The sequence below is a fragment of the Crocuta crocuta genome, unplaced genomic scaffold, assembly GCF_008692635.1.
Source record: "Crocuta crocuta isolate KB4526 unplaced genomic scaffold, BGI_CrCroc_1.0 scaffold255, whole genome shotgun sequence".
Taxonomy (NCBI): Eukaryota; Metazoa; Chordata; class Mammalia; order Carnivora; family Hyaenidae; genus Crocuta; species Crocuta crocuta.
The window spans coordinates 1,945,345-2,016,295 of NW_027530670.1; the positions used below are offsets into that span (position 1 = coordinate 1,945,345).

Consider the following 70,951-nt stretch of genomic DNA (forward strand, 5'->3'; position numbering starts at 1 on the left):
GACCATCCCAAGCTACCCTCAGAGTCACATTGACCCTGCCTAGCAACAAGCTGGCCTCTTGCTGGGGTGTGTTCATTTTGCGTTTTGTCTAGGGCAGGAGTCCACAATGGCTGACACAACTTGAGGCAGATTAAAAGCAGGCGATGTGACAGGAGTGAGCAGGCGGGTCTAGGTTGCAGGGGCAGATGCCCCAGAGCTCAGGCCTCCTGGGTCAGAGTGGATCACTAGCTCCTAACTCCTCCCTCTTCCCAGCTGAGCTGTCTTCAGTGGCCTACCGTCTTCAGGTACAGCCTGATTCAAGAGAGCTGGGTGCCAAGTCCTAGCTGGCTGCTATGTGACTTCAGACAATTTACTGGGCCTCAGTTTTCACATCTCTAGAATGGGAACATTAATGTCCATGTACACACTTGATAAACCAGGAAGCCTCATGCCTCTGAAGCAACATTGCTCTCTACACAGCTTACACTGTGATCTCTTTGGCTTCAGCTTCTCAGTCTTTAGGAGTCCTATAAACAAACTTGGTATTGTTTTACTGAACCCTTACTAAAAGTGAGGCATTGTACTCTGTGTGTGTATTAGTAAGTTATTGCTACATAACCAACCACCCCCAAATTCAGAGGTTCAAAACAATAAGTATCCACTTAGCTCTTGAATCTGTAGGTCAGTGATTTAGGCTGGGCTTGGCTGAGCAGTTTCTCGGGTCTCAGCGGGACTCTCTCATGCCTGGCAGACGGTTGATCTACTGGACACCAGGGATACAATGCCCTCATCATCCAGCAAGCTCTTCCAGCCCATTTCCGTGGCAGAGACAGGTCAGGAGAGAGAGTGCAAGTTATACAGGGTTCCTTGAGGCCTCGGTTTGGTTCTGGCAGGTTTTCAATTTTGGCACATTCTGTCGGCCAAAATAAATCACAAAGCTAGCCCGAGTTCAGGGGCGGGGCAGGGGTGGTCAGATTCTGCTCTTGAAGGAGGTAGAAAGTCACATTGCAAAGTGTGCACACATACTAGCAGGAGGGGTAGAGAATTGGGGCCATTTCTATACTCAGTCCGAAGCATCTCCCATGTATGATCTCATTTAATACCCTGAACCACCCTAGAAAGAGCTACTCGTATTATCCTCATTTCACAGATGAGAAAACCACCATCCAAAGAGGCTGTGTAATTGGTCACAGGTCCCCCACTTGCAAGTGCCCGCATTCAGGCCATCTGACTACAGTATGTGCTGTCCTCTGCGCTCAGCTGCCTCCCTGTTCCAGCCGGCTGACTTGGAGGTGGGGGAGAAGGACACCCAGGGAGGGTTCAGGGGAGAAGGGGTGGAGCGAGCTGGTGTTCCAGCCAGCCAGGATGCCTGGGGACAAGGTGAGGGAAGCTGGCTGTCTGGGTAGTTTTTCAGGGCTGCCGTTGGAGGCAGGGAGCCTGGACGGGAACCACGATGAGGTCAGCCCCCCTCTGCCTTCTCGGGCTTTTCCTCTCTGTCCTGCAGGGCCACTGGACGGTTGGAAGGGGTGAGAAGCTCCGCGGTTACCAGGGCCGGCTCCAGCCTGGGCATGTATGCAGATGCAGTCAGGCAGGAATCAATTCATTGGTTAGCCCCTCACCTCAAAACGGGGCGGTAAGTGGGCTGGTGAGAGGCCTGTGTACATTCATAAACCAGCTGATTGAAAAGCAATATTTCAGATAAATACAAGCCAGCGATCTATCAGTGGTTGTAATAAAACCCAGGCTTCAGGCTGTGATTTTATTTTGAAATAATAAGAATTGCTTGATTCTTTTTACTTGAGTTACCATGGTAATTCCGGCGTGGAGCAGTGTTATATTGATTTAGAAAGTGGACAGTAATATTTCTTTTGTGTTATTCTGTTTCTAGGCCTTGATTTCTAATTTCCACTTGGAGATTACTTTTATAAATTTCTTAAGTCCTTCCACTTTTTTTCCTCTCACAGTATAATTTTCCTCTCATACGCCACTATGTTCTGAGCTTATTGGTTTGCTCTTATTTTAAATTAAACTTGCTGGTTTCAAATATTGAAATGACATCTTTGTCTGTGTCTGTACTTTGGTTTAGCAAAATATTACAGTCTGACGCTTTCTGCTTAATAATTTAAGGGAGGCATTCTGTCGGCCCTCACTGGGTGCTGATAACTTATGACTCAACCAGCGCAGGCCTTAAACTCCTGACATTTTAATATTGTGCGGCGGGAGCAGCCGCCCCTCCGCTCTGAGTCTCAGTAGAGAAGAACCTGTGTGGTACCCCAGAAGGGAGTTTTAATAATTCAGCCTTGCCCGTTGGTGTGATGACTTGATAGAGAGGGGAGGGAGACCCGTTCTTCCAACGTGAGTGGGAGCAGCTCTGGCCTGAGACCTGCTTTGCCCTGTCTCTCCTTCCCTGTCTCTCCCTTCCCTGAATCGTTACAAAGTCCAATTCCCGATCCCTGGTATCTGGGAAGGACTGTTTGAGGGCTGCCTGTGGGCGCCATTCAAATGCTTAAACTCTCTGTTTCTCAGCTTTCCCGCTTGTAAAACAAGGGGAGCTGGCATGGGCTTTGAGTCAGACAGACTGGGTTCAGTTCCTGCCTCTGTCACTTAGTGAATTCTGAGTAATAAATTGTAATAGTAATTCCGACTAGTCAAGTGGGTGTAATCAAGACTGCTCTTTAGGTCCATCAGGCTTCAGTTGGCCAGCCTCCTTGTAGACGGTCTTGTAGGTGATTGGTACAGTTCCCTAGCCTTCCTTAGGTTTTAGTGAGGAACAGGGAAGAAAGTGGAAGGGGTTGTGCTTTGAAACAGTGACCCTACTCCAGACATGTGTGGGGTTCAGATCTCTGGGAGGATTGCTCTTTGGAAAGGACCTAGAGCTATGGCTTCATGAGGTGGGTCAGCTCCGCCCACTTTCCTGGTCAACCCCGCCTACTTTCCTGGTCAGCCCAACAGAAAGCAAGGGGGCTCTGTCCTCTGGGCTCCACACAGTACTTCATAGCAAGGACTGGACTCCAGAGGGAAGCTGACAGTAACACGGATTATAGGGCTGAGATGGGTCTCCAGGGTACCCTCTCTGGCCTGAAGAGAGGTCCCTGTCCTGTGTGAGGTCACAGGGTCCCCTCTCTCTGGCCTGAGGAGAGGTCCCTGTCCTTAATATGTCAGTGAGGTAGTGTATTAGCTTATTGCTACATAGCAAATTATTTCAGAATTTACCATGTTAAAACAAGATCCATTTTTTAATCTCATAGTTTCCATGGGTCAGGGGTTCGGGTACAGCGTAGCTGGGTCTTCTGCTCAGGGCTTTATTTTTTTACAGATGATAATCACGGTGTTGGCTGGGGCTGTGATCTCAGGTCAGGATTCATCTGGAGATTGAGCGTTCCCATTCACTTATTTGGTTGTTGGCAGGATTCAGTGCCTCATGGGCTGTTGGACTGGGGGCTCCCATTCCTCACCAACCTATGGATCAGAGACCACCCTCGTTTCCATGCCACGTGGGCCTCTCCAACATGGCAGCTTGTTTCCTTAAAGCCGTCAAGAGAAAGTGTCTGCTAGCAAGGGGAACTCACAGTCTTTTATAAGATGTGACACATCTAATCACAGATGTGACATTCCATCACTTTAGCTGTATTTTCTTCCTTGGGAGCAAGTCCCTAGGTCCACCTCACACTCAAAGAAGTGGGAGGATTACACAAGGGCATGAATATCAGAAAATGGGATCACTGGGGATCATGTTAGAGTCAGCCTACTGTGAGAGGTCAGCATCTGGCACAGCACCTCAGGCCTCAGATGTCCAGCAGTTTAGCTGCCCCCAGAGAGCAAGGAACATCAGCTCCATCCCCAGGAGGCCCATTGCCTCTGCTTCATACCAAGGAAAGCCACAGATGTCTCAGAGCCTTTCATTGAATCTTCATAGCACCCTTGGGAATCTGGAAGATCAAACACTTAGCCCCATTTTGCAGAGGAGTAGGTTGTGCTCAGAGAGGGAAAGACACTTGAGTAGGATAGCCCAGCAAGTTAGTATGTGGCAGACTTGAGATGAGAACCAGGCCTCTGCCTGCCATAAGCTTGGGGAATTAGTGGTAAAGATACTCCCAGGCCTCCCTGGCCCAGGTGGTAAGAGGCAAGAGCACTGATTGTAAGTGCACACAGGGACCATTATAGGGATGGAAACTTCTGGATTCCTTGTTTGACAGATGGTAAGTTTGCTGAAGACACTAAGAGCCTATAGAGCAACTGTCCATTACCTAAGGGCCTCTCTTCTCATTCAGTGGTGACCCTGGGAGGAGGTTAGGGTGGTTCTTCCTGAGCCAGTCTTTCTACGGCTGTTGGACTGAGGGCCTCAACCCTCCCCGAGTGCTGCCAGGCCAGGAGGAGCCAGCATCTTTGGGGCAGCCTGGGTAGAGACCACTTGAAGAATCCTTCACGTGGGAGCAGGACTGAAGGAGGCTCTCCTGTGAGCTGGAGCACAGGGCCGAGCCAGAACTCCTGCGCCCATGGCCTGGCTCTGCCCCCAGTTCACGGTATGTCCATGGACTGGCCCCTCCCACCTCTGGGTCTGTGCTTCACTATTTACATTGCAGGAGTTTCTGGCTGCCTGATGCCTAGTGGCACTGTGTATGGAGACATAATTGTGGGGAACAAGTGTATTGAGGCCAAGGCCAGGAGCAGGAAACCATCCTAACAAGGTTTCTTTGTCTTTCTTTGGTGTCCTGGGGTCAGAGAAGCAGAGATCCCAGGTGAGGACATCTATGGCCTCCAGCCCTCCATGCTTGGTCTTGCCACATTTGAATATAGGTGGATGGTCCCGTTTCCAGCTGTTCTAAGGCAGAGCCGCAACTAAGAGGCAGAGGGGACCCCTGAAGCAAGCCCAGAGCCTAGAGGCCAGTGAACAGAAGCCACAGCCTCAGGCCTGAAAGGACCCTGGTTCGTTACCCCCTCTTACGTCAGGGAAACTAAGGCACCAAGAAGCATCCACTCCCTCTCTCAGCTGAATGTCTCTGAGATGCTTTCTGAGTAGAAAAGTCTAAGGCCCGCAATGGGATGCCAGGGCTGCCCCCCATCTCTTTGCCTGTCAGTCAGAGGCTGTCTTTTGCAGGCAGCTGCTCTAACTCCAGCCAGAAGCTGTTTCCCATCTGTGAGGTGTGTTGGCAGGGGGTAGGGCTCAAGAGGAACAGAGGGCGGCAGACAGGTCTCCTGCAGTACAGGGTTCTGACCTGCTAGTCAGCCCAAGTACAGAGTGTCACCTGTCTCTTTGTCCTGGGGATGTTTTCGCACTGCTCTTTGATCCTCCAAATGCTTTGTCAGATCAGTGCCAAATTATGCCTTACATGTGAGAATAACATCTCATTAATATTATTGAAAATGTAAAAATTAAAAAATATGATCCAGAAAAAAAAATCAAAATTGGTTGGAATAATTAACACAAAGCAAAACTGGCAGCAGTTAAGATTGCACCTGGCAAAATATGTTATTGACTAAAATTTGATGGAGGAATCAGATCTTCCTGACAAAATTTAGATCTGCCAAAGTTGGCTCAGGAAATATTTTCTGGTAGAAGTAATTATCACAAAAGAAATCTCAACCGTGTCAAAAGCTCTAGTTCCTAGGATCTAATGTGAGCCAAAAACTGATCATGAACCAAATAGTCACTTAAAATTTAAAAATAATCAATCCCAATAAAAATAATTCCAGTAAGGTTTAAAAAAAATTTTTTTGAGTGCTAGGGAAAAAAAAACAAAAAAGAATTCTAGTGAAATAAAAATGGGAAAGGGGGAAATCTTGGTTTAACACTGTGAATAGAAAATTGATCAAGAAATCAAACTGACTTAATGAAGCTCATTAAGAACTACTTTCTTGATGAAAAATCATTAATGTTAGTATAATTCTTATCAAAATATATGTGTTAGGGCTAGTTCCTAGTGGTAGATGCTTAGCAAATATTTATTAAGTGAATAGTGAGTGAGTGAATGAATGAATGAATGAATGAATGAATGAATGAACGAACGAACGAACGAACGAACAGGTAAAGGAAATTGGAGAGGAGCAGAGATCACAAGGATTGCTGTGTCCCAGAGAGAGAGGATAGAGTTACACTTTATAAAGATTACTTGTACTACTCTGGGATGTTTTCCAATACCACCCAGCACTTCTCCAGTACTCAATGGACACCGACTAAGTGTCCTACAATTTAACTCAGTTTTGACATTCTCTAGCATCAGCTCCCACAGGTTGAGGGCTCAGTCTCACAAGACTGTCCCCACTTTAGAGACCAGTCACAAATCCAGGTTGTCATCTGTACTGATGGCCGATCTGCTGTAAATCAGAGTTCCTGTGATCCCCTGCTCAGGTTAGAGAATTTGCCAGGATGGCTCACAGAACTCAGGGAAACACTTTCTTGTATTGACCAGTTTACAACTACAGATGAAGAAGTACATAAGGTAAAGTCTGGGGGTGGGGGGTCCTGAGCATAGGAGCTTCCGTCCCTGGGGACCTGGGTACACCACCCTCCTGGCACACAGATGCATTCACCAACCTAGAGCTCATCAAGTCTGGTTCAAGAGTGTTTTTGAAGGAATCTCCCTCCTTGTCTTTCCTGGAGGTCTGTCAGTACACAGGGCTGAAAGTCCCAGCCCTCTAATTGCTGGGTCTTTCTGCTGACCAGCCACATCCTGAGGCTACCTGGGGTCCTCACCTTAAGTCACCTCAGTAGCATAAATGCAGGTGGGCTCATAAGGGGCTCCTCAGGAATAACAAAAGATACTCCTATCACTCAGGAAAATCAGGGGTTTTAGGAGCTCTGTGCCAAGAACCGGAGACAAAGACCAAATATATTATTAAACCGCAGCTACTCTGGGGAAAATATTTAAGAGGAGATAACAGTAGGGGCAGAAAAGACAGTGCATGATCTGGGGGGAAGCATTTTTTTGTTTTGAGCTTTTCAGGGTATCTGCTCCCCACCCCTCCAGCATCAGACTGCTCCTTGCTCCTTCCTTCCTTCCCTTCCTTCCTCCCTTCTTCCCTCCCTCCATCTCTCTTTCCTTCCCTTCATTTCCTTCCGAGTCTGCAGTCTGCACATGTGAGATGATGGGGTGCAGGTGGGGGTCTGGATGGCTAAGAGAGGAGGCAGTTGAAGTCCAGGAAAAGAAGGGTAGAGGGCATGGCTGGAACTGTGGCCTTGGGAACTTGACGGCTCATCTGAGGTCTGGTGGTGAAGATCCTGGCTAGAGCCTCTTAGTTGCCAGTAGCAGGGCCTAAACTTCCGGAGTTGAGCCTGAGGGAAGACAGACTAGAGGACCTGGCTGCAAACCTGTCCTTACCTCCCTCTGTCCCAGAGGCCCTTGCTTGTCTGCCCGTCTGTGGCCTGAGGCTTCCTCTGACCCTACCCTTGCTCTTCTATTGCTTCCCCATGACTGGACCAAGATCCTGACTTTCCAGGTTCCAAAGGAATGATCTGAAGCCCGTGGGCCTGAGGCAAGCAGGAGCATACCAGGATGGGGAGAAGCAGCCAGTCCAGACTTGCCCAGCCACCCATGGGCCAGCTCCTAACCCCTCTGCCTCATGTGATCTGTCTCTGAAGAGTTTCTTGGCCTCCTGGCTCTGGGCCAGTTTTCTTTCTCAGACTGGCTTCCGTGAAAGCTAATTCGGGGACAGAGCTAGGTATTTCTACCTTATCTGTGTCTAATATAGTCAACCCCCCAATCATCTATAGCTAAGGTAGGCCCTGAGAAGAACAGAATTTGTGTCTGAGGGCACCTCCATGTGGTATGCATGAAGTAAGGTCTCGCCTGTGCAGTGAGCTGACTCTCAGGGGCATCTGTGGGTGGTACCACTCCCGCCTGGCTGCCCAGGGGTGACTCAAACCACCCCCACCCACCCACTCCATCCTGTCTCCAGGCCACACCCTCTTCTCTCCAGGCCCACAGCCCCAGGAGCGCTGCCTTCTCTTCCAGGATGAAGGCTTTGGACTCCCCTCAGAGGAGAAAAACTCCAAGAGCATCAGCCCAGGCACAGGCAGATGTGAAGTCTTTCAAATTTTCTAAAAGCGGCAGCAGCTGCATGAGGGTGTGATGGCTGACTGCAGAGGTGGCTTTCTTTTGACTTAGGAGGGCGGTTATAAGCATGGACTTTGGAGGCCAGCGCTACTCTGCCTTCCTCTGACAGTAAGACCTCAGGCATGTCTTGTTCCTCCCCTCGCTGCTGTGTGACCCTGGGCAAAACCACGTATCCTTTCCGAGCCTGTTTCCTCACACGTATATTAGGGCCCCAGCCTCCTCCTTGTCCTTTGCAGAGAACTCAGATGGGAGAAGATGTTTTTGTGTGTTTTTCCAGCTCGACAGCACTGTGCCCACCTGGGGAGTTGTTAGTGAGAACACAGTGGCTGCATAAGTGAAGGGTACCTGCCCCCCTTACCCCTGAGAGGTCCTGACCCGCAGGGCTTTGGAAGAGAAGTGTGGAGAAGCTAGGGGATAGTTTCCCTAAGGGGCAGCTTCCTGAGACGGCAGCCCGTGGTGAAGCCATGGAGACTCATGAACCAGCCTCGTGCCTAGGAAGTGGGCCTCTGTCCTCTTGCCCCATGGCATCGGTACCCTCCTCTAGTGACCAGAGCCGTCGTGTCCCCTCCTGGGGGCTCTTCCCACATGTGGGAAACTTGGAGGCTGGTCTGTGTGCTCAGATGAGGCCTGAGGTGCCCTAACAACCTTCAACCTAACCTTGGTCGTAACTCCAGGGTGGGTCTGGACGTGCCTATCACAGTGCAGGCCTGGTGCCCCCTATTGGCCAGGATGCTTCATCTTTCTGAATCACCCTCTTAGATAAGCCACAAAGGGCGCTGTCTCCCTCCCGTTGTTTTCATTTGACCCAGAGGCAGCCTCTGTGGCCTGGATGAAAGCCTGCACACCCCTGTCCCGGCGGGAAGAGGGCAACACTCCTTAACTGAATCTGGGCTGGGGGCCTAGATGGCCTCACTGTGATCTCATTCACTATGCACATACCATAACTTGTGGTACCCAATGTAGGATAGGCTCAAGGTCTGAGAGAGGACCCTCCCCCATGGGCACGCCCAGTTTTGGGGTCCGGCGTAGGCCTTAGAAGATGCAGAAATTCCAACAAAAAACAAAACATGAATGCAATAGTGGAAGCAAGCAGGTCAGAGAAGAGTGGTAGATCCAGTAGTGTCTGAATTTCCTGGGAAGCAGGCCTGGAAAAGTAGGTACAGTCAGATTTCTGGATGGGGAGGGCTGAGAAGAGAGGCAAGGGGGCACTCTGGAGCCCTTTCCTCCCTATGGAACATTTGACTGCCCATGGGGTGAGCAGGGCTGGAGCTCCCTGTGAGCTGGCTGCTGGACCTCCCAGGCCTCATCCCCTGACTCTTGGACTTGACTTTTGTCAACTGGCTTCTACTGTTCGCAAAGGTGTATTTGTTTTTGTTGTTGTTTGTTTCATTTGGCTTTTTAACAGCTTTATTGAGACATAATTTGCATTCCACAAAATTAACCTTTTTAAAATGTATAAGTCAATGGTTTTTAGCGTATTCACAGTTGTGCAACCATCACAATTACCTAATCCAAGAACATTTCCATCACCCTAAAAAGAAACTGCATACCCATTAGCAATCACTCCCCATTCCCCCCTCCTTGGCAACCACTAATCTAGTTTCTGTCTCTGTGGATTTGCCTGTTCCGGACTTTTCATATAAATGGAATCATACAATATGCGGTCTTTGTGGTTGACTTTTTTCCTAGCCTCACGTTTTCAAGGCCCATCCATGCTGTAGCATGAATCGGTAGTTCCCTTTTAGGACCCAGTAATACTCCACTGTGTGTATGTATCCCGTTTATTTTTCCACTCATCATGGACATTTGGATTGTGTTTCCTTTATAGCTATTGTGAACAATGCTGATATGAACGTTCACATACAAGTTTTTGTGTGGCACATGTTTTTACTTTTCTTGGGTGTGTACTTAGAAGTGGAACTGCTAGGTCATGTGGGAACTCTGTGTTTAGGATACTTGTAATTTCAAATAAGGAGTACAAGAGAGTTTAGGAGAAGAAGTCCTTGGCTGTCGGGGCTTCCTTGCCTGATCCTTCCTGGGGACCAGGTTTGAAGGAACCTTGGATAAGTCCTTTCCCCTGCTGGCTTCAGTTTTCTGATCTGTGAAATGGGGTTCTCATGGATCCCTGCTTGCCCTGAGAGCTCTTGTTAGTAATTACTGCTTACACAGCGTATCAAGGATTGCAGAGCACTAGCTGCTTTGTTCCTTAGCCCTGTGAGATGGAGATGGGTGTCACACTCCAGTTTTGCTGATAGGGAAGCTGAAACTCAGAGAGCTTAAAGGACCTGATTGAGTTTACACTGTGGGTCGATGACCGCACCTGACTTTGTCTGAACTCCTGCATCAGATGTGTCTCTGGGTGGGGCAGACTGTCTGAGCCACCACCATGTTTTAGGCCCTGTCCTGGGCACTGGAAAATCAGGGCCCTGACGTGGCCAGGTATGGGCTCTGAGTTAGAATGGTGCTATAGGAATAAGGAGTCTGCAAAAGTCTACTTTTTAGCTGTGTGTCTTTGGATAAGTTGCTCCACCTCTGTGAGCCTCAATTTTCCATCCATAAAACTGGAACAGTAATTGCTACTCATAGCACTGGAGAGTGTGGTAAGATGTTGGATATGAAGGGGCAAGCATGATGCCAGGAAAACAGAAGGTGTCACCTATATGCTTAGCACACAAGGAGAGCTCAGAGAGGGTACAGAGTGTTGTGGGACCATTGAGAGGTGGCTGGGCCGGTTGGGACTGATTTTAAGGAGGAGACATCACTTGGGCTGGCCAGGAAGGTGGGAGGCAGGTGGTCCCAGCGTGTTCCAGCCTGGGGCTGCCAGAAACTGGAGGGGCTTCCGGGGGTCTCCTGAAAGATCTCCCATCTCAAGGAGGATTTGTGGACAGACTCCGCTGGTGCCCGCAATCCTCCCCCACAGCCCGGCCTGTAGATGCCTGAGAGGGGGCTTGCATGACTGCCTTACTTACCTCGAGTGGTAATAAAACACTTTAAATTTATTGTGACATTTGGATTTAATTAAAAAGTACACACTTAGGGAAGTAGAACATAATGGGGAGAAAGGCAGGGTGGCTTTTCCCCTCCTTTCTTCCCCAAACTAATTAGCGTTGTATTTTAAATTGTTTATGTGCCGCTAATCATCGTAATAAATCATTTATACTGAAAAAGACACACTCGGCTGTGCCCGCCGCGCGGGTTCCGCTCGCCGGGCTCTATCGCGAACAAATTGATCTGGAAGTGAATTTATTAACCACTGGGGAAGAAATCATTAGTGCTTTCTCTAAACATTCCCCAGGTACGCTTTATTGCCGCAGTTTATGCTGTAACTAAAAGGAGCATTACCCAGGCCCATGTTGTAATTTCCTTGTAGAGCTGACAGCCCACTCCCAAGCTAGAGGGTGGGGGGGGCAGGGGGCCCTTGCCTCCCCTCCCATATGTGGTCCAGTAGCCCCAGCCCTTTCCCTTTGCTCCTCATTCCAAAAGGGTCTCCCTGTGGGGTCTCTGCGGGCCCAGGGCTTCAGCCACCCCTTCTGTGGCCCCTCAGCTGAAGAGTCCTTCACAGTCGCTCCTGTTTATGTCTCCGGAGTGTGGCTTAAAGCAGCAGTGGCCTGAGAATTGGAGAACTGGGGAGCAGGGATTGTGAGGTCACTGGGGCCAGAGTCTTGTCATGGACCCACTCCCCAACCCAGAGACGGGGGGAAGTCATCAGTAGTGGGTCGATCGTATGCTTGGGGGAACAAATGTGGTTGAGCCGGGACCCAGGCAGCTGCTGGGGGACCATCGCTGAGGCTGCCAAGAGCATCCTCTGCCAGCCTGAGCCTCCCATCGCCTTCCTGCTCTGAGCCCTGAGGCCTTTTCTGGGGTTTGGCTGAGCAGCCTGCCCTGCTCAGCTTCCTGAAGAGGCCCGATTCCCTGTGTGTCCCTGTCCGTCTCACCATGCCAGGCCCAGAACGGTACTCAGTACTCCACACATGGTCTGTCAGGTGACAGACAGCATGATTGTCAGCTCTTTGGCGGCAGGCAGCAGGCCTTGGATGATGCTGCGTGTGGCGGCCACACCAGCTTTCCCGGCAGCCAGCCTCCCCTACTGACTCATACACAGGATCCTTTCTTTTCCTTTGCACTGGGGGGCTTCAGACCACTCTGACTTCACAGAGCCTGCTCTCCAAGACACTTACACTCACGGCAAGCTTTCTCCCACCAGGTTTCTGGAAGGGATATTCAGTCCTGAACCAAGATCTCTCTGGGAGCCCGTGCCTGGTGTAAGATACAAACCCTGCCCGTCTGACTGCAAAGCTCTTATTCTAAATGGCTTCATCTACTGGTGCCCCATGAGCCTCCTCAACCAGGTTGGGAGGTGAATAGGGATCTGGCCCACACAGGCCTTGCCTTCAGCGTCTCTCATCCAGGTCTACAGAGGAGGGTGGGCAGCCCCCAAGGCCTCAGCAGGGAGCTCCAGGCAGCACCCTGGACAGGCACCCCAGAGGTCATGCAGTGTCAGCAAGACCTGAAGGGGCTCCTGTCCTGTAGCTCCTGGGTGCGGGGCACTGGAGTGTCCCTCCTAGTCCCCTTGTCCTCCTTTCCCTCATCCAGCCCAGTGGCTAGCAGATAGGTTCTGGATGCTTTGAGAAGGAAGCAGAAATCAGCATCTGGCTGGGCTGAGTTTGCCTGGAGGGTCCCCTCCTTATGTCTGGAGAACACATTTAAAAGTTTGAATTCAAAATTGATTTTGAAGGGCCCTAATCTCTGATCCCCTGGCGCTCACGGTGTGTCTGCAGCTCCTGCCAGACTCTCGTTTTCTGGTTCAGCGCGTTGGTGCTCACGTCCCTGATGCTGTGAAATTGAGACTCGTTTGAGAGTCCGCGCCCTCCTCCTCTGCAGAGATTGCAGGCCCCTTGGGAGCCCTGTTTCATTAGATGGGTGACGTGGGCTTTGCGGGTGCCTAGGGAGCAGCTGAGTTGCTGTCTGGGGAACACAGCTTCCAGACGCTTCCCCTCTGATTTCAAACCACAGCTGTGCAGCTCCAAGCAGCATACTGTCAAGAGACCTGGGGCCTTGCTTCAGCAGCCCAGGATGGGAGGGGGCTTGGTAGAGGCTACAGACAGAGAAAGGCTTGGGCCTAGGGTTCTTCTGTAGTAACCTTCAGGGGTGTTTTTCTCCCACTGGCCTCCAGAGGCTCAGACTCAGCTGGGAGGGAGGAGTCGTCCCATCCCTAAGCCAAGAGGACCCTCAAGTGGGGAGTAGGGGAGGCTAGATCTTTGCCGGGGGAGGAAGGTTGCCCAGGCCACGGGCATAAAGGGAAAGATTGAGCTGATGAGGTTTCACAGATGACTGAGCTTTTGGGCTCTACCTCCACTCCTTGAGGGTTGGGATGGAGCATTTATGTACAAGGGGATGTTCAGAGGGGTACTTCATTCCTCACAGGTCTGTAGGGGTTGAAGAAGAGGATTGCTGCCCCTTGATCTAAAGGCTAGAGGGTTTACATTTGCAAAAGAACTGTCATTTCGCAGTTGGAGCCCTGGGGTAGGCCTCTCATAATTCCAGATTGAGGATGGCAGGATCAGGCACTGCCACAGTTGGATCTGCTGTCTTAGGCCACATAGGTATAGATGCCTAGCAATATGTGGCACAGGGCAGCAACAGGCCTGATTAAGGCTCCCATCTCTGGGGAGCCTGCCTATCTGCATCAGACCCCTCTGTCCAGAAGGCTCTTACCAGTAATATCTGGATAGATTCTGCTTAGTCTCTTTATTCATTAACTGAACTGATGGTTAAAAAGTGATGGCTATGAGGCTCAGTGCTGGAGACACAGTGATGAACAAGACAGGACTCAAAAAATAGGCCTTCATGGGGCTTTCATTCTTATGAGAAAGGCCAATCATTTGTCTTTAATACAATCACAAAAAAGGAAAACAATTACAAATTGTGATTAAAAACTCAGAAGGAAATGACAAGGGAGTCACATAAATAAGGAAATAAGGCAGTCAAGGAAAGCCTCTGTGAGGGGTGACATTTAAGCCAAAGCCTAAGGATGGGAAGGAGCCAGCCACACAAAGAGGCAGAAAAGGGTGTTCTTGGAAGGGGGAAACAGCATGTGCAAAGGCCCTGAGGCAGGAGGGAGATCTGGAAGGAATGTGGCTGGTGCACAGTATGGGAAGGGGAGGCAGGAGCCAGACCACATGAGGATATCATAGGCTCGTTGAAGAGGGTGGATGTTATTCTCAGCCCACTGGAAGTTATGGAAGGGTTTCAAGCTGAGCAGTGACCTGACCTACTTTGTTCTGAAAGATTTCTATAGCTGTTGTGTGAAGAATAGATTGTAGATAGTAGGCACGAGAGGTTCATCAGGAGCTCTGCTGGTGGTGTGTGAAAGATGGTGGTAGCTCTGGAAATGGGAGGAAGAGGCAGGATGGAAAGTGGGAATCAGCAGTGGGGAGGTAATGAGGATGATGGAGCATCTGAGGGTGGCTCCAAATCTCCAGCCTGAGCATCTGGGTGAATGATGGTGTTAGTGTGGTGAGGGGAGGCCTGGACAAGGGTACAGGGGCCAGGTCTGGGGGAGGAGATCTAGAGCCCTGTTTTCCACTTATTGCTTTTGAGATATGTGTGAGACTTCATAGAAACAGAGAACGGGAAGGGAATGCCTACACTCGTTCTGCAGATAACTATGCAATTAACTGAACCATCATTGCCCATGACAGACTCTAAAGAGCACACGCAGCTTCTAATGTTTCTTAGTCCCCCTCACTGAAGAATGGCAGAAAATTGTGTGTCTCTGGAGAGCAGATTCCATTTGCACCTGCTACGGTATCTCTTAGTGCATCATCCAGGCCCCTGCAAGGTCTACACTCGGTCCCGTAAAGCCATTGACCGACACCAGGCTGTGCTGAGTTTGGCTTCTCTCAACAACGAGGGCCCATGAGATGTGTGTGGAAATTCCTCAGCCACTTCATCTCCAAACATTCAAAGGTCACTGTGGGTTCAGACTTTAGGACACACCATTCCTAAGAAGGTGTGATCCACCAGAAACATGCTGCAAAAGTGCCTGCTGCTTCCTACACCTCATAGGGCACTGGCGACTGGAGGCTTGTCCTGCTCCTGGAAGGGGTCTTTAGAACTTTCTTCTTTTGGCAGGCGCCAGATTGGGTCTAAGTAGAAGTTCACTTTCCCCATTGCTTAGGGAAAAGATGGTACCATGCTGCCTCTGGCCAGGACACAGAACGGGAAGGGGTGGGGCCAGCAGCCTGGGTCTGAAGCTTGCCCTTAGACAGGCTGTGTGACTTCTCTGACCTCAGGGTCGTCATGGAGAGGAGAGTTAATGAATGTAAAGCACTTGGCACATAGTGGGCCTTCAATAAAGGATATTATGCACTTGAACATGACTGTAGTGGCTGCAGGTGTGTGGAGACAGCACTGGGCGGTACTTTCCTTCCACCTTCCTACGGCGGTGGACTGTGGAAACCTGGAAGGACTTAACACTTTAGAGAAGGCAAGGCAAGCACTGCTGGATCTCCTTTCTTTCTTTTCTTTTCTTTTTTTAAATTATGAACTCTTTTTTAAAGTATTTATTTACTTAGCGTGCACGTGTGAGCAGGGGGAGAGGCAGAGAGAGAGAGAGAATCCCAAGCAGGCTCTTCTGTCACCACAGAGTCTGATGCAGGGCTCAAACTCATGAACCAGGAGATCATGTCTTGAGATGAAACCAAGAGTCGGACACTTAACCGACTGAGCCACCCAGGTGCCTGGACCTCCTTTTAATTTCTTATCCTGAGCCCAGCCCCTCTCTAGGACCCCCTCCCTCCCCTCTTCCCTCATTCACACACAAGGCCCTGGCTGTTGATTGAGGCTCCCCCCAACATTTGGGCCCTGGGTGGAGCCCCCAGCCTGCCCCTCACAGCTTGGCCCAGCCCCCTGAAGACACGTGCCATCTCAAGGCTCCTATGTCTCTCTGAAGGCTACAATGCAAACATCTCAGGTCTGCCTCTACATAGTTCTCCTGTGCCCTTTTCATTCTTAGTTTCTGGTCCGAATCTCCTTTTTGGCCCCGCCTAGAAGCCCTTTCAAGATTCCACAGCAGCTAGGGTTTCTGCAGGGCCACCAGGTGAGCAGAAATGGCCTATGACACACCAGATCATGGAGACTGTGCCCTGCCTGGACCATCAGTTCTCCTATCCTTAACCTAGGCCCTGCTGTAAGCATGCCTCCTGGCCCCCTGGCCCAGCATCATGCTGGTATCTAGGCTGCAGGGGAGGACCCAGATGCTACCCCAGTGAGCTTTCCTCAACCAGACCCTGCAGAGAAGCCGTGGGACATGGGCTGGATGAGAACCTGAACTCTGCAATCTGGCAGGTGGGGACTTCAGTCCCTGCCCAGCAGCCTCTGGCTGTGTGACCTTGAACCTTCTAGGCCTCTGCTTCCTCATCCATTGAGTGGGTATAAATCATTAAGTACCTCGGAGTTAATATGAGGATTCACTGAAATAACAGGTGGAGTGAGTGTTGAAGAAATGGAGGGGGGAGGGGGTTATGAAGAGGTATCCAAAGTCTTGACTGAGAGGTCTCCATCTTAGTTTTTTTTTTTTTAATGACAGTATAACATCTATGCAGTAAAATGTACAAGTCTCAAATGTTCAGTGCAGTGAGTTTTTACATCTGTGTGCGCCCCTGTAAACACCACCCAGAACAAGAGCTAGGACTTTTGCAGCTCCTCACCAGGCTTCCTCACGCCTCCTGCCAGGCAATAACACACACCGTTATTCCGACATTTCTCACCACAGACCGGTTCTGCCTGTTGGGGTATTACATGCAAATAGAATTAGACAGCATGTACCTTGGCGTCTGACTTCTTTCATTCACCATTCTGCTGTCTGATTCACCCATGTTGTTATGTGTATCAGTGATCCCGTGTTTTTCATGGCTGCGTTGTCATTCCATTGCATGACTACACCACAGTGTATCATCCATGTTACTATCAATGATGATTTGTATTTTCATTTTGGGGGTGTTATGAAGAGAACTGCTCTGGACATCCTTGTACGTCCCCTCTGGTAGACATAGGCTGCCATTTCTGTTGGGCATATACCTCGGAAGAGAATTGTTGGATCATAAGACATAGATAATTTTTCACAGCTGATTTTTTTAAGCTGCTGTATCAAATACTGTCATAAATACTTCATGCCTATTATCTCATTTAATCTTCAGAATAATTCTTTAAAGTGGGTGGCCCTCATTTAGCAGGTAGGTAAATTGAGGCAGAGCTGGGAGGTGAGGAAGCCAGAATTCAAGCTGAGGCCATCTGTCTGCAGGGCCCACAGTCTTCGCATCTACACAGCCTGCCTCTTCTCCCAGACCCCCATGAGGGGCAGTGCCAGGGTGGAAGAGGCCAGTCCTCTGCTAAGCCTGGCCCAGTGGGGAGGTGGAGGCCACCAGAGCCTGGCTCCTCTCCCTCATCTTGCACGCTGAGTGTGCCACCTGTGAAGGGGTGCTCAGAGGGGTGGTAATGAACGTGCTCTAGGTACTGTAGCCACGCGTTTCAACAGTTGTTCTCGTTGGCTTTTGATTCCAAATGAGTAGGAAATGCTATTAGTTCAGGCCTCGCCTGCTGCATGGCAAGGCCCCGGGATAGAAGTGCAGTGAGACGAGAAATTGTGGAGATAACACTGGTGTGAAATGGAGGCCTTCTCACGAGGCTGGATGTGTCCGTGCGAAATGAAGTTACTTCTGAGAAAACGAGATTTAAGGAGATTCTGCAGAATTAGATTACAATTTCAAATTTCCTTATTAAACAGGATTGATGCTGTGGAGGGGCCACTGGCTGGCTCCGTGTGGTACCCACCTCTGCAGTTCTAGGCCCAGGTGTGGGCCCACATGGGCACAGGCAGCTTGCAGGTGGCAGGGACCCAGATCGGATCCCCAGAGACTGCAGCTCCCCCTGCCCCCAGCAGCTGGAATGGGTGTGAGAATTTTGGGACTGACTTTCTGGGTTTTCACCACCACTCCTGTGGGTCCCTGTGGGCAAAACCCTGGGGCTCTCACTCTTCCATTTCCTTGGGAAGATGGAGTTGAGGACAGCACCAGGCCTCTTACTCATGGGTTTTGCTCAAATCAGAGCTTGATTTTGAGCTATGATCCATTTTTTGGAAATGTTTTTTAAAAGGCAGTAAACGTGCATGTGACTGCTTGTGCACAGATGTGTGTGTTTACATGTGCACACCTGTCATGTATGTGCCCAGATGCATGGATGTGTATTTTCACAAAACTTCCTGAGTGCCTGCTGTATGCTAACACCGTGCCGGGTTCTGGACTAAAACTGTTGTGGAGAGAATCCTTAAACACAGTCCCACTTCTCGCAGCCCCAGTGTACATGTATGTGAGTATGCGTGCAGCCACAAGTATTTGTGTGTCGCTGTGCATGTTGGCAGACATGTCCTGCATCTGTGTACCTTCTCTGTAATGCCTCCCTCCTGGGTCCGCCAGCTCCTCAGAGGTTAGCAGTGCACGGCCTGGGAACAGAGCAGATGAATCCAGTGCTTGGGCCCAGAAGACAGACGGGCAGGATTCAAATCCCAGCTCTGTCCCATACTAACAGGGACATGCTGGAACCTTTCTTGGGCCTCAGTTTTCCCACTGTTAAGTGGAAATAATGTATCTATCTCATAAGGTGGTTGTGAGCCAGGCACTCAGAAGTTGAGCACTGCTAGCACAGACAGCGTTCCCTCCCTGCAAGTTGCCCTTAGCCCTGGGAAAGCCTGGCTTCCCTCCCAGAGGAGGAGAAGGGGAGGCCATAGTGAGGGAGAGAAGCCCCAGAACTGCACTGGGAGCTGTGCTGTATGCTATGGGGACACAGATGCAGAAGCACTACTGAGACATATGCAGAGGTTATGAGAAATGCCAAGGCTACACCTGCCCGTGGTCCCAGAGGAGCCCGCCCTGAGCTGCCACAGCAGTCCCTTCCCACTTGACGGGGCTTCAGAGTCGCCTGTTGGACAGACCAGGCTGCTTCCTTCTACGCACCTCTGCAGTGACCACTAGACTGTCCTTCGGGTAACGCTGGACTCTAGCCAGTGCCTGTGTGATCTTAGCCATGATGGTGGCACATTCAAATCCATTTATTTGCCTCAAAGCAAGTGATCATTGCTATCTGAGGGACCTGAGATGGAGCTGAGAGGAAGGTCATCCCTTCCCATGTGCCAGATGGGATGACACTAAGCAGAGCTAACTTTTGACTGCCGGGTCCAATTAGTCCTCAGCTTCACATAGATTTACTCCCTTATTCCTCATGGCAACTCTATGAAATAGGTACTATTTTCATGTTCATTTTACAAGAGTGAAAACTGAGGCACAGAGGAATTAGAATCACACAAAGGTGTCAGACAAACCCAAATTGAAGGATGCTCTATAAAATAACTGGCCTGTGTTCTTCAAAAATGCTAGTATCTTGAAACATAAAGACAGGTTTAGCCAGTCTTCCAGATTTAAGTGGACTAAACTGGACAAGTGAATACAATGCATGATCCAGAATTTTATTTTGCCACAAAATAAATTATTGGAGAAACAGGTAAAATCTGAATGAGGTCTGTAGGTAATAGTGTTACATCAATCATCATTTCCTGGTTTTGTTAATCGTGTTGTATGAGAACGTCCTTGCTTTTAGAAAGTACACATCAAAGTATTTAGGATTATAAGGCTTCATGTCCCAAGCCAACTCTCAAATGAGTCAGAAAAAATATTATAGGGAGATCTGTAGGGAAGGATAAAGGAGACATGGTAAAATGTCCATATTTAGGGAACCTGCATGAAAGGTATACAGGAATTCTTCTTATTTTGCAAAAAAAGTTAGAAGAGAAAGGAAACAAGTGTCAGAACAGGGGGAAGGCGTCCTGGGATGCATATTAATAATACGGTCCAATTCCAGTTTGTCAGTTCCCTCCTCAGATCCAGACTCTGCTGCGGCATCGTATGTATGACCTTGTTCTATCATCACCGTCATCTGTGTGGAAAGAGACCTTTATGGCTCCCATTTCACAGCAGCAAGTCAGAAAGATGAGGGATTTGCTCCAGGCCCTCCGGCAACTTTCTCAGGCCAGAAAGTAGGCTCTCTGAGTTCAAACTCAGTGCCCTGAGCCTCAACCCCACTGGTGACTCTGAGTTTTGGTCCAGAGGGGGATGGGCAGGACCAGGCATTTCTTCCCAGAGCAGAGATGGAGGGAAAGTCCTGGGACAGAAGCAGACAAGGTCCATTTGCAGGATGGAGAGGGATGCTATTCCAGGATTCCGCAGGGAGCAGACCCAGAGGGGCCAAGCAGGACATGCCAGCATGTGGGAGGGAACCTCACATGCCAGTCAGAGTTGCCCATGGTGGCTACAGGGCCACAGGGCATACAGCTCTGAGTGACCCAGGGCTGGGCGGGGTGGGCATTCTGGGGTGGAAGACTGGCTTTGGAGGAGCTCAGCCTGCTGTCCAAGCTGGAGGCATCAGTAGGACTGGGAGCAGTGGGCTTGGCAGTTTGGAGAAGTCCACATGCTGGATGTGAGGGACAGCGTGGCCTGGGGTGGGTGGGCAGGGATTGCCAAGGACTGGGGTCTGACCTGGCAGACCACTTAGGGGTCCCTGTGAAGAGGAGGGCTTCTCTCCTGGCTGGCAGATGGGTGTGGGAAAAGCCAAATGACCTCTGGCAGTCCCTCCTGGTCACTGGGACTGTCTGGCTTGTCCTCAGATTAAAGAGCTGTGGGTAAGTGTCTGGCAGCCAGATGAGTCAGACTGGGAGGCTGCCTCCTTCCACTATCAGCCTGCCTGGTGTAGAGGTGGGGTAGGGGTTTGGTCGCTCTCCCCTCAGAGGCCATCCCCCCACACCCTGAGATTGAGGAGGAGCACCTAGGCTCTGTGAACTGGCTTATTTGGCTGTGTCCCACGTGTGTCTGAGCTTGTGCCCGCACGTGCAGGCAGGCTCAACATCATCCATTGTAAAATATCAGTGTTTTCATGGGTGAGTAGTAATTACTGGGTAATGCTTTAAAACCTTTCCTGAAGGAGTGCAAAGCTGTTTTTTTTCTAAAGTCAGGAGTACATTAAAAGGATTACCATGTAGATTTGATTTTTAGATAACACTAAAATGGATCCCAAATGGACTTCAGCAAAGGGATGCTATCTCCTTAATGGAAAGTGCATGGCCCGAGGCTGAGCTCCCAGAGCCAGGCAGGGGAGGGAGGGAAGAGGTGTCTGCTGGCTGACTGGCGGGCTGGGTGGGGGCTGGGGAGGCAGGGCAGAGAGAGAGAGCCCTGCCCCGCTGGGNATGCCCCCTTTAAACCTCCTTGCCTTTCCAGGAGTGTTTTCAAGTCTCCTGAACTAACCCAGGGAGAGCAAATGGTATGGATGCTCCCTAAAGAAGGAAGAGGGGAGTCAGACTTGTCCCAAGACCTCAGCCTTTCTAGGCAGAGAAGGCTCAAGCTCCCCGTATGCCCTGGGACCTCCTTGGCCAGGCTGGCCCTGCAGTTCTGTGTCTCAGTGGACATCAGAAACTGGCAGAAGCCATATGGCTGCTGCTGCTTTTTTTTTTTTTACTTTAAAAAAAAAAAGTTTTATTTATTTTTATTTTTGAGAGAGAGAGCACCAGAGGAGAGGCAGAGAAAGTAGGGGACAGAGGATCTGAAACAGGCCCTGCTCAGACAGCAGAGAGCCCAACACGGAGCTCAGACTCACTAACCACGAGCTCATGACCTGAGCTGAAGGCAGATGATTAACCGACTGAGCCATCCATGCTCCCCGAATCTGTGATTTCTTAAGAGTTCTCCAGGGCCCAGGAAGCAGAGTTCAGTACCCTAGAGCAGGGTTCCCAGGTCTTCCCAGCACTGCTAAGTGCCAGGCCCAGCCCAAGCACAGGCAGGGGGCAAGGGACCTGGGGACACTGCGTGGTCTCACTCCTATGGCCTCCCTGGGTCCTGTAGGCTCAGGGTCCCGCCGGGGAAGGAACTGCCAGCTTGTGCTGCACCTCACAGCCCTGCAGGCTCTGGGGCTAGGCGTGCTAGGCCTGAGCTCAGAAGGCCAGCCTGTCCAGAGGCCATGCCAGAGGGCCAGAGGGAGGATAGAGCAGGACAGATGCTTCTAGTGCTGGGGTCCTTCCTTATTTGGGGTATAACTTAGTGGATCGGGTGTATCCCCTGAGTGTGGATATTCCAGTTACAACCCCCACCCCGCTACTGAGAACACAAGCATGGAACCCTGGGGGCTCGGGCCTGCTACCAGTCTAGGTGAGCAAGGGGCAGACCAGCCTTAGTGGAGCTAACCGGAGGCCTGGCCTGAGGTTTTCCAAGCTGGTGTGTGTGTACAGGTATAGCTGTGCTGGCTGGCTGCCCCCTCCATGGGCTCAGAGGACAACAGCACCACCCTAGGACCCACCCACCTCCTCACACCTAGCTCCCCCAACCCCTCTCCTGTTTGCCCACACCTGATTCATCCCTGTAGGCCAGGTCTTGGAAAAAACACTTCGGAGCCCCCTTAGCTCTCAGGGATGCCTGCTCCCCAGCTGGCTTCCACAGCCTCCTTGGAGCTCTGTGACCAGGCTGGACCCAGCCAGAGGAGACACAGGCAGGCCTGAGGACATAGTCATCCTGGGCCTCATCACTCTCTCAGACCAATTAACCTTTAGAGCTGCATTAAGGAAATTAGTCAGCAAGCCTCCCAGCTAACAGCCAGGCCCTGCAGGGACAGGAGGAAGGAGGAAGGAGAGAGTCCACTTCAGCCTGGGCTGCTTCTCCCCTGCCCTCACCTGTCCTGCTGCTTCTGAGGGCCTCTCCCCAAGAGAGCCACAGGAGGCAGGGAGGACCCCCGGGCCAGTTTGATTAGTGGCTCACACTAGACCTTACCTTCAGACCTTCTGTCCCTCAGTTTCCCCATCATTCCTCAGAACATTTGGCTGGAAGAATTCTGAGGGCCCTTCTGACCTGACATCTGTGGGTTCTGAGACTGAGGCCCCTTGGAAGCTGGTCCTCCTCTGAAATTGGAGGAAGGGTCACACCCCAGGAAGGGGGAAGGGAAAGGGTCCAGCTAAAATGAGCCAGGGGCAGTGGGCCGGGGGGTGGGATAGGAGGGATGCCAGGAGGTGGAAGCTGAACCCAGAGCCCTGGAGAGTGCTGGGGTCCTTGGAGAGGATGGGGCCAGGAGCGGGGCAGACTTCACGGGCTGGTGGAGAGCCAAGGAGGCTGGACGGTGTGGGCTGTTCCCCTCCACAGTGGACTCCTCCATCCACCTGAGCCTTGGTCAGGGAAGGCACCACCCACCCCCACTGTCTTCATGAGGGGCTCAGGCAGCTCTGAGGGACACCCCCCACCCCACGTGCCTCCCAGCCTGGGCCTGGGCTCTGAGACTCCCAACAGTCTTCACCACATTCAAGCCTCAGGGCTCTACACAGATGTCCAAACTCAGGACAACATCAGTCCCCACCTCCTCCTCAACTGTTGCTCCCTGTCACTCCTCGTGGCCCTGAGGCCAGAGGCTAGGAGCCTGCGCCTCTGTGCCCAGGCCAGCACACTAGGCCTGTGTACATGGGATGTGCATGAGTGCACACACTTGCCTGCTGGAAGGTCTGCCCCTCCTTCCAGGAAGCTCCATGCTGAAATTCCTGCCCTCTGTATTTTTTCTTATATGTTGAGAAGCACACATGGGCCCTGGGAGCTTCCCCCCACCCCACCCCACCCCCACCACTTTGGCTCAGAGATTCTTATCTTGGAGGGAAGAACAAGGATTCAGAGACTCTGAACCTCCCCTCCCTCAGGCCAGGGCAGGGAGAAAGTTTGAATCTAGCTAGAAGCTTTCCTAAGGAGAGTCCCAACTAGGCCAGGCCCAGCCGCCTCCCTGCAGGCATCTGCCGGGTGACCCAGAGCCCTGCTCCCAGCTGTGAGTGTCAGGGGGCAACCCCACGCTCTTCCTGATACCGCTACAGTACTACATGAATAAACCAAGAAGCCTGACTTTTTAGGTTAAAATGGTCGAAGGCACAAACAACATGAGGAAGTCTTGAGGTAGCAAAGAGATCTGTGAGTTCTAGTGGACGCAAGCGCATTATGAGATTCGGTCCGTAGGGCCACTGAAAGAGCCAGTCAGATGTGGCTGCATGAGGAGGTTTTCAGGCCTCCTATTGAGCAGACCACACAGGAGGCAGTGGCCGGATGGACAGGAGACACAGCTCAGGAGGGCCGGGCCTTGCGGCTATGTGTGCCCTGCAGCAGAGCAGATGCGGGGCTCCCCAGTGCTGCCTGCGGCTTCTGGAGGGATCTTCTCAGGGCAGGGAAACAGCCTGTGCTGTTGCAGCTGGAAGGACAGTACCCGGGGCCAGGGGAGGCGGCTGCTGGGGAGGAAGTGGAGATGCCTGGGAACCCCCAGAAAAAGCAGTGGGCCCCTATTCCCAGAAGGATGGGTCCCGAGGCCTGTGTCCATCTGTCTGTCATCTGTCCATCCGCAGGCGTGCCGATGCTCTCCGTCCAGCCCAAGGGGAAGCAGAAGGGCTGTGCGGGCTGCAACCGCAAGATCAAGGACCGCTACCTGCTGAAGGCACTGGACAAGTACTGGCACGAGGACTGTCTCAAGTGTGCCTGCTGTGACTGCCGCCTGGGCGAGGTGGGCTCCACCCTCTACACCAAGGCCAACCTCATCCTGTGCCGACGCGACTATCTGAGGTGGGCCTCCTGCCAGCCCTGGCTGCTCTGTTCAGAAAGCTCCCATCCCCCGGGACCCGGCAGGGCTCTGCCCCTGCCTTCTGACCTAGGCCCTGTCTGTGTGCACTCGTTCCGGACAGGCCTGGCCCAGCCCTGCTCCCCCAGATGCCAACGGAGCCCTGAAGACAGAGCCGCACATTAACTCCCTGGCCTCCGTGCCCAGCTCAGGTCCTGGGCAAGCCTTTGCAACCCCTGGGCACTGGAGATAGGTTTCTCTAGGGCCCCAGCAGGGCTTGGCCCCTCTCCCTGGAATCTGGGAGGAGACACTTCAGAGGACTTCTTGGTAGGGAAGCTCTAAATACTCTGGGTCCCGGGATTGAACTAGCTCTGAACCTTCTGTCTTCTAACCTTCTCCAAGCCTCAGTTTGCCCCTCCAGGAATAGTATGAAGACTAAAGCTTCAGATCATATTCCTTGGAGCTCTAACTCACCCTCCGCCACAACCTGGATCCTATCCCCTGGGGCTGTCTCCCCCAATTAACCCTCCCTTAGGCCATTTATGACATCAGCAAGGTTGGAAGGAGGCCACAAAGTGGGGGCCTTGGCTGAGACCCAGCATCTACATTTGGCTCCCACACAGGCTGCTGAGGGGTGGCCGGGCCTTGTGGGGAAGGAAGGCCTGCTGCATTAATTAACAGGTCAGGGCAAAGGCTTCGTGGATCTCCCTCTGTTCAGATCTGGGCCGTGGTGGGGGCAGGGTTATCAGACGAGTCTCCCCTACTTTGGGGAAGAGCCTAAGGTTTTCCTGCCTGCACCTTCTCTTTCTTCTGCCTTCAGCAGTTTTCAAAGTGTAGCAGTAATCCAGGACCAGTGACCCAGTGTTCCCTGCTGGGCTGGAGGAAAGGGCTGAGGCCAGGAGGAGGGGCTAAGAAAGGTTATTTCTGGGGACTCCTCCCACCTTGATGACCTGGACGGGGCCTCCAAGTCTGAAGGTTTCAGGCATCCCCTGGGGGCTGAACCTCCCAGGTTGAGAGATATCACACCAACTGATGAGTCCAGAGGACCTAGGGAGTGGGTGCCACAGTGAGAGGTGGGCTTGTCAGCAGAGCCAAAGCACCCACAAGCATTCTGAGCCCTGCCAGCTACTGGAGCCTGAAGGTGATTTTTCTGGATTCTGGCAGAGGGCAAGGAATGACTTTGGGGTCAGGTAGGTCAGTGGGCTGGGGTGGGGGTGGGGCTGCTGAGCTCCAGAGAATGGCTGTCCAGAGCCTGCCCCCTCTGCAGCCACTGCTCGTTGGAGTGGGGGCAGTGAGGCCCCCCCTTGGCAGGCAGATGTTGTGGCCCAGCCTTTGTCTGCCTTAATCTGAGCCACCAGGCAGCTCAGGCTGATGAATAATGGAGCCAAGCTCATCCGCAGGCGCCTGAGCTTGAGCTGGACAAATCAGGGATTAGAGGGTCTCCTGCCTGCCTCTCAGCGCCCTTGCCTCACTTGGGGCTTGCTCAGCCAGTGTGCAGAAAAGGAGCTAGGAGGAGCCTGGCTGGCTCAGACTATTGGAACCCCCAGCCAAAGACTGGCCTGCGCTGGGGAGAAAGTGTGCATCCTGCCCCTTGTGCTCTTCAACCAGCCGCAAAGAGGAGGGACACCTGCATCGTACCAGATATGCTGGGAACTCTCTTTGGGTGTCAGTCCTATTTTAGAAGCATCTTTGAACAAGATCACCTAGTCCAGCACCCCCATTTTGAGGAAGGATAAACTGAGAGCCAGGAAAAGGAAAAAGGGCTTTAGGCAGATCACCCAGTGAGCTGGTAGCAGAAAAAGACCATCCCACAGGATTGTCAACCCCTATGGGGTTGATCTTGGGGAGTGCCTCGGTGGCTCAGTTCATTAAGCATCCATCCTACTCTTGATTTCAGCTCAGGTCATGATCTCAGGGTTAGAGACCAGCCTAGGGCACCACGTCGGGTGTGAAGCTCCCTTAAGATTCTCTCTCCCTCTGCCCCTCCACCCGCTTACACATGTTCTCTCTCTTAAAAATAAAAAAAAATAAATGAATGAGTTAATCTTGTCAAGCCCTCAGAACAGTGCATGGCACATAGTAAACATACACTATATAGGTGTTCACTAAATGACTTGGGACTGAGAGTTTACAGTTTTCACAACAAGCCTGCAAAGGATCTATTTCAGTGTCCCTGTTTTACAGTTGAAGTAAGTGAGGCTCGGAGAGACTCATGACTTGCCTGAGGGCAGGCAGACCACCTCTGAATTCATGCTTGTGTGACTCTGGAGTCCTTCTCAGAGCCCACCCCAGTGTTCTTCCAGTGGCCCTGGGTGCTACCCGAACCCCGGTAGGAGCCGGGGAGGCGGCCTTGTCAGCCCAGCCACCCCCCCGAGCCCTTACACTCCCCTCCCTGGATGGCTGTGCCTGATCTCTTTGCAGAATCTAGATGCTGCCGTCTGTGCTCCTTCCCCCTTGCCTGAGCCCACCTGCTAAGCGCACGGGAGTAGAGACTTGGGCAGAGGCAGTTCCCCTGCCCTTCAGCCCCCTGAACCCTCTGCACCATTCCCTTGGCAGGCTTTTTGGCACCACAGGAAACTGCGCCGCCTGCAGCAAGCTCATCCCAGCCTTCGAGATGGTGATGCGGGCCCGGGACAATGTATATCACCTCGACTGCTTCGCTTGTCAACTGTGCAACCAGAGGTGAGTGCTGGCCTGGCGGCAGACCCAGCACACTCACCAGGCCCCAGCTAATGCCTGGGAGTGCAGACCAGGAGGGCTGTGGACGTGGACGTGCAAGCGTGGGTTTTGTTGTGCATACGTTGTAGGTGCATGCTGTCCAGAGCATGCGTGGGCACATGTGTGTTGTGTGTGCCTGAGCCCTGGAGCCAAGTGTGTGCACTCCAGCACTGTGTGTGCATATCTGTAGGGCACAGATCTGTGTGAATGTAACGGGTCATGCGTCCCCTTACTGTGTGTGCACACTGTGCCGCGGACATGTATGTAGTTTTAAATGTCCCCGTACAAGGTGGGTATGTGTGTGTGCTCTGTGTGCAGACGTGTGCACGGTGAAGGAGTATGAACGTGCACACATATTAAATGTGCATGTACAAGGGTTCTGAATGCATGCCCTGTGCCCTTGTGTATGTGCCACATGTAGTGCATGTATGTACATATTAGTGAGAAGGAGTTCCCAGACCTGGAAGGTGAAATCCATTATGGGAACAGCTACTCACTCTTGTCTGGTCCCAACCTGCCTCCTTTCTGGTCTTTGGCCCCTACACAGTGTCCCAGCCCTGTGGGAGGCCCCGGGGACCTAAGGAGCCAGAACCCTCAGGAGCTCCCATGTCAGGAAGGGGCTAATACAAGTGTTCCCAGAGGATGAGGTCCAGAGGGATCTGTAGGGAACGCTGAGGGGATAGCTGGGGGCTTGGCCAGACCCTCTGTTAGGAGGACTCAGTGAAGTTGCAGTGCCACCTGGTGGTTGCATTGGGATCTGCTGGGATGGGGCCTATGCCCCTGGGGACCCGCAAAAGGCCTAGCCCCCGGGGGACATCTTTGAGGACGGGCTAAATCCTCTAGTACTTGAGGGGGTTTGGGGGGGGGGCAGCAAAGCAAGGTCTTCTTTGGGTGGGAGGGAAGATGGTGGACAGAGCCACCTCCTTCTGGAAGGATGCTCCAGGAAACCTATAGATTCTGTTCAAAAAGAGTACCCTTCACTGAGTCATCCTCTTAAGTTGGGGAAGGGAACAGAGGAATGGAAAAATCAACCATGTTACCCCTTCCTCCTTCCCTATTTCTACCTCTCCCCTTTCTTGGTCTTTTTCTGTTTCTTTGTCCTTCTCTCTCTTTTCCCTCTCTGGGACTGGGGTAGGCTCTTCCTATACCTTCCCATCAACCCCACCCCTCCATGGAGACCTGACTGTGGCCCAGACTTGTCTGCCTGTCTGTCCTAACCCCAGACTGTAGGGCCTGGCTAAGGACTGGGCTGACCCAGGGTGATTGACCAGGTTTGCTATGAGACTTGGGGATCCCTTCTGGAAAATTCAAGGAGCAAACCCTCCAGGACCTCAGTTCTCACATGTCCACCTCCTGGGCTGGGCTGGGGCCTGTCTGGAGCCCCCACCATCCACTGGGACCCCTCCATGGCCTCTTTCTCCTGCTTGGATTTTCCAGATTTTGTGTGGGAGACAAATTCTTCCTGAAGAACAACATGATCTTGTGTCAGATGGACTATGAGGAGGGACAGCTCAATGGCACCTTTGAATCCCAGGTTCAGTAATGCCCGGAGCCTGGCCTCCAGGCCCACCTGTCCGTCTGCCTGTCTGCCTGTCTGCCCACCTGCCTGGCCGGCCAGCCACTCTCCTGCCGTTTAGAACTCCTCCGTCCTCGATGGGAGGGACGGCCCTTCCTCCGCCGCCCGTCTGTGTGTGACCCCTCCTGGGGCCAGGCTGGGCCTGTACAGTCTGTCTTCTGTATATAAATGGGAACATTTATTTTATGAAAAATGTAATGCGATTTTATTACTGGCGTGGATTAAACTTATGAATGTTTCCGGGGAGGTTACTGTGCGTTGATCACATGACTGACACAGACCTAAGGTCCTTCCCCTCTGCTTGGGAGCAGAACAGGGCCTTCCCTTTGACCCCTCCAGAGTGGGGTGTGGAGCAGGGCATGGGGCTTCAGCTGGGTAGAAGCTGGAGGGAAGGGGACAACCCCAGACATCCCACAACCAGGGGTGGGCTCTCCCCTGGCAGAGTATATACCCTGGCCCCCAACATAAAGAGAGGCAAGATGAAGCCCTTCCTTCCCTGGGTGTCCGTGTTACATCCCTCCACTGAGACCGCCAGCCAGGAACCCAGCCCTGACCTCCCCCACAGTAGGACCCCAAATCCTAAGCTCCCTACCATGGGAATACCGTCCTTAAAGCCGTCTTCCCTTCCAGGGTGATGGACAGTGTTTGCTGTCTTCTCCCTGCAGCTTGGGCCTGACCTGGGGGCCCGCCTTTCTGCTCTTCTGGGGGAGCAAGAACAATCCTGCTTGCCTGTATTCAGCCCACACAGGCTGGAGGCTCTCATTCATTCATTCAGCAAACCTTAATCCACTCTGTCTCAGCCCCATGCTGCAAGCACCAGACACGCGGATGAATCATGGATCAGACACAGTCCCTGCCCTTGAGGAGGAGGGAGAAAGCCAGGAAAACAAATGGAGCACGTTGCCATGAGGATGGACACCGCAGGGAGACCTGGGACAGGCCAGCTCCCGTCAGCGGATGCAGGCCACTTTCAACAACTCCAGAGAGTCAGGGACAGACCGTCCAGTAGACACCCACAGTCAGACAGATACGTGTGCTGGCAGGGAGGAGACGGACACACCAGCAGACGGGGGTGTAGGCAGAAATAGGCAGGGACAGCCAGCCAGGCAGACACCCAGGGTGGTTTGCATCCACCAGCTGGACCAGGCTTGCCCTGGGCAGCAGGGACGCTGTCTCTCTTTTGGCCGCAGCCACAGCACCAAGCACAGAGCCTGGGACCGTGAACGTGCCACTGAGCGGTATTAAAAATAGGGACTCCTTGGGTCCAAAGCCTGCACGGGGAAAGCTGTATGGACAGACTCCCCCCACCAGCAGGCATTTGCTCCTCCTTCTCCAGAGAGTTTTCACCCTGACCCCAGACCCCAGGGCTGATGGAGCCTGCCCACTGCTTCAAGCCCCACCTGCTCCTGGGCCGGAACCTCACCTCACTCTGGCCCAGGCCTGCCCCTCCACCTTGAGTGAAGTTGGGGGTGGTGACTGGGCCCTTTGGGCACTTGAAAGAGGCCACCTCTCCATGCTGTGGTTTTGTGGCCAGTGGCCCAGCCCATGGGAAGAGATGGCTAGGGTCATGGATCTTGGGGTCCTCAACTTTTGGGCAACCACCTTCTGTGACGAAGCTGCACCCACATGTATGATGGAGGAGAGGGGCAGAGAGCCAGTGAGCCTGGCTGCAGTGAGAATCTTCGTGTGACATGTCTGGTGTGACTGAGACTAGGGCGCTGAGTGGTTGTGCATGGCCGTGTGAGCTGGTGAATGGGTTTGAGTGCGAGAGTTTGAGAGCCAGAACCTGTTGCGAGGAATTTTCTCACTCGGCTTGGAAAAGCAAATGGTTAGCAGAGACCCCAGCACCAGACCCTCCCTGGGCCCTTCAATCAAGGATGGCTGTGCCCCCACCCCAAGGGCCCCAACTCCTAACTTCAGAGTTTACTGCAGATGAAGTTGTAACACAAGTTAATTACATGGTTATCGAGAGATAACGGAGCCACTCGAATGCAGTTTCTGGGCAATTACAATTGTTTCCAACAGAGTCCCCATATTGCAGCCATGAAATAGCATGTCGTTTTGCAGTAATTATGTAATTAACTCGTCTCACCGCTCTAGGTTGCACAACAATTAATTCACTCACAATGAGATAGACTCGACATCAGGCAGGCAGCCTTTGAAAGCTCCTGAGAGCAGAGCTGGCCTTCTAGGAGGCCCCCCACCCCAGCCCTGCTCTCCCCACTGCAGACCCTGCCAGGGGGCTTCCTCAGTTCAGCATGCCATGGAACATGCCGGATCCAGCACCACGGCCCCACTTACTGCTGTGTCATTGTCCTCATCTGGGAAATGGGGACGGTCTGCTTCCCAGGATAGTCATGAGGCCCAGTACCGGGCCTGCGTGAGCTGGGGTCACCGTCCTGGATGTCATGAGGAGCTGAGCAAGAGGCTTTCACCCAGGAAGTCCTGTAGCAGTCCACAGCTGCCCCCCAAGAAGAGGCCACACAGGCCTTGGCTGTGGCAGGTGTTGAACCAATAGAAGGGCAGGGAGGGTAGAGAGGAAACCAGGCTCTCCCTGTAGCAGGCAACCAGGGCAGGCCATGGTGACTACTTGGGGCCAGGGAATGCCACAGGGGTGAATGCCACAGGGGCTCCCAAGAAGAGCCTGACCCAGGAAGTCCCCCACCACAGGGGCACAGGAGAAACTTGGTTAAGTGTAGGGCATGAATGGCTCTGACCTGGTTCTCCTTGGGGCTGCAGGACCGTTGAAGATTAGGGAAGGGGAGAGACAGGAAGTACTGACCATGAAGTTAGAGGCTGCAGCAACTCGAGCCTCAGCCTGGGCCACGTGGGTGGTGGCAATGTGGACGGGCATTGTACTGTAGCTGGGCAGTCCCCTCTTCCTCCACCCAGCCCCTGGGACCCCATCTTCCCTCCCTGCGTTCCTTGTGGCCCGTGTCAGAGATACCCTAACAAGGGGACTGGGACCCATGGAGTATGGCACCTGCTTGTGCGCCCACTCCCTGGCCTGAAGCTGGACCACGTAGTCTGTGTGTGGAAAGAAGTTTGATTCCAATCTTGACACTGCTGTGTGGCTGATCATGAAATCCCACATGGATCCTCTCTTCTCCTAGGCCTGGTCCCAGAAACTGTGCCCACATCATGAGACCCCACAGGGTCCAGGGCAGAGCCCACATGACATTCCTGCCTAGGAAGTCTCACCTCTGCCTGAAGGCAATTGCTGTCTCTCTCAAAGCCGCCAGTGATCGTCACAGCCAGACTGACTACATGTGGCACAGAGTGCTCCCAGCACCACCCATCTAGGGATGCTGCCACCAAGTGAGGGGACTCAGGAAAGATGCCTTGTGCCGAACCTCTGTGTTACCTCTACAACTACAGTTTTGCCTAAAAGTCAACGACTGAAGATGGGCTGATGTGAAGATCAGTTGTCTAGAAAAGTAGTTGGTCAAGCCTAGTTTATCCTGAGAAGACAATCAGATCACACACACACACACACACACACACACACACACACACACACACACACACACACACACACACACACACACACACACACACCCGGCTAAAGAGCACTAACCAGAATCTCCTGAACAAACCTCATCCTTGCCTCTGGGTCAGACTTTCATCCTGCCTTGTCTCAACAAGGGTGGGGTCTCTTGCCCCCTAGACATGAAGGTGAGGGGTGTCCCAGGTCTCTCAGACTCTTGGAACCCACAAAGTAGATTGTTCTCAAGCCCCCTCCTTGTTGGTGCCATATTTGTCACCCAGCAATAACCCCCCCAACTTAGCAGCACCTCTGTGCTCCTGCGTGTTCCTGCCACCAGGTTGAGCTCCCCCAGGGGCCCCCGTGGTCTCCAGCACTCAGCACCTCTTCTTTCTGGTCTGGGTCCTGTGCTCACATACATTTCACCTCACACTTCTTTCCACCGTGTGGTTTCTCCTTTTCACCACCTATGCTTATTTCATGGAGCAGGGGCCCTCCCTTGCTGGGGCTCCCCTCAGGACCCTCCCTCTCCAGGGGCTCAGGAGCAGACCCAGGAAGGGGAATGCAGTTGCTGCTCAGGACATCCATCAGGGCGCAGGGCAGAGGGAAAGGCCCTTTACTACGGAACTTCTATTGCAGGAAAAGAAAGAGGTGGAAGTGGGAGGGCAGGTTTAAGGGAAGAAAGAAACCTGCGGCTCAGACAGAGAGAGATTAGCTTTAAAGCCTATTTCCAATGAAGGAAAACAGACTTGGATTCAAGTATTTTGGACTCTCCCAAGTGGCTTTTTTATTCTAGGGCACCTTCCTTCCCCTTTATGAAATGTGATAAAAATCCTCTGTGCTCTGCTGAGTTCCTCCAAACACCAGTTTCTTCCTCTCTAGACCCCCAGTCTGCTCACCTTCCCAAGGCTTCCAGTGGGTGCTGCCTGGACCTCTCTTCTCTGAGCTTACATGCTCTGAGCCCAATACAACAGCTCAGTCTCCAGACCGTCCCCTTGGCATTGGGTTTTGCAGACCTGTGGCCTCTGCAGGAAAAGCGTGAGCCCCTGAGGGGCACAGGAGCCCTTTGGCTGCCTGTGGCACAGGACTGGGGTCTCTGTTCCTTCGGCGTCCTGCCTTATCTGGGGGCACAGCTAGATTCTGGAGAGGAACAGGTCCAGGGGCTCCTGCCCAGGGCTTGAGATACACTCTTACGTCCTGAGTCTGCTCTGTGAACAGAGTGGGGAACCCCACTGGGACCTGGGGCTTCCTATGGTTCTGGCAGGTGCAATTCTGTCTTTCAGAGTCTGGAGGTGCTAAGGGATAGAGGCAGTTACCTGAGATAGAGGAACAGAGAGGGAAAGATGAGAAAGAGTAAGAGAGGGGAGAAGGAAGGAAACAGGGGAGATGGAGAAAGAGAGAGAGAGGAACAGATGGGAAGAGATGAGACAGGGCAGGAGAGCAGAGGGAGTGGGCAACAGGTCTGGGAAGAATCTAACTGCAGGGGAGGGATGGAGTGAGGGCAGCTGTGGCGGCAAAGGACAGTGTGGCACTGTGGTGGCAGGTGGCCAGGAGCCAGATTACATGGGTTCAGACCACTGCTCCTCTGCTTGGCAGCTGGATGACCTTGAGCTACTGACTTCAGTCTCATCTTATAGATGAGGAGTTTCCTCATCTTTCCAAGGGGGCTGCTGAGAGTACCCACCCTCAGCACTGCCCTGAGCATTAAATGAGTCGTTACATGGCACCTACTCACAACTGCAGCTGGCCTGTGGTAAACACCAGAACGTGTAGCTGCTGCTGGAGCATTGACTTCATACAACCAGCGTCAGGCCTGCCACTTCTGGGGCCTGGGGTCCCCTTGCAGGAGGCCCGGGCTCCCCAGAGCAGCCTCTTGCCCCGCCCCACGAGCTGCTTCTGGGCATCAGCACATGCTCCCTGGAAAGGAGTCCCTGGGACTGGTGGGGGGCGGAAACAGACCGGCAGACAAATGAAGCAGGCTTTCACACATAAAAACATGCCCAGCCCCTTTAAGCTGCTCAGTAACTCTGAGGGAGGTGAGAATATTATCATCATCCCCATTTTACAGCTAAAGAAACTGAGGCTCAAAGTAAGTAATGACTTAACTCTAGTAAGTAATAGAATTGGATCTGAACTCAGGCCTGGTCTGACTCCAGATTCCAATTGGGTAATTCCCACATGAAACTGGCACTGAGAGACAGCCCCTGCATGGGGATAGACCTGGGAGTACATCAGCAGGTGGTACCCATGACAGAGCCCCTAGATCCCCCAATTTGCTCCTGTTTCTCTCTATGGCCCAGCCCCCTGCTGATAAGGTAGTCCTTGAGTAAGAGAGGGAGAGAAGAGAGAGAGAAGAGTAAGTGACTTGGACACTTCTGTCCCTCGCAGTACATCCTAACTGAGCCTATTGCTGGGCCTGGACCTGGCCTATGCAGAGTGCTGGGTGGAATGGGCTCTTCCAGATGATGCCATCGGAGGCAGCGGCTGGGGATGTATCGGTGAGGCAGGCCCTGATGCATCAGCATTCAGTCAGTCAGGAAGCCAGCCCGCTACATGCAAGCCATGGTGGTGGGTGCTGAGGTGTGGAAATCCCAGAAGAGAAGGCAGACACGGTCCTTCCCCATGTGGGGTTTACAGTCTAGTGGGGGAGACAGACCATGAATAAATAGATCAGTAACGAGCTAAAGATAGTGCGGTGTAGCTGGAAGGAGGCCTGCTTTAGATAGAATGGGAAAGAATGATCTTTTCTTGCCCACCTTTAATGACCATCTTATCTAATGGGGTTGCTTTGGAGAAACTGAGGTCCAGAGTGACGAACAGGGCCACAGTGAAGCCAGACTAGGTTGGGAGCTTCTGGCCCTCGGCCTGACCCGGTGCCATGTCCCTGCATCCAGGGCCCTTCATTCCCCCCCAGGGATCCTGCTTGGGCACACAGTGCGTGGAGGAAAGGAAGAGCCGCTCAATCCTGATGTCTGCTCAGTGCTTCTCTCCCTTTGTTTTCCAGGTTGATAAGAAACGTTATTCCTTAAAGTGCCGAGAAACCGGGCTTGGGTTCTTGGCTGCCATTGCCAGTCTCCCTGCCCCATGATGCCACTAACTTGGGATATATTGGCTGGATCGTGGTTTCTAGGGATGCTAGCCTGATTACTCTGGACACTTGGAGTTACTGCCCTCTGCAGAGGAGGTACCAAGGAAGTAGTTTCTCTGCAGACTCTGCATGGCCAGTTTTCCAGGGGAAAAGAGGATTTGTTGTAAAAGCAGGAATTGGCAATGCCCAGGGGGCCACGGGACAATGGGGCTGACCTGACCCGTCCTTCTTTCCCTTTCCTCCAGACCTCACTGCCTTCAGCCTGCTGGCCTGTTCCGAGGGGGGAAGGGACTCCAGGCTTAGGCTTAGCCTCAGGGCTCCTTTTGGGCCTTCCTGCTTCCAGGGGTCCAGAAACAAGCCAAAGCAGGTGGGTTTCTCATGACTGTGCAACCCAGGCACAGAGGTGTGGGGGCCCCTGTCTGCTGCCAACAGCACACGCTGCGAGGTGCCCCTGGAGGAAGGGTTGTTTTGTGTGTCCTGTGATAATTCCCTGATTCACCCTGGGCTTTCATGCAAGGCTGTGGGTTTCCAGAATGTGGCTGATGGTAAAGCCCCTTGCTTCTAGCCTCGGGACATCAGGCCACCATCTACCCCTCGATTCTCACAGTGAAGGAGTGAAGGGAACCTTGCACAAAGTAGGGTCCCACTGGTTCTGTGGGACTCAGGAGACCCTGGACCCCTTCTCCAAGTCCCCATGGGCTGGCTGCCCCTCAGCCAGGGGCCCCGCTGGCCCAGACCTGTCCTCCACCCCTTCCCCTGCACCTGCCTGTTTACCCAGGGCTTACTTGGAAGCTAATCCCTGTATTCATTAAGTGACCCCTCCTCCTGTCCCTCTGCTTTCATTAGAGACACGAGAGCTAATTACCAGCCCCTCTGAGGCTCCACCACAAGCCATTTTTGAGCTGACACAGCCTTTTAAATGATTTAAAAATCCTATTTCCCTGCAATGAAATGGGCTACTCTTCCCTCCCTGTTCAAACTGATTACTGTGCACTTCCCAGCTGAAGAGGGACCCTGCTCTTCGTCCTCCTCAGACAGTGGCTCCTCACAGAAGCCTTTTCAGGTTACTGGGAAGGGAGGAGGTAGAGGCACCTGAGGCTCTTCTATCTCCAGCCACACATCCCAGGGAGTTCAGGAAAGTTGAGCCTGATGGAGACTGCACAGGACAGGCTCAGGCTGAAGAGTTGGATGGCGAGAAAGTGTTCAGGATTAAGGAGAGCAGCCAGCCCTCAGTGGTGGCCACCAGCCCCTCTGGGGCCTCAGTGCTGAAAAGGCCCCTGCCCAAATCTACGGCTTGCCCATGCATGCCCTGTGGGGACCGGGTCAGGGTCACAGAGCTCTCTGGAACCCTTCGTGGTTCTGGAGTTTTTGAGCCTGAATCCTTGAGCTCATGATCGGGTGCCCAAAGAGAGAGCGGTAGAAATCACCTCCAAGTATTATGATGTGGGCTATGCCTGGAACACAGGAACTCACTGTCTCCCGAAGCAGCGTGATTCTATGAAGGGAGGCCCCTGCTCAGGCCCCTCTGACTCCAGGAAATGATGCCAACAGTGACCATTGTGATCCTTGTCTTCTTCCCCTCTGGCCCCAGACCAAAAGGAAGAAAAAAAAAAGACTCTCTACAAAGGGGTGATCTTAATTTCAGCATATTATATATAGGGTTCTTTCAAGAATATAATTTTATTTGGCAATTTAGATGTTATATTTATCTTAATCACATGGGGGGGGGGTGCCCTAACATTGTTTTCTTTAACTTAGGGCCTCTAACTTGAGCTCCAAACTTCATCTGGCTCTGTTCACTGGGGGCTTTGCTACAGAATCTTAGAGGTCACCCTCCCTACATTCTAGGAGCCCTTGAGTCCTCTCCCCAGAGACATGTGGCAGGGGGCTGTCACTACATACTCTTTTCCCACCGCTCCAGCATCGGATGCCCACCAATGCTTAACTCAGGATCAGAACCTGTTAAAGTGGGAATATAAGGGGGGAAAGTGGCATGATCTGCCCTCTCAGGGACTCCAAGGCCTCTGCAGTGCAAGTCCTAGGCCCTCCTCAGGTCAAGCAGGACTCAGGCTCTACCTTCTGCCACTGGCCTTGTCTCTGGTGGCCCTCACCACCAGCAGCACTTCGAAGCATGTGGCACCATATTGTTCTCCTCACTCCTTCCTGCACTCTGCCGGGCCTGTTCACCTTCAAGCCCTGCTGGCTTATTTTTTGCAGGGAGATATACAATGATAAGAATTCCATACAGAGAAAGAGGTACAGTTTTGAGTCCTACAATAGATTTAGGTTCCAGGCTTCTGACCCATCTGGGTGATGAGCAGATCCCCATTATGCCTCTGGTTGCCTTTTTTTCCCTAGGGGAATGCTCACATTTCCACCTACCCCCCACTGCTCCTCAGTAGCCCCTTTGTGCAGCAAAATAATGCCCTTGAGTCTGAAGAGGTTTTATTTTTTTTATTTTTTTAAATTTTTTTTAGCAAATTATTTTTTTAATTTAAATTTAAAATAAAAAATTTTTAATGTTTCTTTCTTTCTTTTTTTTTCTACAAATAGTTTATTGTCAAATTAGTTTCCACATAACACCCAGTGCTCATCCCCACGAGTGCCCTCCTCCATGCCCATCCCCCCTCCCCCCCACATCCATCAGTCCTCAGTTTTTGTCAGCATTCAAGAGTCTCTCATGGTTTGCCTCTCTCCCTTTCCCCCACCATTTCCCCCCTTCTTCGAGTCTGAAGAGGTTTTAAAGGGAGTTATCAAGGGTTCCTTGCTCTCTGTGGAAAGTCTAAATTCCTGAGGCCATAGGTCTGTACCCTCTGGGAACTTGCCCCTAACAGGGCCAATGATAACTCCCCAAACAGAATTGTTCTGCTTATAAAATCCACGTCACCTCCTTTGCTGTATTGTGTCTCAGAATCTCCCTGGGAGTGCATAGGTTAATGTCCCCCACTTTACAGGTGAAGAAATAAAGCACACTGTAATGTAGCCAGATGGTGTGGAGGAGAGAATTCAAGTCAGCTCTTCTGCATCTGGGGCAGGGTGGCTGCTCTGTGGTAGCTCAGGAATACACATCAGTATAAGCATACGTGGCAAGAATGAACGAATGAGTATTATGTTGTGAGCCCTCTGAAGAAGGGGCGGCCCGCGTGGCACAAAATATCAGAGAGGAACCTGATACTGAGTTGATTCCTGCAGAAAGAATAGCCGGAGATATGAGGGAGGCCTTACAGGCATAGGAGGAAGTCTGGAATCTCGACTGGTTGAAACGCAAGAGGGCGCACTGGATGGAAATGGAGTGGGCTTGGAGTTGAGGTGGGGTTAGGAAATGGGAAGCTGAATGGAAGAGTTTAAGCCTTGACGTGCGACACAAAGGGCTGTTGCAGGTTCTTGAGCAGGACGTGGCACAAGAGACCTCTGTTTCCTAAGTCATGGCCACTTTCGATGTGTCCTCTCCTGCAAGCACATAGAAAACCTCACTGGCCACACTTATCAAACCTCCACCTTCATGAGGAGAGCGACAGCCCGCAGTGAAGCAAGAGTACCAAGGAAGAAGGCTTTTGGTGGGTCAGGTTGGGGTGTAGGGAAGCAGAATTATTTGAGCTGGGCCTCAGGTTCAGCCGGGTGGAGACACAGAGGAAGGACACTTCAGACTGAGACAAAGCAAGTGCCTAGAGGCGGGAGCTCCTCCCCACCTGGGGAGCTCCGGGTGGAGCAGGTGGTGGCCAGAGGTGCTGCCAGAAGTAGGGGAGGAGGCAACAAGTAAAGGGGTGCGGTTCATGGAGACACTGGAAGGTCTCTGTCTTGGGAATTAGGCACATGATTGAGGTCAGGGGTGCTCTTTACTGGGGAGAACTCCGACACCTGATAGACCAGAGAGGTTCTGCAGGTGCCAGAGTGTAGCACGTGGGGTGACATTTTTTCAGTGCCACTTCTGCCAAGGAGTAATAATGCCAATTAAAAGGAGAGATGACCATTCTGTTGGCTAAACATTGAGCATAACATGGCCCAGAGCAGAGCCCTGTGGCTGGCTACTGGGCACATCCTATCAGACTACCATTATTTAGTGATCTTTGGGGGCAGTTCTCGAAACGGCTGAGTAGCACCGCACCGAACACAGTTTTCCATCACAGGCACAGATGAAGTTATGAAAGAGTTTATCAAAAGTCCAGATGCCACAAAACATCCCTGATAGCCGTCTAGTGGCCGAAGCAGGAAAAAAGTAATGGTTTAATTCATCTCTCCCTCCCACCTTCCCTCCTTACATAACTCCTGTTCCTCCTCCCCACCTTTCTATCTCTCCATTGTATGTTGAGTGTCTAATGTAGGGTAAGGCAAGGGAGCTATAAAAGAAATGAAGCAAAGTCCTTGCCCTAAAAAACTCTCACAGAGAGGAGGAGAGTCAGGAGCCAGCCTGTGAAAAAGTCATAACTCAGTGTGGCCCGTGTCACGACAGCTTCTGAAAGAAGGGAGAGATAACTAACTTGGCCTGGGAGACAGGGAAGGTTCTGGGGAAAGGATACTTGAGCCATCAAACAAGGGAGGATGAGCATAGCAGACAGTGGGTAAAGGCCCAGAAGTGGGAGAGAGTGGGGCTTGGGTGAAGGGTGGCCCTGAGTTCAGCATGCCTGCACACCGATGCTGCGGAGGCCCTGGAGACAAGACCGCGGGGGCGGGAGTGGGGTGTCTCCTGCTGGGCTGCGGAGATGGGTCTTTATCTTCCAGGAACAGGGAAATGTCAGAGCTTTGTAAGTGGAACAAGGCATGATCAGATCTTCACTCTTTGAAAGATCGCTCAGGGGTGATATAAAGGGAGAATCAGAGGGAGCGGACACCAGGGTGGCGACACCTGCAGTTTCAATTGCCCAGGTGAGAAATGAGTTTTGCATGACTTGCTCCTCATGATCCCCCACCGGGCTTTTTTTAGTTTTACATCCATTCAAAAACATATACTATAACCGTCCTGAGGATGCAGTGGTGAAATGCTCCACGCTGCCATAGCTTTCAAGGTCTTCTTTTCCCTTTTAAGAAAACCCAGCCTCCCACATACCCTCCAAAGATTTTTACCCTCAATCTGCTCTCAGGGCATCTTCCGGCACAGAGAATGAAGTGGCCAGAGGAAAAGTGTACACATTGGGCAAAGAATTTCTTATGAGTTGAGATGGGCTGGGGCCACCTCCTCGATCCCGCATTACTAGGGAAGACATCTGGGCCTCATCGAGAAATGAATTGAGAACTGTCCCAATATCCCAACTGACTCAGATGACGGGATTTTCTGTGAGCGAAGGGTCCTGTGAAAGCAGGGGCAGAAATGGGTCAAACGTTTCCTTAAACACAATAATTCCAGGTCATAATGTTTGGAGAGAAATAAAAATCAGGTTACTAGGAAGTGTATGCATCCCTCTGGTGAGAATCAGCTTGTTGTGGTGGTGAATTTCTCTTAGATTTACCCAGGAGGAAGCGACACATGTCTGGTTGAGAGACTGTACTAGAGAGGGTCAAAGTGTGAACATCTTCTCTCTCATATAGACAAGGGAGCATCTCCCTGAGACCCACTCTGTGGTGGACATTTGGTTAAGGCCCAACCCCCATTCCGTAGATGATCAGTCTAAGGGTGCTGTCTGCACCTATTTGTTCCTATTACTTGTGCAGGGTAAGTAGGTATCCAAGTTGTCCTGGTCAAGCTAAGGACTTATATTTACGATGGGAGGAGAGGTTTTCTGTCTTTCACTGTGTGAATAAAGAAACATGTAGCCCTATTTGCCACTGGTAGCATTGTTTTTTATTATTAAATTTTTTAATGTTTATTTAGTTTTGAGAGAGAGAGAGAGAGAGAGAAAGACAAAGACAGAGACAGAGCATGAGCGGGGGAGGGGCAGAGAGAGAGGGAGACACAGAATGTGAAGCAGGCTCCGGGCTCTGAGCTGTCAGCACCGAGCCCCACGCTGGGCTCAAACTCATGAACTACTACATCATGACCTGGGCTGAAGTCAGGTGCTTAACTGGCTGAGCCACCCAGGCGTCCCACCACTGGAAGCCTCTTATGACCACAAGGGAAACCAGGAAGGCAGAATGACACCGAGGAAGGCCGAATGGAGGAATGGGAAACTCCTGTGTCCCTGACAGCTTCTTAAGCTGCTGGTAGTTCGTACTTGGGGCCTCTTGTACTTCTGATACTCTTATTCTTCAGGCCCCTTTGAGTTGGGAGTTTCTGTTACTTGCAGCTCCGAGCATCTTTACTATCACACTCTCCAAAGGATTCCAAAGGTGGGGTCTTGTACCCCCTTGGTGTGGTACAAGGGAATTTTTGGTTGCATAAAATTTCATGCCACTGTCTTCCAGCTTCCCATATCATTGCAAGTGCTTCATTAAACCCCTCAATAGCGGAATGGCTTATCACCCCATCCACTGGAGTTGAGTATGTATTAGACCAGGAGAAGACAAGGCAGAGTAGCACTCCGAGTAGAGGCAGGACCTTCTTCTTTGTCCTCAGATGGGGCACTGGCCCTACAGCTCCCCAGGCCTGAGGGTCCAAGGGCCAATTTCCCAATTTTCCTCTCAAGAGAATATCGACAGACTGTGTACTCGCCTCACCCAAGGGCCAGAAAGGAGGGCCTTGAACAGCAGGTGAAGGGTGGCTGTTCTCTCCGTAAGCAGCAATATATTCAATCCCATCCAGCCCTGCATTTCACCCCCTCCCTGACCCTGTTGCTTGAGGGGAGGAGCCATGCACCTGCAGGTTGCATCTGGGAGATCCGTTGTGCGTTGTGCGTGGGCTGGAGCCCAGCAGGAGCCCAAGGGCCGTGTCCCAGCGGGTCAACTGGCAGGCAGGCCGGCAAAAGCTGGAAGCTGTTGTTCTTTTGTTCCCTCAGGCTGAGGAATCAGCTAGGATGGGCTCTTGAAAGCTCCTGAAAGGAGCCTGTGTAGTGTGGCCTGCCCTAGCTCCAAGGCATGGCCTGGCTGGAACTAGGAAGCCTTCAAAGCTGTTCTCCTTCCCATCCCCTGCCTTGGAAACATGAAAGGGATTCTGATGCCCCATGCTGGTTGCTTTGATAGTCAGCCTTGCCCACTGAAAAGACCTTTCCCTGTCAATGCTCTCTGTCTCTCCCCTGTGACTCTTGCCCTGTCTCCTCTTTGTCTCTCCCTCTCTCTTTTCCTACCTTTCAGTCTCTATCTCCTTTTGACTCTCTCTTCCCTCTCTCTCCCTCCCACCCTCCTTCCCAGGCTCTGTGTAGCTAAGATATTTTTTCTCCAGTAAAGTCTGAGTCACCCTGTGTAAGGTGGTTGGGCTCAGTAGAAAGGTTGCCACAGGGCATTTGCTGGCCCAAGCCTGAGGCTGCCCAGCCCTCACTCTCCTTTCTTGGAAAGGACATGCATCCTTTGATACGAGAATGCTCACAGGTGGTCCTACCTATGGAAGTGAGAGCCTCTCTGTGTCATCTGGGAGGCTCCCCCAGACCCCGTAATATCCCCCAGCCCATCTACCTAGAGCCTAAAACCATCATCATTAGTCAAGCCATTGGGAGTCCTCTTGTGGGGGTGTGGTCTGCCATACGCACAAGATTGTGTTTGAGTCTCATGTTTTGTCTTGAAAGTTCACACGTATCTTCATAATTCAGTCTTTTTAAAGCATGCTTTTAATGAGTGAAATGTAAACAAAAGTGCTCAGATCTTAAGTGCTTAGTCCCATGATTTTTCAAAAGAAGCCTACCTGGGTCACCAGAACCCGAAGTAAAGGACTAGCATCAGCACCCTAAGAAGCCCTAGTGCTCCTTCCAGTCACTATCCCTGAAAGGCCACCTCTATTCTGCCAGTCCGCAACATATGCTTTTCAAAATATATGTTTTAAATTCCAAGCTCCATCGTGAAGCTGTTATTTGCAGAAGCCTGTAGTCATCCTGTGGCATTCACAAGTCCCAGTGTAGTGCTGGGCACTCCAGATGAAGAAGCACAGAGCCTCGTCTTGCCTGTCTTCCGGCAACTTCAGGAAATGAGGACTAGCCTTACTAGTATGGCCACTTAACAGCTAGGAAATTGATGCTCAGAGAGAGGTGGTTTGTCCAAGGCCCCTGAGCCTGAGTGATGAGTCAGGGATTGGAGACCCCTGCAAGACCCTGAAACTCCAGGGGGAAAAAGATTTGCTCCCTCGAGCCCGAGTCGTTTCATCTGATAAAAGGATTCCTGCTGAGAGCTTGATAACATCATATTAGAGACATACAGGGGGCAGGGGACTAGGGTTTAAGCAATACTGACTCCTAGAATGTGGACATGAGAATGAGGGCAGGATCCCAGGCAACCTGACTGAGGTGACCAGTAGGCCAGTGGGTGCTACCTTCAGAATCAGGCTCCTGAGAGGAGGTGACCTTAATCTTCTGAGCCAAGTATGACCTTTGGCTCCCAGACCCATTACCAAATACTCAATGGCCCTTCCCTAGGGGCAGAGGAGAACAGGACATGGTTCTGCTTCCATCAGGTGGCTGGGTGACCTTGGACAGGTCTTTTCCCTACTCTTATTTACAAAAGAAGAAACTGGAAGAAATTTCCCAAAACAGCCCAATGTGGCTTGCCGCCCCCAATGGCCCCAGCAAGGTATGCTGCCAGTGCTGAGGGTCTTGCCAGGGTCACATTAATAGAACAGGACTCAAATGGTCTAGAAGGGGAGAGCCGGGTCTGTGCAGCCCCACTGACCCCCAGGCTAGAGGCCTCCATTTCCCACACCCCTAACACGTTGAGAAAGGCTACATGCAGCTCTCAGCTCACTGGGATCAGAGAAGGGGTCCCAAAGCAGATTCTGGGGCTGTAGGAAACCCACTTGGAGAGGATCACACCAGATTTTTCTCAAATTCAGAGAATTGGAGAAGGCAATCTTTCTGGCTCCCTTTCAAAACAGTGAGTGTGAACTTTGGTGGACAGGAGGTGTTGTGGAAGGGGTTCTTGCCAAGAACCTTATTGCCGACCAGCCCCGATGAACAGAGGAGTATAGTGTTTAACATGTGGCACGTGACAGACTCACTCTGCTCTCTCCTGGCCAGGCCACCTCTGGGCTTTGGACTTCAGGAAGGAGGTTCAGGATGGGAAAGAGAAGAGAGACCATGTAGGACAAGGAGCTCAGTAAAACTGAACCAGCTTACCCTGCTGGAGAGCAGCCTCGGGGGCATGGTTTTCCTGACCATGGAGCAAAGTGGTCAGAAGCGAGGGCTCAGGTCTGGCAAAGTGGGGTTTGGTGTCTCGTCTCGTGCTACTGTCCTCACCAGTGACCTTGCTCAAGTTATGTCCTATGTCTGTGCCTCAGAATCCCACCTACCTCACGGGGACTATAGGAGCACTAAATGAGGTGATGTGTGACAGGTGCCTAGCACTGTGTGTGGCTCATAGTAGGTCAGTTAACACCAGATACCATTATGGTTATTACTGTTATTAGCTGAGTGGCCCTTAAGGGGGAGCAGGAGACTCAGGGTGGGGGTCAGAGAGAGGAGAGCATGCAGATTCTGTGATAAAGATGACGACCCTTCTCGTTATGAAAGCTGCCTCTGTGGCTGTGAGCTTCCCACCCTTAGCAGGGTTCAAATGGAAGCTGAATGACCCTTCTCCCCAACTCTAAGGGCCACTCCCAGCTCTTAGCCAGACTTTTGGGGTCTCTTCCACTTTTGCACCTGGCCAGGATGCCCATGACAGTCTGTCATTCTCTCTCCTGGGCTCTTATTCCAGTCCAGAGCAAAGGAAGTGGGCAGATGGTGTGGTCCCAGCCAGTGTCTGCAGAGGAGGATGCAAAAACTCCTTCCGGATACATCTGTCTGCTCAGAAAGGCCTTCAGAATTCCTCTTTCTGAGCACAAGCAGCAGGATAGGGACAGGGATGAGGGCAGGAAGAGGTGGCTTAATAAAAAATCCCAATAAAGCTCTGCAGCCCCTGGTGGCCAGGGGCAGGTCCTGGGCACAAGCCTTCCTTAGACCCGCCCACCCGGGGGCCCCGACTAATATTTCTGGAGCCTTTGTCTGCCCTTGGCTTCATTAACAATGCTGAGGGGGCTGAGAGGTCCAACAGGGCTCCCAAATGCTTCCTGACAATATTGCTGAGCCGCCCACACTGGCCCCACCCCAGGGCACACACCACCACCCACCCCCCGGCCCCCATTCCAGGCCCTCTGCTGAGGAATGGGTTTGATTCAATCAGATAGTTGCCTGTGGGACCATCCGGGTCAATTTATTATGGGCAGATGCCAGCTCCAGGGAGTCAGGCAGCCCTGGCGTGGAATTTGGAGCAAGGACTCATTAAAGAGCAGCCGAGATGTGCAGGGATGGGGTTCTGTTCCCCCAGAGCAAGCGGACCCAAGGTAGGCTCTAGCTAGGGAAGGCTAGGCCCAGGTAGCCAAGGGCAGAAACAGAGGCACAGCCTACAGGGGGCACTGCCCTCCTGGTCAGAGCCGGCCTTCCTCCCCTGTGAGCTCTGAGTGTGACAAGCTCAGGCCTTGTTCCCTCTATCTACCCCTACTCTAAAGCTTTAAGGAGTTGGGGCCGACAAAAGCTAAGTCTGGCCAGTTTGAAGACAGCCAGACAAAGGCCTGCTGCGGGACCGCCAGGGGCGCTAGGCCCTCAGCTGCTACAAAAGGAAGAGAAAGGGAGTGCGGACTTTGCAGTTCAGCTTAAAAAACAAACCTGTGAAACAGAGCCAGGCCCCCTTCCCTCCCCCTCACTCCAGCATTAGCAGGAGGGGCTGAAAACATTTGTTCAGAGAAGGGGGGGGTGAAAAACCCTAAGTGCTTCTGCTTCCTTTTTTTTGCCAAATCATGCAGAAGATGCTGGCAGCTGCAAAGATTCAATTATGCACAATGCGAAAAATCATTTACAAAAATAATGGCACTCGGAAAAAAATGGCCTCTCCAGAAATGGCGTGGAACAATAAATCCGTTAATTAGCTAATTAATATTCAATTGGGGTCAGTGGGCTTAATAGAACCTTTCTTGGAGACCCAAGAAATTCTAAACTGCCGCGAGGCGCCTGCCCACTGCCATTATCTCCAGCGCGCAGGCCTTTATCGGGCTGCCAGCTGTCCCCGAACAATGCAGGCCCTTATCAGCTGGGGCAGCAGCCCTGGCCGCTCACTCGGGCTCCCTCCACCCAGAGGAACACACAGCCTCTTGGTAATTGATATATGGCGCAGCTTTGTCTGAGGCTGTTTGCTCTGGTGGTATTTAAGGCAGCGCGGGCCCCCTGATTGATTGCCATTGGCCAAGTCTTTGCCGTCAATGACAACCTGTCAATGAGGGACCAGCCAATGACAGTGGCTAACGCTCCTGATACCCTGGCCATCTGGGCCAGGCCAGAGGCCCGACACGTGGCAACATAACCCATTGGGTTTGGCTTGAATTTGTTGCCCTCCTCAAGTGGGAACTCATAGCTTTGAGTGTTTGAGTGGGGGACCAGCATCCCCTGCCCTGCTTTGCTGAGAGATTGGACCAGACCCTCGCTCCTCTAAGTGTATTCCTTGGTCTTGCAGCATCCATCAGCTGGGAGATGGTTAGAAATTCTTGGGCCTCCCTTAGATCTCCCAAAGGTAGCTTTCTGGGGGTGGGGTCCAGGAATCAATGTTTCATCAGACTCTTTAGATCACTCGGATGCATGCTGACGTTCGAGAAGCAGTTGACAAATTGAGAGTTCCCACTCCTGGCTGTGTCTTAGAGTCACCTGGGATGGGGGAGGACTCAATATACACATTCCTGGGTCCTGCCATATAGGGTCACTTTCCCTTATCCACTGAAAGCACTGGGGTGTATAAGTCACCCTGGGAACACTAGAACTGGCCAGCAAACAGAGCAATAGGCCTCCGGATCATGGCCTGTTGGGGGTTCTGTCTAGTATAGAACAAGGCAGCACACATCCACCAGGGTAGTCAAGCTCTGGCTGTACAGGATTTGGGCTCCAGAAAACCTGTTGGGAGCCAATGACATTCCATGTGGGAGGAAAGGCCCCCAGGCCAGCCCCCAGATACGTGAGACCCATAGCAAAGCTGAAATTCAGTACATCTCTTTAGCAGCAGGTGCCATGGGCAGAGAAAGGAAGAAAAGGAAGTGGAGAAAGGGAAGAAGAGTATGGAGAGGAGATTTATCTATTCTCTCTCCGAGGCTCATACTCCAGATTCAGGCCTCGCCTACTTCTGAGTGGGTAAGGGTTCCTCAGCGTCCTGCATTTCCATCCTTCCCTACCTTCTCTCTTCATCCCACTGGCCCATCCTCTATCACGTACCTGCCCAGGTCTGCCCCATTAGGTGGGGGTCAGTGTTCCATAGCTCACCTCTTCCCACCTTCCTCCAACCCAGACCCCCATGTCCAGGGTCACAAGCACTCGGGGAGCAGCTATGGCTCTCTCCACACGTGAAAGAGCAAGCCTGAGTCACTGAGGTAGAGGGCTTTAGTTGGACGTGGACTTGGAGTCAGCCTAGGATGAGGAAGTGGGGAGAGTGTATAGCACTCTTTTCTCAGGTGCTATGTGGGAGTCAGTCAAGCAATAGAAACCAGGAGGCCATGGGTAGGGGCTGAGCATAGCCCAGCTCAGCCTTAATGCCCCTGACCCCACAGAGTTGGGGAAGAATTTGTAGATCACAGAGCTTGGTGATGGGAGTTCAGGGCTGTGTTCCCCAGAGAGCCAAGGCCAGGTGCAAGGTGGACTGAGCATCAGCAGGTGACAGGGCCCCAGCCACGATGGGGCAAAGCTGGTCTGAGCAGAGGAAAGCTCTAAGCTTAGGAATATGGCATCCATAGTAAGGTAACTCAATGGGGCCTTGAACAAGTTAGGATGAAGTGATCAGCCCTGGGGCCTGAGGCAGGGACTAGCTGTGATACTGAGTGAGACCAGAGTGACATCTCTTGGGCCACACTGAGGCCACAGGTAGGTTCGGTGGCCAATGAGAGACGAAAGAAAGAAGCCAAGGAGGCAGCAATTCATTAATCTAAGCAGTGCCTTTGTTTTTAATGTGATTCTACAGCAAGGGTTCAATGTGCTGCTTCTCTGGAGTCATTCCTGTCTTGAGAAACAGGTGCCCTTGGGGCCTTGACCTCTGTGTGGGAAGATTAACAGCTTCCCCAGGCCTCTGGGGAGGCTCAGTGGACGCTCTGACTGTGTGGGCTGTCACTAGCACTCAGCATGTGAAGGAGCATACCTCATGCTCAGGGTCCCAACTAAATGATCTTTTCATTGGTGCCTTCCCTGGGGCTCTTGGTGCATCAAAAGGCTGTTGAATAACATCAAAGGCAGTTATCCATCATCCAACATTCTGCTAGGTTAAGTGACTGCCCTTCTGATACGTTAACAAACCCTCATGAGAAATAACCTTCCATTTAGTAAGCAAAACATTGATTTGAGAACCCATGGATTAGCCCAAACCCTAATCTACCAAGTTAGCAAGTAGCTTCTAAAGCTTCCCAGAATGTCAAAAACAGTCCCTTCATTCTCCCACATATGTGCACATACATGACTTTTGCCCTCTTAGGACTCCTGATCCCTCACTGAGCAAGTCTGTTCCTTTGAACAACTTGGGTTTGGCTCAGCCTGTCAGATCTTGGGATTGGAGGCCAAAAGTGAACTACAGTCTTGGCTCCATCCCCTTTGGTGAGTGAGCATGTGATCCCAGGTTGGGGGTACTGCCCTGCACAAGATGGTGGCAAGAGCAAGATACCCCCATCCTCCTCTGGCAGATCAAATCTGTTTAGGTTGTGTTTCAGGAGGCCACTGGATGCTGGGCCCCCTTGGAGAGGCTCTCATAGCTGTCTGGAGGTGAGAGAGATAGACACTGAGAGACTCAGAGACAGACTTGGGAGAGAGAGACACCAAGAGTGCTGGTTGGTTTGTGTACGTGTGAGAGGGAGCTCTAGTCATTGGTTAAATTATCTGGGCCTCTCCTTTGGTTGCCACAGAGACTTCCTATGTCCATGATGACAGATGCCAGGATGGGAGCCATGGTGGCTGGGACACTGGAGGTTTTCCTGACCCGAAGTCCCTATATAGATCTTGAGTCTCTGGTTTCCTACAAGCCCACAGTGGACTCTCTTGAGCAGAGGAAAAGCTGAGCTTGTTTCCAATTCCCTCTGCCCCTTGTCCTCGAGACACAAGACATCAGACCAGTGTCCACTCTGACTTTATAGTGGAGGGAACTAAGTCTCAGGGTGTGTCCAAGTATACAGTATATACATTGAGTCAGGTGCTAGGCTTGGACTCCAGGAACAGCCCTCTGTCCCTCTTCAGTTCTCTCCCTTCTGCCCACCCCTCTCTCCCCTCACCTGTCTCCATTGCAGGGGAGTCCGGGCCCAGCCACCAAAGGAAAGAAAGTTTCTGCTCACCTGAAAACCAGCCATAGGAGCAGGAGGCCCTGAGTGCGCCTGCGGAGTTTGGAGCTCCTTCAACTTCACGACTAATTGCAGAGAGGCAGTGGGCGGGCTCTTGGCAAGCGATTAGCTGTCCCACTGCATGAATAATTTGCATAGAAAATGCTTTATTTTGGCAATCTATTAAAGGGCCCACAGTGCTGTGGCTTATCTCAGCCTCACAGCAAGGAGAAGCCTTGGCTATCTCGTTAAGTTCTGTTGATGCATAACAATTTGAAATGGGCACAAGCTAGTATGACATTTAAAGATGCCTTCACTTAATTATATTACACAAACATGGGGTTGTTTATCCTTGGGAATAAAGTCTTTTTGAAGTCAAAGTTGGCATGTGCATAAAGGAGGGCATTTTAACTGATTTTTCAAGAGGGGGCCTCCTCACTTCAAACTTGGGGGGTTGCATTTCCCTAGGGCCTCATAACACAGAGGGTTCTATGACTGAGATGCAGACTTTGAGATTGGTTCTCTTTTTCTTCTTCTCTGGGGGTGGCCTACAGTTTGGCACTTAATACAAAATCGTGGAAAGAAAAGCTTATTAGAGCAAGGAAAAGAGACTTACTGTGTGACCTTGGGCAAGCCCCTCCCAGTCTCTGAGCCTCCTGTGCCTCACATGCAATATGTGGGGTGGGGTTTTCCTGCTCTAAGGCAATGACTGGCAAACCACAGTGTATTTTTGCTTTCTCTTTGCCTCTCATCTTGTTGACTCTGTAAATAAAAAGACAGCCTCTTTGTTAAGAGCCAAAGGGAATTCAGGGTCCCCATCATGTTCTTTTTAAGGACTGGAAACATGCTAGGAAAGAGAGATTGGGGAAAACTAAGAAGAGGCTTGCAGCTGTAGAAGTATTGGGTATGTCTTTGCTCTGCCAAGCCAGAAGGCCCCAGGAGACTACAAAGCTAGCAGCCTTACCTCACTTCCTTGAGAAGCAGGAACTGGGACCTGGCTAGAGGGAATGAAAGGAAAAGCCCTAGTGGCATTGAGAAAATCTGCAAAGCCCTGAGAAGCCTGCTTTGCCCACAAGGTGCTCATGGAAAAGCTTATGGATACTAGCTATCTCTTCATCTCTGAGCATTAGAGCAGAGACCAGTGCTGGCCGTGGGAGGAGCTCTGGACATAAGGTTAGGTGGGCTGGTTTCTGGCAGGGTAGAGCCTTTGATGTTTCCAGTGACAGCACTGCCTGAATAAGTCTTTCAAGAGAAAAAGATGCAGAGAAAGGAGGGCTTGTCCAGGGCCCTGGCTTCCAGGCTCTATGTTCCTCCTGGAGTTAAGCTTTCTGGAAAGCAGACTTGCATCCCACCTTCCACTCCCCTTCTTGCCCCCTAGGAGTGAAGACTGAACTCTCCAAAGCTCACAGACAACATGCTCCTGCTCTGCCTCTTCCTGGCACTTAAAAAAATAGATTTGTGATTAATGGACACATTATCTGTGATTAAGTATAGACAATTCCCATTCCATTATGACTTCCTAGAAACATAACTCTCTGTTAAAATAATGGAGAGAGTATTAATTAGCATTAATAGTTAACCTTATATTTAACTGATGTGTGCCACTTTGAATAGAATCTAAAGAACTGTCACCTCCCAGACACAATTAGGTAACTCTTTGGCTAGTCATGAACTGTTGATGGTCACTGCCTGCTCTAACACAATTGTCCCCCAGTCTTGAGTAAAACCAATCCATTGAGTATGTAAATCTTGAGTCAAAACCTTCCTGGTGGTTGCTAGAAAGAGCTTCATCTTCAAATGCTAGCATGGGACTAATTGTCAAAGTGAGAGAACTCACTCTCTGCTAGGCCTGTACCATCTGGAGAGTAAGAAGCAAAGTTACCACAAGACTCTGTGCTAAGCACTTGTTTAGGCCAAACTACATGAAATAGGGTTTTTGTAGTTCAAAAACAGCCAACTGGTGGCAACTTCATAGTTCAACCTAATACCTCACTTAATCCTTACTATGCCCTTACCCTTGTTATTACTCTTCCATATTACACATTAGGAAAATGAGGCACAAATTAAATAACTTACCCAAATTAACACAGCAATTGTTAGTGGGGCCAGGTGCCATGAGCTTTGACTCCATATGCATTTAGCTTTGATATTTTGGCTATTACCAACACGTTCCCAAAAGTATTTCACATGCTTCAATCAATGGAGATGTTTAAACTGAAACTGGTATGTACTGTGTGCTCCATTAATGTTTATTAAATGAATGGATGAATAAAGGATAGATTATGGGGTGCCCAAGGCCCCAGTACCAGAATAGTATGTAGGAATGGGCCAAATGAGCATCTGGCCAAGGATTTTCACATTCTCTTCTCCCAATCTGACCATATCAGGTTCTTTTCCAGAGTCAAATATGAGTCCAGACATGGCTAGAAAGGTAGCGTGGCGGGGGGGAAGTGGGGGGAAGATGGATGAGGAGCTACAGGGCTGTCAAGGCAGAATGCTAGGACAAGGGGTCATTTGGAGAAGTGGAGAAAAGAAGAGGGTAAGCAGAACCATCCTCCCTTGAGCTATCATAATTAGGCTAAGCAGAGCCTCCCTAGATCTGGATTCCCCTCCAGACCACTGCAAACAGACTGTAAAATGTCCACTAACATCAGAGAGTCCTTGTGTTATATCCATCACTTTCTGAGCACTTGGAGACCTTTCTTTCCAACCTCCAGGTCTCTTCTCTGGATTCAAGTCAAATCTTACCCTCATAGCCACCTAAACCTCAGCTTCTCTTAATATGGCCCTGTGACGTGCCCAGGAGACTGAGGTCGGGCATAATTAATGGCCAGCTATGGAGGAAAGGAAAGGCATGTGACCACTGGTACAGCAGATCCACAGAGCACCCTGTGGTTCCACAGGGTATGAATCCCTGAGTTGTACTTAATTTATGTATTTATCAATTTTTGGCCAGATGTAACTAAGAAATTGAAAACTGTAAAATGACACATAGATGCACAATAATTATAACTCTCCTATTGAATCACTTCCAATAACAAGAAATGGATGTAGTTAGCATAATTGTTGCTTTCGATTTTGCATTGAGCAGTATTTCTGAAAGTGATTGATTAATAGATGCTGATGCCGCACATTGCTCTCCCTTTGGGTAGCAGCCACACTGCACACAGTGATGGTTATAGAAGTCCATGGTGACAGGAGGCACTTGGTGAAGCTGAAGATTCATATTCCAAGCTTTTTACTTGAGGCCCAGAGGGATGGGTGGATGGGTACAAAAGGAAAAACAGCTAATCCCTGGGGAATGGCAGGTGCTGGAAAGCCTCACCTTCCTTGGGCTTAAAACCTACAGATCTGGGTCACTAGTGTGGATCTTCTGAAGAAAGAAATTCGGTTTCATTCAGTGACTTACTAGGCATTTCCATAGTGCCCTTATTGAGTCCTGGGGGACAACAAAGAACCACCCACATGTTTTTGCCCTCAGAGAGCTTTCATACCTTGCCTGGCCAAGGTATGACCTTATCTTGGATGCCACACTCAATATCATTACCATCACAGTCCTAACCCCATGCAACATGTTTTATGATCTGTAAAGGTCTTTCAATTCATTAGCTCATTTAATTTTGCAATGACCCTATAAGGGCAGAGATAATTATTCCCAGGGGAAACTGAGGCCCCCAAAGTAGGTGACCTTTCCAAGCTCACTCAACAAGTCAGTGATGATGAAGGGACCACAACACCAGTGTTTAGTTTTGAGTCCAGAACTCCTCCCACAGAAACACACTACCTCCTGGGATGAGGTGACGGGAGACGAGAACTCTGCTCTGCCAGGATTGACCTGGTGTGGTATGAACAGGTTAGAACTCATCAGGCCTTTGGGATTCACATACAGAACATGAGTCTTCAGAAGTCAGTGTGCAAACAGCCTCATCTGGATCAATAAATGGACAAATCATCTTCCAGACATGCCTGCACCTATATGGGTGTCCTGAGTCATTTATCATTAATTCAACAAATATTAACTGAGATCCTACTGTGTGTAAGATTGTCCTGCAGGATACTTTGGATGCAGAAGACATCCTGTTACAATCCCCAGATTCTGTCCTCTCACTTCTCCCGCTCTTAGTCTGGCTGTCCCAATCCAGAGAGGGAAGACAGAGATTCGGTACCATGGACAGCTCAGTGCATGTGTCAGTGAGAGGAATTGGCCAGGAAGGAGGGTGGAAGGCCCCACACACCACCTTTCTCAGGAACAGCCTCATTTCCTAGACTCACCCTATACCTCCCTGACATTTAAGACAATCTATACACCCACCCCTTTGGTGTATGACACCCAAAGCTACGAAAGATGGCCTGGATGTTCCAAGGCTACTCAGAGAAACAACGCAGACCCACTCTTCCTTTCTCCTTCCTCATCTGCTTTTCTTTGTGACACAGTCTTCTGTGATTATGCTCTTGCTCCATAACCCAAACTCTGATCCTGACACTATCCTTTTAGGCTTCCAGTTTGTTCTGAGTGTTTCTAGTGCATGAACTTTGATTTTTCCTAAAATGGGTTCTGTTTTATCTTGCCTCTGTCTTGCCTTGGATAGGAGCTCCCACGTTGTACCCAGATCCCCATGTCAGCCATGTGGCTGCGTTTCCTCTATGCTAAACCTAAACAGACAATCAGGGTGGGCATGTCTTCAAAGTGGCTCAATATGAGAGGAAGGAAAAGCTGGAGTTTGAGAGCCAGCTAGAGATAACTGACACAGAGAGGTTGCAATTTGTAATTGATAAAGAAGCTCAGCAAAAGAGTTTCCCTATGAAGTTTTGTATTCCTTATTGTGATATAAGTGCAGTAGAGGAAGGTTTGAGGAGAGGGAATAAATTCTGCAATAATTTCTTTGGAAAGCAGGAGACAGATACTGGGGACTGACAGAGGGATGGATGGGCAGTGCTGAGGGCTCGTCAGAAAGAAGCCAATTGTGTGTATGGTTCTGGCCTTTGTGTTTGGGTAACTGTTCCCAGTAGCACTCAGCTCCTTGCATACAGAGAAGATTAGGATAAGGAGTTTACTAACAAGGACAATGGGAAAACAGAGGTCAATGGAGCTGAGTGTGTCGACAAGACAGTGCTCTCTAGCCCTGCAAAATCCTCCACTGGGTATTACAGAAGCTGTCACTTTGGTTCCCATACACACACTGCCATCTGCTGGGAGTATGGAAGAATGACCCAGAGGCTGCCCGCATAGGAGCCCAAGCCAGAATCCTGTCCTAGGAAAGCCCCTCTCTTCTGCTAATCCCAGCCAGCCGGTCCCCATCCTCCCTCCCTGACTCCGTGCCTGCTTCCTCTGGCCTCCCAAGCTCTCTCTCACACCCCATCAAGGTACTGAACCCTCTCTGTTATGGGTTCCTCTTTGCCAACTCCCCTTCTGATAGAGGTGCTCCCTGAGGACAGATTTTGTCCCTCAGGCACAGAGCAGGGACCTTGGGGCACACGGCCTCTCGGGCAGGAGATGCTACCTGTCCCCTCCATCATTCTGGACCAGGCCAGGCAGGAGAGAAGTAGCTGTGGGGCCTGACTTGTCACAGGTCTGTAAGGGAGGTTACATGGATGTAACCTCCATGCTGCTTCTGGTCCACCCGAGGGCTGTCAGCCCCAGAAAACCAGGCCTGTTCCAGAGCTAGCTGCACTGAAACTATACTGGGAACAGAAAATGCCCCTCTTGTGATCCCTGGGAGGAAGGCAGGGGAGTCAGAGCCAACTAGCAGACCACCAGAGAGAGAAGACCCTCTGAGAGCTCCCAACAGAATCCCCACTTCATGGATCAGAAAACCGAGGCCCAGAAATATGGTGCACCACACTGCCCCTCCTGACAAGAGAGACTAATAAAGTGCATTCCTAAGGGACTCAGAGGACATGTAGTCTAATCCTTTCACTTTTGATGGGGACACCAAGGCCTGGGAAGTAGCAGGAGAAAAGGATGCTGACATGCTCCGCATTGCAGTGCTAGTTAGTATCTGTCCTGTGCTTTCTCTGTGCACCAAACTGCTCCAGTTTGAAGAGAGCAGCCCTTAATGGAGGATCTGCCTGAACACAGGAGGACTCTGTGGGAGGGGATGGGCAGGGAGGCTGGCCAGTCTTCTGGTGAGGAAGAACCCTGAGGCAGCAGCCACTGGCTGCCCTGTCCCGCTGTGATGTTCCCACCACTTCCTTTGCTGCTCAGAGCAAGGCCAAGGTAGGAGGCTTATTTATTCCTGCGCTTTTATTTATTCATCTTTTATTCATTCACATCCTGTCAGTGTATATTGTTTACAGTATAAATCATATGTATTCCCACACTCCCTCTTAAGGAAAAGGCCCAAGAATACAGATTGTTGCAAAGCTGTGAAAACGGTTGTGGCGGCAGCACTACATCTCCTTCCTCCTTGGGCCTGCCGATGGGGCTGCAGAAGCCCTTGTTATGGCAAGGTGAGGGCTGAGACCACCCGGACCTCCCAGGCACCCACTGCATGCAGCATGTACTTCTGACTCTCAATACAGGGGGCATAAGAAGGAAGAGGGATGAGAGAAGGTGGGAGTCTGCAGGGAAATCTAAGGATGGCATATTCCCCACACCCCCTTTCTGAGCTAGCCAAGTATGGCTGGGCTGGAGCATCAGCCGCCTGAAGCCATCTGAAGGGAGTGAGCCGAATCTAAGCTACTCCGGAAAAAAGCCATAAGCCACTAGAGAGATGGTTGCAAATGCCAAGACCAAAGGAGGAGAAGCAGATCTGTGAAGGAGAGATGGAAACAAGAACTGATAACCTGGTAGGGTGTGGCATTCAAGCAGAAGCAGGTCAGGAGCAAATGCAGTAGACTCCTCGGGGGCCAGGGGGCAATCACAGTTTGCATTTACACACTGCCCTGAGTGAGCAGGAGAGCCTGGAGTTCTGGCCAGACTGGGATTGGAAGAACTGGACTGACCAGATGTATCCTGCAGCTGTAAGACTGAACAAACGGGAACTGGTACGTATTATCTCTATGCAGGGAGAAAAATCATTATTTTAATTGTATATCAAAACCTTTGGATATGTCTAAAGCTATACTCAGAGGAAGAATCATAGACTTAAATGCATTGTTGGACAAGGTAAGTAACTGATAGCTAGCACAACAGGCAATCCCCCAAATTGCAGGTACTTAGCAGAGTAAAGGTTAGTTCTCGTTCATGCCACATGCCTGTTTCAATCAGTCACTTAGGGATTCAGGCTGATAGAGAATCTTCTGCCTTGTAGCTGGATCATCTTGAACACATAACCTACAAGACTGTGGTAAAGCAGAAAGAAGAGGAGGAAGAAAACATACTAGCTTATAACTATTTCAATCCAGACAAAATATACACCACTTTCTACTCACAATGCATTGGCTAGGACTAGTTGCATAGCTGATCCCAAATTCCAAGAGACACTGTGATATGTAGGGAGAGATTATGTATGTATCCAGTGAGCGCTGTCTCGGGCACATTAAACATTAAACAAGAATCAATTAAAATCCATGACTAAAGCATCCAGCTAAAGAAAAAAAATAAAAAAAATCTTCCTAAGAACAGTAGTAAAGAGAAATTAATAATAAAATAGAAATTCATTCATTAAGAACAATTTATTAACTGTCCAACTGATGAAAAGACCAACACAGATGAATTACTAGTTAATCAGATTAAAAAAAAAAAAAACAAAGCAAAGAAGCACAAGTAGACAAAACAGGGAAATAACTGCAAATATGTAGAAAATTAAAATAATGATAATTTTGTAATTTCACAACCCTATGTTCATGTATTTTACAAACTGCATGAAACTGTTTCTAGGAAAATGTTATTACTAAAACTGAGTAAAGAGTGTTAATAATCATGGAAGACATTGAAAAAAATTTTAATGATTTTCTTGTATATATACACACGCACACACACACACAGAGCTTCACAAGTGAATTCATCCAAATCTCTGAGGAACACATAATTCTGGAGTTGAACTGTTCCAGCACATAAAAAGGAAAAGAGATCTCCAAGTTATTTATTACAAAGCTGGTAAAATATGGATGGCAAAACTGGACAAGGCAAAACAACTTCTACAGATTAATCTCATTTTGAATAACAAAACAAAAGTCTTCAATAAAATATTAGCAAGTAAAACTTAGCAGCATATTTTTAGATATTAAGTAATTACCAAGTAAAGCTAGGGTATGGGAGCAACCAGATCTCAGGACATGAACAGGTCAAACGAGCTGAAATGACTGAGGTACCCAGTCTGAGATGGAAGAAGAGCCAGGTAGATGAGTTAGGTAGAAAAATGATGCAATACACAATTATTCCTCTATTCCTAAACTCCTAGCCAGAGGTGAAGTGGTATAGAGGCAGAGTTTAAATGGGGGTCATGAGATTATAATAAAGAGAACCCGTGACTTTACAATCCCTACTGTGAGCCTTCTGGATCTCTGAAAAGCTGAAAACAGATGAAAAACAGGCACGTAGGAGAGGGGAAATAATATTGCTGAGAGTCTGTTTGCCACTACTCACTTGAGTAGAAACTGTTAACTGTCTTAACTCTTCTCTCTCCTCTCCCTACGCAATTCTTCAACAACCCACTCAGCTGTAATATGAGATAGACCAGCTGGAAGTCACACAGGAAGTGAGCAAAGGGCAGGGGTGGGGAACATAAAAAAAGAACATGAACAAAAAAGCAGATGAAGGACATACATTTCAAGAGGAATTAAGCAAACAAAGGAAGGATGCAGACAAATCATTTTCAGTAACCTTCATTAAATTATAGACCACATGATCTCTGTAAAGAAAAGTATGGAGAAGAGACACAACGGTGTAGTGATAGCAAATAATAAATAAGGTGGCAAAAGTCAAGAGAATAAATAGAAGCAAAGAGAAACAAGAGAGACAGGGGCACCTGGATGGCTCAGTGGGTTAAGACTCTTAATTTAAATTCAGGTCATGATCTCAAGGTCATGAGATTGAACCCAGAGTGGGGTTCCACCCTGAGCACAGAGCCTGCTTAAGATTCTCTCTCCCTCTGCTCCTCTCCAGTTTGTACTGACTCTCTCTCTTTCCCTCCCTCTCTCATAAAGAAAGAAAGAGAGAAAGAGAGAAAGAAAGAGAGAAAGAAAGAGAGAAAGAAAGAGAGAAAGAAAGAGAGAAAGAAAGAAAGAAAGAAAGAAAGAAAGAAAGAAAGAAAGAAAGAAAGAAAGAAAGAAAGTGACTTCACATTAGAGGGAACGAATAACAGGAAAAAAAGTGAGTGAAAATACAGTTAGCATCCTCATGATCAGAATTTAGGAAATCATACTAGATAAAATGGAACAAAAATAAAAATGAAAACATGATTATGAAGAAGTTGATAAAGAAGACTAAAGAAGCCCACTATATATAATTTGTATTTTTTTAAATTATTTTAAATGTTTTATTTATTTCTGAGAGAGAGAGAGACAGAGAGAGAGAGGCAGTGTGAGCAGGGGAGGGTCAGAGAGAGAGGGAGACACAGAATCTGAAGCAAGCTCCAGGCTCTGAGCTGTCAGCACCGAGCCTGACGCTGGTCTCGAACCCATGAACCATGAGATCACAACCTGAGCTGAAGTCAGATGCTCAGCCGACTGAGCCACCCAGGCGCCCCTATAATGTCCCAAAGAAAATAAAAAATGCTTATTTATCTTTCACACATTTTTCTCCCCTCACCCAGGTCTATCTGTATATATGCTCAGAGATTTCTAAAATAATGTTCATCAAGAATTATAGATGTTTCTTTCCAGGTGGTAGAGTTTAGGAGTGAATATTAACTTCCTTCTTTGTATCCTGTATTGTATCTTATAGTAGGCATGTATTAGTTTTATAAAAACAAAATCATTATATTTAGAAAGGAATTCAAATAATTAAAACAACCCATGGTTTTGAAATATCAAAAATTAAAAACAATCATATGCAAAAATTAACTCAAAATCAATAATGGTCCTAAATGTAAAACTATAAAACTCATAGAAGAAAAACATAGGAGAAAATTTTCTTGACCTTGAGTTAGGCAAAGAGTTCCTAGGTATGACACTAAAAGCACAGTCCATTAAAGAAAATATTGATAAATTAGACTTTATCAAAACTGAAACTTTTGCTCTGTGAAGGATACTGCTGAAAGAATAAAAAGATCAGCTACAGATTGGGACAAAATATTTGCCAGTCATAAGCCAAACAAATGCATATGCAGAAAATATAAAGAAACTCTCAAAACTCAACAATAAATAAGCAACTCAGTTGTTTAAACAGCAAAAGCTTGGGGTGCCTGGGTGGCTCAGTTGGTTAAGCGTCCAGCTTTGGCTCAGGTCATGATCTCATGGTTCATGGGTTCAAGCCCCACGTCGGGCTCTGTGCTGACAGCTCAGAGCCTGGAGCCTGCTTCAGATTCTGTGTCTCCCTCTCTCTCTGACCCTTCCCTGCTCATGCTGTCTCTCTCTCTCTCTCTTTCAGAAATAAATAAAACATTAAAAATAAATTTAAAAAAATAAATGGCAAAGGCTTAAATCGATATTTCATGAAAGAAGGTGTATTAATGGTAAGTAAACACATCAAAAGATGCTCAACATCATTAGTCATATAAATTTAAGTTAAAACCACAATGACATATCAGTATGTACACATCAGAATGGCTAAAATTAAAAAATGAAAACTGACAATACCAAGTGCTGTTGAGGATGGGGAGCAACTAGAACTTTCATACACTCCTGGTAGTAATGCAAAATGACACAGCTCTCTGGAAAACATAGTGAAGCAGTGTCTTTATTTTTTTTTTTTAATATTTTTATTTATTTCTAGGAGAGAGAGAGAGAGACAGCATGAGCCGGGGAGGGTCAGAGAGAGAGGGAGTCACAGACTGAAACAGGCTCCAGGCTCTGAGCTGGCAGTCAGCACAGAGCCCGACGCGGGGCTCGAACCCACGAACCGTGAGATCTTGACCTAAGCGAAAGTCGGACGCTTAACCGACTAAGCCACCCAGGCGCCCCGAAGCAGTGTCTTTAAAAAGTAAAACATTTGGGACACCTGGGTGGCTCAGTCAGTTAAGCATCCAACTTCCGTTTCAGGTCATGATCTCCTGGTTCTTGAGTTCAAGCCCTGCATCGGGCTCTGTGCTGACAGCTCAGAGCCTGGAGCTTGCTTTGGATTCTGTGTCTCCCTCTCTCTCTGCCCCTCTCCCACTCACACTCTGTCTGTCTCTCAAAAATAAATAAACATGAAAAAAATTTTTTAACAAAGAAAAGTGAAACACTATTTACCCGTGTCCTTTGAATCCCATTTCTTGGTATTTACCCTAGAGAAATGAAAACCTATGCTCACAAAAAATAAATGTACACAAAAGTTCATAGCAGGGTCCCTGGTGGCTCAGCTGGTTAAGCAACTGACTCTTGGTCTAGGTTCAGGTCATGATCTCATGGTTTGTGGGTTCAAGTCCCGCGTTGGGCTCTATGCTGACAGTGCAGAGCCTGCTTGGGATTCTCTCTCTCTCTCTCTGTCTCTCTCCCCTCTGCCCCTCCCCTGCTCACACACACTCTTTCTCTCAAAATAAATAAATAAACTTTAAAAAAGTTCATAGCGATATTTTGTTATCACCAAGACTTGGAAACAATCCAAATGTCCTTCAATAGGTAAATAGATAAACTGTGTTATATCCATACAATAGAATACCACTCAGAAATAAGAAGCAATGAACTATTAATACACACAATAACTTCAGTGAATCTCAAATGCATTTTTCTAAGCGAAAGAATCCAGTCTCGAAAGATTACATACTGTATGACTCCATGATTCTGGCATGGGAGAAAATATGGAAACAGGGTGCCTGGGTGGCTCAGTCAGTTGGGCATCTGACTCTTGATTTCAGCTCAGGTCATGATTCCAGGGTCATGGAATTGAGCCCCGTGTCAGTCTCCATGCTATCCGTGGAGCCTGCTTGAGATTCTTTCTCTCCCTCTGCCCTTCTCCCCCACCCCCAAAAAAATAAAGAGATAAAAATAAAATATAGAAACAGAAAACAGATCCATAGTTGTCTGGGGTGGGTACAGGAAAAGGATCTGAAGACAAAGGTGCAGCACATGGGAATTCTCTGGGATGTTGGAATTGTTCTGTATCTGGAGTGAAGTAGTGGTTAAAAGGATTCAGGTATGTATAAAAACTTATAGAAAAAGTGAATTTTACATTTGTAAATTTAAAAACTTAAAAAAAATCCCCAGTGAACATTTAGCTTTCCACATTCAAAACCTTGTTGTGAATAAACAGCTGTATCAACCCAGACAGGGGGGAAAGAGTGTGGAATAATGCTTGGATCTACAGATTGCCAAGGCTTTATGAAGACATAAGATTGTGCCCTTGTGGTGACACTAGTTTATTTGTTAACATAGCTACATTAGTTGCAGAAGAAAAACAAAGAAAACAAAGCAAAAAAATTGAGAAGACTACCCAAAGTACCAAAAATTAAAAAATAATTACCATTTCAAAAAAGTCTTGGAAGCAAGGACTACTGAGTCGAGTTTCTGCTACTTATCAGCTTTGAAACACAGTCGATTTCTATCTTTTGTTTTGGTCACACAGTATTGAGAACATTCCGATGTAATGCAAAAAGCAACATATTTTATATCTTGCAACCTCAAGATTATCTTCAATTAACCTCAGAAGCTTGAAAGAGAATAGTAGAAAATTGGTGTGTTTGTTTCCAATTGAGAATCACCAGAGTTATCTAACTGCTTGCATTCCTTCTTAAATAAAGTGTCAAAAATGGAGAACTCCAAACTTATCATGTTTCATGGACACATTTATAAGAAATTCAAATATATTTATAGAAATGAAAAAAGAATCTTTATTCTTAGGCTCTACTTTTTAAAAAATGTATTAACATGACAGTACTAGTTAACACATCAGGAGTTGTCGATATATTCAAATTTAATATATACTATATTTGATTATGTGTTATTCTAAATATAGCTAAAAATATATTTGGAAAAAAATAAGAAGAAACATTGAAGAAAGCCCCCCAGCACCTGAGTTTCTACAGAACAGCTTTTAAAAACCATTCAGCTACAGCATGATAAACACCATCTAAGCCAAACATGAGAATATGGATGATCAATCATTCAATGTGAAACTGTTCCCACTTCATTTACCCAATTGTGGTTTTCAGCTGCTATATAATATGCATGTAACTTATTTCCAGCCAGTTTAGGAGCTTTTTCAAAGCACTGTATCTATAAAAACTATATGCTGTTATCTTCATTGATCCATTCGAAGAATATGTATTGATGGCTACCATGTGCCAGGCACTGTTCTAGGCACCGGGGAAGCAGAAGTAAGCCAAATGGACCACATTCCCTGTCCTCATGCAGCTTATACTCTAGAGGGAAGACACAGGAGAGAAACCAAAGTAATGACCTGCAGAATGTGGTAAGTGTTGCTGTAGACTGTATGTTTGTGCCCCTCTGAAATTCACACATTGAAACCTAATCCCCAATGTAATGGTATTTGGAGGTAGAGCCTTTAGGAGGTGATTAAATCATGAAGATGGCGAGCCTCATTAGTGGGATTAGTGTCCTTATGAAAGATAGCAGAGCGCTCCCTTGCCTCTTTCTCCATGGACACCAGAAGAAGATGGCTATCCATGAACCAGGAAGCAGGCTTTTATCAGAAATAAAGTTGTGTTGTTGATAAGTCACCTTGTCTCCGGTGCTTGGTTATACCAGCCTGAACTGGCTAAGACAAGTGCCTTGGAGGAAAATGAAGTAGGGCAGGTGGATAAAGGGGTGCTTTACCTTACATAGGTTGGCCATGGAAAGTCTCAGTAAGAATGGTGATTTGAGCAAAGACTTGAAGGAGGTGAGAGCCATGCAAATATTTGGGGCAAGAGATCAAGGACTCAGGGTGGTGCTGCCCAGGCCTGTGTGAGTATGAGCAAGGAGGCCAACATGGCTGTAGCTCGAAGCAGAGACATCACCGGTGATGTATTCAGAGAGGCAAGGACACTGTATTTACAAATTCTGGCTGCTTTGGGACCCTTAGCCACATAACAGGGTACAATCCTTCTCTTTGCCCCCTTTTCCCTTCCAGGATCACTGTCTTCCAGTGCATTTGGGAAAACAGCCTTTGTCTCAGTGCATTCTCACCAGATATGCGGGAGCCTGCCTCTTTTCTTTCACCACCCCACAGACTTCCATGCACATTGTTTCTTGTCGCCTTGGCTGTTGGGATTAGCATTCCCTACTGATTTGATGCTGCTCCCTCAGCTCTGGTCTCAGGAGATGAGAGTGCCTTGCTCCAGGCAGGGGCCAATGCCCTCCGATATTCCCCAGCACCAATGGCATAGTCCATTGTGTACCACAGACCCTTCTAAAGGCTTGAAGAAACCATAGGAGGAATGCAGCGCAGGAGGAAAACCTGGATGGCCCTTTACTGAAACCATAACCTAGCAAGCATCCCTCATCATAGGGAGCTCTTTCCTGGCTGACTGTCTGAGAGGCCTTCTCCTCTACCAACCACAGGCCTTCAAACTCTGCCCTCTCTTCCCCAGTCCCTTGCTGTCGAATTCCTGTCTCTGAGCCACCAGAAGTCCCAAAGTTCACAACATAACAGCCTCTTATTGAAGGAAAACATCACTTGAATTTATTCTGTGAAGCCCCTTGTCCTCACATTCTCAACCCCGACTCCGTATAAATGACCAAGTGGACCTTGCCAGAAGATTCACAGGCGCGTTTTCCCTGAGTCAACATCAAGTCTTCTGGAAACACCTGCCTGGAAACTTCTCTAAAAATGGCAATATTTTACTTCTCTGGTACGTGAAACAATGAAAAACAATTATGTGTTGAATTTAAATAAATAAATTTTAAATTAAAAAAAAATTACGTGTTACAGGAAACACAAAGCAGGAGGCATGCTACTAAAATGTTTTCCTTTCTCTTAAAACCAGAAGGAAAAAAGAATTTTTAGCAGAAAATGCCTTGATGTGTAATAATAACATATTTGTTTTTATACCAATGCAGTCATAAAATGTAATTTTAAATATGTTTTATGGAAGATGAGACCCATCAAGGCAAAAGCACCAATGGCCCATGACAGTCCTAATGTGGCCCTGTAGCCGGTCAGAGCCAGCCATGACTTGAACCTGACTGGGGTGGGCGTTCATGCTCAGCACTTTGTCTATGCCATTCAGATCTGGTAGCAAAATTAAAGCCAAATGAACGTGACCCTTAAGCAAAACAGAATAATATTTATTTCAAGTTATGGAAAAAGACAGAAGGGAGAAAATTAGGATGAATTAAACTGACTTCTTTTGTGACCCTTTTCTAGGCTCTAGGTCCTTGAAACTTGACCTTCTGGAAGCAGGTCAGACGTTGAATAATAACAACATGCATTTAATAATAATAGTAATGATGATCGTAACAATCAGAGGCAAGTTTTAGTCTAAATGTTTTGCACGCAAACTCACTTATTTACAAAAGTTATTTTGTAACTTATTAGGCAAACCTGACTCATTAGCCAAAAGTTACAATACCTTGAGTTGCCAGAAATAGAAATCCAACCCAATCAGGCAAGCTTAGCACATATGGAAAAGAATGGGAGGAATGTATTAACTAGTGGCTGGGAGGTTTCAGGGCAGCCTCCAGAATCAAAGGAGGAGCAGGAACAAGGGGAGTCTGGGGTGGGAGCCTGGATTCAACACCAGGCTTATACTCCGTCTACCTCATTTCTGCTTGTTTCTGCTGCCTTCACTCTCTCCTCCAGACGGGCCTACTCCATGTGGTGGAGAGATCATCTCCCTGGAAACCCCGACCTTGCGTCTGTCTTTGTTTAGTCTCTCCCAAAGCAGACTCCAAGGCAAGACTTTGCACTACTTTATTTGGAAGATCATCTCAAGAGGAGAGTGGCAAAGGGAGACAAGGAAGGAGATGAAGCCCCAGAATGGGTATGTTAACGAGCAGGTTACAGTGGGAGCAGTTAAAGCTTAATCCCACTGGGATGCCCTGAAAGGAATGTGCAGAGAACCCCTCAGGTTATTCACCCTGAGATACTTACCTACCAGCTCCCCACCCTCATTGTCTGAGAGTTGTTCTGGGGTGATAGCTTCCAGCAGGTTTAGCTTGCCCCACAGCTTAGAGAATGGCCTTATGCAGAGAGATACAGTACCCTAACCTGCATACAGGAACTATCCGTGGCTGACCTCAAAGGTGAACCAATGGGATCTGAGTGAAGCACCTGTAACATTCACTACAGCTCCTTGTAGCACCACGTCCCCCAAAGCATCATGGAGCTGCTTTTCCTTCAGCTCCAGCTCCAGCTCCAGCAAGCTCTGTGAGGGCCCCTGATCTAGCAGGCTGAGGTTCAAGTTCCCACCATGAGCCAATCACAGGTCCAGAGGAATGGAAGCCTGCTTCCTAGGAGGGGGAAAGCTTTATCTGTTGAAATAGAAAAGGTTCCCCTAGTCCTTTCCTCCACTCTCTTCAGTAACTAAAACCCGTATTCATTTTATAAGTAGCGTCCTAAGGTGAAGACTGGCTTGGCTTTGCTCAGCAACCCGGGCACTGACAGACACCAAACTGCTCCTGGTTCTCCAATTTTCACCACCTCGATCCCCCTGCAGGAAGAAAACAGTCGTTATCAAAAAGGCAATTGTCATTCTCCCTCTTTAGAAAAATTCCCATTAAAGATAAAGCAAATTTTAATTAGATTAAGTATCCAATTACTGTAATTACATTTTTTAAAAATTCACATCATGAAGATGACCCTTTTTAAAAGGGTTACAGGAATAATTAGTGTATTCATATTAACCAAAATGTATTGGATAATATTTATACCCAGAAGACAAAGTACATTACACACATTTCACCTTTGGGGAAAGCTTGCAAATGTTTTGGCAGTGGCATGAATATTTATAGGCCAGAGTGTGCTTTAGCAAGATTATGTGAGGAAGCATTTAAATGCTCACCAATTTTTACCCAGGGGTAAAGTATACAGAAAATGTAGCACAGAGATTATGGATATGCAAAGTGTGACTTAGGCAGGGAATTTCTATCAGTTTGCTTAATTAATTGGAGCCAAAGACTATTTCTTCTCATTCAAAGCAGAAAGGCCCAAGGTATCCAACTGTGACTTCTCTCCGCTCTGCATCCGTCCGGGGCAGAGGCCAGTGAAGAGAAGTGGCAAGAGAGTGGTAAGGACTCTCTTACCTTGACCACACACCACCAGGAAGCCAGGGTCCCCATGCCCCCCACCCCTACCCACCCAGTCCCAGTCGGGTAAAATTTTAGGGTCCTCCCTAGGGGTTTTTCCCGTGACACTGCCACCCCTTTTCCGATTCTACTTTTCTTCCTTTTGACCTGCTTTGAGCCACAGCTACGTCTCATACCCAATTGCCTTCCAAGCTCCAGCACATTTACTAGCTCAGGGAGGGAGACAGCACAATCTCCATTTCACCAGTGAGGAAATGGGGCTCTGGAGCTCGAAACAGCTCCTAGAACTGTGCCACAAAGCTGGCCCCTTCAGGGATTTCTGTTGCCACGTTCCCCAGACCTGCTTGTGGTCACCGCTGACTGCAGGAACATCCCACCTCTGCTGTCCCCTAGGACCATCAGAAAAGGCAGCCCCGGCATTGCTGTTTCCTCTCATAGATAACTTCCAAACCAAAGTCAGGTGTGGGTGTGTCTGATTAGGGAACCAGTTATATACCTGTACCCTAGTGGCAAGGGGAAATATCATTTGCTAGATTGTACATTGAGAAAGTGAGATTCTTGATGCAGATAACATCAAAGAAAGGGGATTCAAAAGACTCTGGACATCTCCAATTGATAGGTTATTTGTAACATTTCTTTTATCCTTGATGGAAATTCTACCCTTCTTTCAAGGCCTGGGTCCAGTATACCCTCTGTATGCATCCTGCCCCATCTTCCCGCCTTCCTTCTTTTTTTTTTCTTTTTTAATGTTAATTTGTTTTTGGGAGACAGAGACAGACAGACTGTGAGCAGGGGAAGGGCAGAAAGAGAAGGTGACACAGGATCCGAAGCAGGTTCCGGGCTCTGAGCTGTCCACACAGAGCCTCACATGGGGCTCGAACCCACAAACCGTGAGATCATGACCTGAGCTGAAGTCGGACACCTAACCAACTAAGCCACCCAGGTGCCCCCCCCGCACCGTCTTTAACCGCTTCATTCTGGACTTTGGAGTTACACGCCTTGCTCCTTTCTGCTCAGTGTTCTGGATACTTGGGTCTCATTTTCATGTGAACCAGCCCAATTTCCTACCTGTATTGAGGGTCCATGACTCTTCACAATGGGCTGCTATGGTTTCTTTGGGCTTTTCTTTAGAATTGTTTTCAGAGACCAAGGTGCATCCCTGAAATCTCCTCTGAGATGGAAAAGCATCCCCCCCTCAATCGCAGGGGGAATTACATTTTTGGAAATAGCCAAAGTTACTGTATTCATCAGAGTTCTCCAGAGAAAGAGTCAATTGGAAGTGTATGTGTGACTGGGTGTGGGGAGGGGAGGTGAAGGGAGGGGGAAAAGAGAGAGAGAGAGGCAGAGATTTTAAGGAATTGACTGATGTGATTATAGAAGCGAGGAAAGTCCAAAATCTTCAGGGTAGGCTGACAGACTGGAGATCCAGAAAGAGTTGATGCTGCAGTTTAAGTCTGAAGACCTCCTACTGCAGAATTCTCCCTCTTTCTCTCGTTTTTGTTAATATTCATTTATTTTGAGAGACAGAGAGAACAGAGAACAAGTGGGGAATGGGCAGAGAGAGAGGGAGACACAGAATCTGACACAGAGTCAGGCTTCAGGCTCTGAGCTGTCAGCACAGGGTCCAACACAGGGCTCAACCCCACGAGCCATGAGATCAGGACCTGAGCTGAAGTCAGATACTTAACTAACTGAGCCACCCAGGCACCCCCAAAATGCTCTCTTACTCAGGGGAGACCAGTTTTTTGTTTGTTCAGGCCTTCAGCTGATTGAGTGAGGTCCACCCACATTATGGAGGACAATCTGCTTTATCAAATTCCACAGATTTTTAAAGTTTATTTATTTATTTATTGGGGGGCAGAGGAAAGGGCAGAGAGGGGGAGAAAGAGAGAGAGAGAGAGAGAATCCCAAGCAGGCTCTGTGCTCTCAATGCAGAGTCTGACATGGGGTTCAAACCTGTGGGATCGTGACCTGAGCTGAAATCAAGAGTCGGGTGCTTAACCAACAGAGCCACCCAGGTGCCCTGTCAAATTCCACAGATTTTAGTTAATCTTATCCAAAACACCCTCACAGAAATATCCAGAATAAATATTCTGGACACTGTGGCCCAGCCAAGTTGACACCTAAAATTAACCATCATGGTTGCTAGGGGGCAAATTTGGTGGATGGAATAGAGTGACCTATTGTGGAAAAAAATTAGTGACTTTTTGAAATGAGACTCTTTGGGGTGACTCTTCTTTTTAACCATGTCTTTTTTAATTAAAATATAAATATATTCAATATTAAAATTGACATGGAACATAAAGTTTTAAAAGATAGTTTCATGTGTACAACATGATTGAATATTTACATATATTGTGAAATGCTGATCAAACTAAGTGTAGTTAACATCTATCACCACACAGTTACAATTTTTTTCTTATGAGAACTTTTTTTAAATGTTTTTATTTATTTGAGAGAGAAAGAGAGAGAGAGAGAGTATGAACAGGAGAGGGACAGAGAGAGACGGAGACACAGAATCTGAAGCAGACTCCAGACTCTGAGCTGTCAGCACAGAGCCTGATGCAGGGCTCGAACCCATGAACCATGAGATCATGATCTGATCCAAAGTCAGATGGTCAACTGCCTGAGCTATCCAGGTGCCCTTTCTCTTATGAGAACTTTTAAGATTTCTCTTAGCAACTTTCAAATATACAATACATTATTATTAACCATAGTCACCATGCTGTACATTACATCCCAAGGGCTTATTTATTTTATAAGTGGAAGGAAGTTTATATATCTTTTGGGGTGACTTCAAAAAAATTCTGACTGTTGATTCCTAGGAAGATGTGTAGTTGCTCAGAGCAGTGGCAAAATCAGTGTGTATGGGAAACCAGCAATGTCATATTTCATAACTACCTACTATGAACCAGTTCTGTGCTCAGTCATGTTACGGACAGAAGACATAATTCTGTCCTCCTGGGGTTCCTGCCCAGGTGACAAGACCCAACAAACCCATGATAAATAGCATCCAAGCAGTTCAATGAAAGAAGAGTCAGCATGAGTTGGAGTGTCCAGGAGAGCTTCCTGGAAGAGGTTCAGATCTGTTTGGGCCTTCTATATTAGGCAGGGTCAGCTGTGGAAGGGGCGGAGAGAAAGAAATCTCACTGGCAGCAGCTTCAGGTCAGTGGCTCCAGCTGTGGGCTCTCAAGCACCTCCTTTCAGGCACACCTGTTGGTCATTAAAAGGCAGAGTAGAAGATTCCAAGGAGAAGGAGACAAACAGAGGTCTTCCCCTTCTTTGGGGTTTAAGGCTGGAAGAGCCTCCTCTCTGCCTCCTACTACACACCAGAGAAAGGTAGGTTCTCTGCTCTTGGTCTTATGATCCATGAGCAGTTTGTCTCTGGGCTGAAATTGGATGTCAAGATTAGTGTAACAAAAGTGAATCGGGAATGTTTAGAAGGTAACTAGCCTAAGGATAAGAACTCCAGCAACACAGGAGAAAGCTTCTAGGGAGCAATTTACAAGTTCCGTGGCAGTGGGACCACAGGCGGGAGGAAAAGAGGTTTGTTCAAATGCAGGACAATAAAAAATACACATGATTAAATAAAGAATACAAGTTATGATTGATTAAGGGCAGGCATTTATTCAGAGTTTTGTATTCTCACCAGCATGTTTCTGCATGTAGTATTCCCCAGAGAGCTTGCTGCCACTGTTAAAACGACTCCCAAAACAACCAACACAAATCCTACCACTCTTTAGAAGAGCATGTCTTCTGGCTACTCATTATACCTTTTGTTTGTCACCTTCTCACTTTCCAGTGACTTCTTATTCAAGATTTTAACACCCAGACCACTATCTTTTCCACCCTATTTCTGTTCTCA

General features: G+C 49.4%; 1 protein-coding gene across 1 annotated transcript; it reads left to right on the forward strand.

Annotated features, from left to right (window-relative positions):
• The first annotated feature begins 1,569 nt into the window (after positions 1 to 1,569).
• Positions 1,570 to 29,228, forward strand: LMO1 (LIM domain only 1). The gene is made up of 4 exons (XM_077769178.1): positions 1,570 to 1,612; positions 24,490 to 24,703; positions 27,255 to 27,380; positions 28,854 to 29,228. The coding sequence occupies exons 2-4, from the start codon at positions 24,498 to 24,500 to the stop codon at positions 28,957 to 28,959; spliced, it is 438 nt and encodes a 145-aa protein (XP_077625304.1). The 5' UTR covers positions 1,570 to 1,612; positions 24,490 to 24,497; the 3' UTR covers positions 28,960 to 29,228.
• The last annotated feature ends 41,723 nt before the right edge of the window (positions 29,229 to 70,951 follow it).

Coding starts and splice junctions, on each gene's coding strand:
- LMO1 (XM_077769178.1), top strand. CDS start 24,498: ATGCTCTCCGTCCAGCCCAAGGGGAAGCAGAAGGGCTGTGCGGGCTGC. Junction 24,704..27,254: donor TGCCGACGCGACTATCTGAG/GTGGGCCTCCTG, acceptor TTCCCTTGGCAG/GCTTTTTGGCACCACAGGAA. Junction 27,381..28,853: donor TGTCAACTGTGCAACCAGAG/GTGAGTGCTGGC, acceptor TGGATTTTCCAG/ATTTTGTGTGGGAGACAAAT.